The 65,480-nt window shown below is 32.9% G+C and overlaps 11 protein-coding genes and 1 long non-coding RNA gene across 13 annotated transcripts; 1 reads left to right on the top strand and 11 right to left on the bottom strand.

The window, feature by feature from the left end:
* Nucleotides 1-11,062: 11,062 nt before the first annotated feature.
* LOC105629891 (LOB domain-containing protein 10) lies at nt 11,063-12,700 on the bottom strand. Of its 2 annotated transcripts, none has more exons than XM_012211536.4 (2): nt 12,450-12,700; nt 11,063-12,048 (listed from the first exon to the last, which is right to left on the bottom strand). In XM_012211536.4, the coding sequence occupies exons 1-2, from the start codon at nt 12,549-12,551 to the stop codon at nt 11,146-11,148; spliced, it is 1,005 nt and encodes a 334-aa protein (XP_012066926.3). In that variant the 5' UTR covers nt 12,552-12,700; the 3' UTR covers nt 11,063-11,145. The 2 variants fall into 2 exon arrangements, with proteins under 2 accessions (XP_012066926.3, XP_037491336.1); XM_037635408.2 differs by having other exon boundaries at nt 11,063-12,041; nt 12,450-12,689.
* Nucleotides 12,701-13,730: 1,030 nt separating this feature from the next.
* Nucleotides 13,731-14,439, top strand: LOC105629890 (17.3 kDa class I heat shock protein). Its single transcript, XM_012211535.4, has one exon. It carries the CDS (start codon nt 13,825-13,827, stop codon nt 14,296-14,298), a length of 474 nt encoding a protein of 157 aa, XP_012066925.2. The 5' UTR covers nt 13,731-13,824; the 3' UTR covers nt 14,299-14,439.
* A 1,958-nt stretch (nt 14,440-16,397) lies between these two features.
* On the bottom strand, nt 16,398-17,325 carry LOC105629889 (18.1 kDa class I heat shock protein). The gene has a single exon (NM_001308792.2). The coding sequence runs from the start codon at nt 17,160-17,162 to the stop codon at nt 16,686-16,688; it is 477 nt and encodes a 158-aa protein (NP_001295721.1). The 5' UTR covers nt 17,163-17,325; the 3' UTR covers nt 16,398-16,685.
* A 3,915-nt stretch (nt 17,326-21,240) lies between these two features.
* LOC149495973 (uncharacterized) lies at nt 21,241-22,031 on the bottom strand. Its single transcript, XM_089721176.1, has 2 exons — nt 21,524-22,031; nt 21,241-21,287 (listed from the first exon to the last, which is right to left on the bottom strand). The coding sequence occupies exons 1-2, from the start codon at nt 22,029-22,031 to the stop codon at nt 21,241-21,243; spliced, it is 555 nt and encodes a 184-aa protein (XP_089577302.1).
* Nucleotides 22,032-29,507: 7,476 nt separating this feature from the next.
* On the bottom strand, nt 29,508-31,635 carry LOC149495972 (uncharacterized). The gene is made up of 3 exons (XR_016320987.1): nt 31,513-31,635; nt 30,452-30,523; nt 29,508-29,718 (listed from the first exon to the last, which is right to left on the bottom strand). It is a non-coding gene; the product is annotated as an uncharacterized LOC149495972 (long non-coding RNA).
* A 5,893-nt stretch (nt 31,636-37,528) lies between these two features.
* Nucleotides 37,529-38,199, bottom strand: LOC149495971 (17.3 kDa class I heat shock protein-like). The gene has a single exon (XM_089722091.1). It carries the CDS (start codon nt 38,094-38,096, stop codon nt 37,623-37,625), a length of 474 nt encoding a protein of 157 aa, XP_089578217.1. The 5' UTR covers nt 38,097-38,199; the 3' UTR covers nt 37,529-37,622.
* Nucleotides 38,200-42,859: 4,660 nt separating this feature from the next.
* Nucleotides 42,860-43,615, bottom strand: LOC119369269 (17.3 kDa class I heat shock protein-like). The gene has a single exon (XM_089722037.1). It carries the CDS (start codon nt 43,516-43,518, stop codon nt 43,045-43,047), a length of 474 nt encoding a protein of 157 aa, XP_089578163.1. The 5' UTR covers nt 43,519-43,615; the 3' UTR covers nt 42,860-43,044.
* Nucleotides 43,616-45,737: 2,122 nt separating this feature from the next.
* Nucleotides 45,738-46,382, bottom strand: LOC105629887 (17.3 kDa class I heat shock protein). Its single transcript, XM_012211532.4, has one exon. The coding sequence runs from the start codon at nt 46,310-46,312 to the stop codon at nt 45,839-45,841; it is 474 nt and encodes a 157-aa protein (XP_012066922.3). The 5' UTR covers nt 46,313-46,382; the 3' UTR covers nt 45,738-45,838.
* A 5,841-nt stretch (nt 46,383-52,223) lies between these two features.
* Nucleotides 52,224-53,111, bottom strand: LOC105629885 (17.3 kDa class I heat shock protein). The gene has a single exon (XM_089721991.1). It carries the CDS (start codon nt 52,892-52,894, stop codon nt 52,421-52,423), a length of 474 nt encoding a protein of 157 aa, XP_089578117.1. The 5' UTR covers nt 52,895-53,111; the 3' UTR covers nt 52,224-52,420.
* A 4,727-nt stretch (nt 53,112-57,838) lies between these two features.
* On the bottom strand, nt 57,839-58,596 carry LOC149495970 (17.3 kDa class I heat shock protein-like). Its single transcript, XM_089722050.1, has one exon. The coding sequence runs from the start codon at nt 58,495-58,497 to the stop codon at nt 58,024-58,026; it is 474 nt and encodes a 157-aa protein (XP_089578176.1). The 5' UTR covers nt 58,498-58,596; the 3' UTR covers nt 57,839-58,023.
* A 1,656-nt stretch (nt 58,597-60,252) lies between these two features.
* LOC119369249 (17.3 kDa class I heat shock protein-like) lies at nt 60,253-60,940 on the bottom strand. The gene has a single exon (XM_089722140.1). The coding sequence runs from the start codon at nt 60,870-60,872 to the stop codon at nt 60,399-60,401; it is 474 nt and encodes a 157-aa protein (XP_089578266.1). The 5' UTR covers nt 60,873-60,940; the 3' UTR covers nt 60,253-60,398.
* A 1,911-nt stretch (nt 60,941-62,851) lies between these two features.
* On the bottom strand, nt 62,852-63,513 carry LOC149495969 (17.3 kDa class I heat shock protein-like). Its single transcript, XM_089722047.1, has one exon. It carries the CDS (start codon nt 63,425-63,427, stop codon nt 62,954-62,956), a length of 474 nt encoding a protein of 157 aa, XP_089578173.1. The 5' UTR covers nt 63,428-63,513; the 3' UTR covers nt 62,852-62,953.
* Between the last annotated feature and the right edge of the window lie 1,967 nt (nt 63,514-65,480).

Here is a 65,480-nt window from a genome sequence, read left to right as displayed (position 1 = left end):
ATTACAAAGTTGAGTTTTTTTTTTTTTTTTGTGATAGATTTGCAACTCCAGAAGCTTAATAGTCATTTTAATGAAGTAAATATAGAGTTATTTATCTGTATTTCATGCTTCAATCCAGTTAATTTATTCACTGCTTCTGATAAAGAAAAATTGTTTCTTCTTGCTCGGTTTTATTCTGTTGAGTTCTCATTAGTCTAACTCACTATTCTTGATAATCAATTAGAGACATATATCATTGAAGTGAAGTCCAATTGTGAGTTCTCTAATGTAACTGGAATTAGTGATCTTGCTTAGAAAATGGTGAAGACAAAGAAGCATATTTTATATCTTAGTTTACAAGCTTATACTCTAGCTTTGATCGATCTTGTTGCAACTCCATCTATTGAAAAGGCATTTATTACAAAATAGAATTGGAGATCAATGGATGGCAGATAGTTTGATCTAAGCATGGCCATATTACGGTTCCGGGAACCGGAACCGTCGGTTCGAACCGGCCCGGAACCGTAACCGGAACCGGGACGAACCGGAACCGGAACCGAAAAAATTTGGTTCGGTTCCGGTTCCAGCAAATAAGGAACTAGAACCGGCAGTTCCAGAGAACCGGTCGGAACCGGATTGGAACCGCCGGTTCTAGCCGTTGTAACTCTCAGACCTGCTGTTTTTTTTTTTTTTAATTTGTTGTGAAATGTCTTAATTACCCCTCTCACAAGCCATAAACGGCTACATAACGGCTAGTTTCAAGGGTATTTTTGGAACAATGAATTTTTGGATTTATTATAAATACCTCATTTTATTTACAAATTCATTATAAAAAAATCTCAACTCTCTCTACTTACTCTCTCTACAATATACTACACTCTCTACTTACTCTCTCTACAATATACTACACTCTACTCTATATTATTCATTTATTCTTCTCTACTCTACAATCTCTCTTATTAAGTAATTATTCTCTCTAATTTTTTTTATTCAATTTTCCAAATTATATTTTATTATCATATAATGGCAAGTGGAGGAAACTCAAATTCGGATAAGGTCAAGGGAAAAATTGGAGAATCATCTATCCCTACAAACGACATCTATGATATGATTCCCGACCAATTTAATTTTGAGGGTTTTCCAAATGAAAATTTGGATATTCCAACTCAAGAATCTGAATTTAATAAGCAATTTCAAGAAGATGAAGAGCAAGAGCAAGAGCAACGAGCAAAAATTGTTACAAGAGCAAGACAAAGTTCCGACATATTCTCCATTCATTTCACAAAAAAATTCAAAGGTGAGAAAATGTACGATGTAATTTGCAATTATTGTGGAAAATCTTATAAATTTAAACAAGCGGGCGGCTATGGATCATTTTGGAAGCATTTGGAGACAAAACATCCAATAAAAATAGGAGTTGATCGGTCTCAACAACAAATTTCCGGGTACGCTTCTACCCTTTCTTTATTTAAATATTCTAAGAAAATACAAAAATAAGAATTAGCAAAAATGATTTCTATGGAACATTTATCTTTTAGTTTTAGTGAAAAAGTAGGTTTTAATAATTATTGTCAAAAAGCTTTAAATCATTCTGCTAAAAGAGTACCAAGAAATACTGTAAAACGAACTATTATTTCTTTACATAATAAAGGAAAAAAAGAGTTAGAGCTTTTATTTTCTCAATTGAAAATTCGTGTTTCAATTTGTTGTGATGTTTGGAGTGATCATTGGCAAATGCATTCTTATATGGGTATTACATATCATTGGATTGATGATGATTGGAAAATTCAAAAAAGAATTATTGGTTTTCGTGTTTTTGATGATAAACATACTGCAAATAATATTTATAGAGTAATTGTTTCAATTTTAGATGAATATAAGTTGACAAAAAAAAATTTTTCAATTTCATTTGATAATGTTTCTGCAAATACTAGATCAATTATTGAACTTAAAAAAATTTGTGAACCAAATATTGGTGGTAAATTTTTTCATATAAGATGTGCATGCCATGTTTTAAATTTATGTGTACAAGATGGTTTAAAAATTCTTGAATCTTTTATTTCTCCAATTAAAAAAGCTATTTCATATTTATGGACACATCCCCAAGTGATGAAAAGTTGGGCTAAATTTTGTAAAGAAAATAATAAAAGACCAAAACGTTTTCCAAGGGATCACTACAAAAAAAACTTCAAATTGCGACCGATTTTTGCGACCGACAAAATCGGTCGCAATATGGATACCAATTTGCGACTGATTGGTAAACAGTCGCAGATTTTAGCGCGAAAAACTCGCGCGGGATTGCCTTTCAGTTTGCGACTGAATTACTGCGCTTTTGCGACCGCTTTGCGACCAACTTTGTTTCTGTCGCAAAAATGGGCGCGTCAAAAAAAGGGACACAATCTGAGACCGAAATGAGATAAAATTGCGACCGATTTTTTGCGACCGCATATTTCAGTTGCAGATCGGTCGCAATTTTGGCGCATATTAAAACGACGTCGGACAATTAAAATTTGCGACCGATTTAAATGACATTTGCGACCGATTCGTCGGTCGCAAATATTAGGGCTTTAAACGCGCCCTCTTCTTTTCCTTTTTTCTTCTTTCTCTCTTCTCCTTCTCCTCTCCTCTCTTCTCCTCCGTCCGCAGCGCGCCTCCAGCCCTCCTGAGAATGCTCCAGCCACTGTGACGCCGCCACCGACGCTCCAGTCACTCCTCTACGGCGTTCGCCACCGTTTGGACAGCATTTGAGGTAAGCCGGTGACCATTTTATTTTTTTCCAATTTTTTTTTTTTTTTTTTTTTTTGCGATTTTTGTGTTTTTTTCAATTTATTATTATTGTTACTGTTATTACTGTTAATATTATTAATATTGTTAATATTGTTAATGTTGTTACTGTTATTATTTTTTTCGAAAATTTTTTTTTTCGATTTTTGTGTTTTTTTTCAATTTATTATTATTGTTACTGTTATTATTGTTAATATTATTAATATTGTTAATATTGTTAATGTTGTTACTGTTATTATTTTTCAATTTATTATTATTGTTAATATTATTATTTCGATTTATTATTATTGTTACTGTGACTGTTTATTATAATTAATAACATTAATCAAATAATGGATTTATAATAATAAGATTAACTAATAAAATAAAATATAATTTCATTTCATTAAGATTAATTGCATTATCATTAAATCTTTATATATGTCCTGTAATTATAAAAAAAATTAATAAGGATTTGAATTGAATATATGAGAATTTCAAAATGAAAAAAAATAAATAATTATGTCAGTTGAATTAAAATAATTTAATTACAATAATAAATATTTCAATTTATTTGGCAGAAAAATGATCATATTTAAGTAATGATCATATAATATCATCTTTTGTTATTTAATGAAAACATATAAGTAAATTATTTAAATTAAAAAATACAAATTTAAATCGGCATTCATTTAAATTTATTAAAAATATATATATAATTATATCAATAATTATACATGAATAATTTATCTATGAAATTAGAATAAACCATCAATAATAGAGGGATGGAGTTGGTAAAAAATCATACGTACAAAGATTCCAAATAACATTAAAAAAGAATTCTTTAAAATATTTAAATAAAATTAATTAATTATAGAAATATAAAATTATAGTAATAAACAAACAACAAAAGATTCCCAAACGTAATTGGTTACCTGGATGAGGAAAGTATTGATTTTTGGGGGATTCTATTAGCATATTTACATCAATATGATAAATATTTTTTATTATTAATTTTTAATAATTCTTAAATTATGAAATAATGTGGCACCAACTCTTATTTAATAATTATGTCACTTTCAGAAATTATTTCGCAAGTCTAACCATCTTACATCAAATATAAGATAAAAATACGTTGAACACAACAAATATATATATATAATTTATTTGTCATTCTCAATAATAAACTTACTTGTCATTGTTGTTACAGTTGCATTGACAAAAGTGGTGTTTTGTTAATTTATTTTTTAATAATTTCCACCGTTTCTAATGGATAACGACAACTTGTTTGAAAATGCTTTCATTATATTTCAATTAAAATATTTTATAAAATAATTTTAACATTATAAGTTAAATAAAAAAAGAAAAAGTTAAACGGCTAGTTAACAAGAAAAGATAGAGGTGGGCTCATTGGGGCCCAATTTAATAAGGCGATGGTTTAAAGGGCCCAAAGAATTATGGGCTTTTATAAATACGCGTTGTTTAGTTATAGTAATTATCAACATGTACTTGCTCCACTACTGCCTAAGTTAAAATTAAAAAGAAACCCTCACTAGAATTGAATTTTGCGTTTTAGGTTAATTGAAATTGAATTTGAATCAGGGTTGTGATAATTGTAATGAGTGCTGCAGTTTTTTATCCTAACGTGCAACTTTGTTGTGATAATTGTTGTTTGAGCAAGTCCTGTTAATGATGAGTTTGGATTGGAGGCCTAGTAGTGGCCATTTTGCCTTTGGAGAATGTTGATATGTTATAGAAGTGTTTATTGAAGTGTCTTTCTATTTGAGATTTGATAGTGTTGTGCCGAAATGCTGCCGAATTTTTTTCAATAAATTCAATATGTAGAATAGTACACTTACCTTTATATATATATATATATATATATATATATATATATATATATATATATATATATATATATATATATATATAACCTTTGTATTGAATAAATGAACTTAGTTATTTTACATTTATCTATAGTTCCCCCTTATTATAGAAATAACCTTAGTTAGTTATAAGTGTAACTTGAACATTACATTAGTGGCATGTTTTAAGGCTAGATCAGACTAATGCAATTACATATAATTTACCCTTGATAAACACATTGTTAATTAGGTAACAAAAATGCAAAATAATCGAGATTGGATGTACTGGAGGTTCGAGGTCAATGGGATATTAAGACAAGAGTTCCTGCACGGATTGGAGGCGTTTATACAGTTTGCAGTTGGTAATCCCAGTTTTATGGATGGGAATAAGTTGAGGTGTCCATGTAATCACAAGAAGTGTCGAAATCGAGCCTTCTTAGACATCGATACAGTAAAACTTCATTTGTGCAAAAATGGGTTCGTGGAAAATTATTACGAATGGATACATCATGGTGAAGCTCGAGTTGCCAGTGGGTCAGGCCACTCCATTCCGGTAAGTTTAGAAGTTCAGCCTTATCAATTTCTGTATGGTAATCAATGCAATGATATGGTAATCGATGCGAGTAGAGTACAATTTGATTGGGATAATATGGAGGAATCGCCAAATGTAGCAGCACAACAATTGTTTGACATGCTAAGTGCAGCTAACATTGAACTGTGGCCTGGATGCAAGAATCATTCAGTTCTGTCTGTTGTTGCACGATTACTACACATGAAAGCAGAGCACCATTTTTCAGAAAGGTGTTACGATGATTTTGTTCAGTTAGCAAAAGAAATGTTACCTGAAGGCCATTCAATGGTTGATAATTTTTATCAGACAAAAAAATTAGTTCGGGGATTGGGACTACCGGTAGAAAAGATTGATTGCTGCCGTAATAATTGTATGATATTCTGGGGTGTTGACTCGGAATTCAGAGAATGCAAGTTTTGTAATCTTCCAAGATATCAACGGCGCGGTCAAGGGACTGGTAGAGTACAAAGGGAGAAGGCTTTCAAGAAGATGTATTATTTCCCTCTTGTTCCTCGTCTTCAAAGGTTATATGCATCAAAGGCGACAGCTGAACACATGACATGGCATGCTTTGCATGAATATGAGGATGGTATAATGACTCATCCGTCAGACTCTGAAGCGTGGAAACATTTTGATAACATTCATCCTCTGTTTGCTGCTGAAATAAGAAACGTGAGATTGGGGCTTTGTACTGATGGGTTTCAGCCGTTTGGCCAATCAGGACAACAATATTCATCATGGCCTATCATTGTCACACCATATAATCTACCACCGACAATGTGTATGAAAGATGAATATATGTTTTTGTGTGTTATTGTTCCTGGGCCTACTAATCCAAAACATAAAATTGATGTGTTTCTGCAGCCTTTGATGGCCGAACTTAATTATTTATGGGAATATGGGGTTCAAACATTCGATATTTCGACCAATCAGAATTTCATAATGCGAGCTGCTTTGCTTTGGACCATCAGTGATTTTCCAGCATTTGGAATGTTATCTGGGTGGAGTACCGCTAGCAAATTGGCTTGTCCTCATTGCATGGAAAACACTAATGCATTTACACTAAAGAATGGAGGTAAACAATGTTGGTTTGATTGTCATCGCAAATTCTTACCAGAATCTCACCCTTGGAGGAGAAATCGACAATGCTTTAGAAAGAACACGACTATTGTTGAACCCCCTCCACCTGTGAAGTCTGGAGCAGAAATATTACAAGAAATTGAAGATTTGGGGCTTATGAAAGTTACTGAGTTGGGTGCAGATGAGGTAAATAAAATAATTGGCAGGAATAGCGGGTGGAAAAAGCGAAGCATCTTCTGGGATTTGCCATACTGGAGTTCACTTCTTATTCGTCATAACCTTGATGTCATGCACATAGAAAAAAATGTGTTTGAAAATCTGTTCAACACTGTCATGAACATTGAAGGGAAAACCAAGGATAATGCAAAAGCAAGAGCGGACATGAAGGAAATTTGTCGTCGACCAGAACTCGAGCAAACTGTACTTACTGGTAAGTTTCCGAAGGCATGTTATTGTTTAGATAAACCCCAAAGGCAATTATTGTGCGAATGGTTACGATCATTAAGGTTTCCAGATGGCTACTGTTCAAATATGGGTAGATGTGTGGACATGAGGAAGTACAGATTGTTTGGCATGAAAAGCCATGACTGCCATGTTTTCATGCAAAGATTGATTCCTGTGGCATTCCGAGAATTATTACCAGGAAAAATTTGGGAAGCAATGACAGAATTGAGTCTGTTTTTCAAGGAATTGACGATGACTGTTATCCGATGCGATGATATGGACCAATTAGCGCGAGAAATCCCAATTGTGATGTGCAAGTTGGAGCGAATTTTTCCACCCGGCTTCTTTGATTCTATGGAACATCTGCCGGTTCATTTGCCCTATGAATGTCGTTTAGCAGGACCGGTACAATATCGATGGATGTATCCATTTGAGAGGTGATTCACTAACATCTCATTCTAATGATTACATCATTTATTTGAACTTATACTTACATATTGGCATTGTACAATCACAGACACCTGCAGAAAATTAAAAAGAATGTGCGCAATAAGGCAAAGGTCGAGGGATCCATTTGCAATGCATATTTGGTTGAAGAAGCTTCCACATTCTGTTCGCACTACTTTGACCAACATGTTTCGACGTCTCAGCAGCAGCCACTATCGGCTCCTGATCCCGATGCTGCAGGCGATACCTTGCTCACCCCTCCTGGCGCTACATCACATCCAGCAGGTACTCCTCCCGGCGGTCCGACATCGGATCCTGCAGATAAGCAGCAGCATATATAGATTTGATTTCCGACCTTTTATTTTTTCATTTGTATTTTCATTTTTTAATTTGTTCAGAACAATAAAAATTACATTTTTATACTGTTCTTGAATTGCGTGTGTGTATATATGCATTTATGTCAACTTTCACAGGTGTAGAAAAATTTTGGTTTCAAAATAATATTTAATTTTTTTTATTCCCTTTTTCATTCTTGCGACCGATTTGCGACCGATTTGATACCAAAAAAAAATTTTTTGAATTTATAATTTGCGACCGATTTTAAAAAATTGCGACCGATATTCTGCGACCAAAGTTGCGACTGAATTTCCAATTAAACCACGACCAAAATTTGCGACCGCTTTTTCAATTTTGCGACCGACTTATCGGTCTCTAATTTGCGACCGATTTTCTCATCGGTCGCAATTAACATTTGCGACCAGTGATTTTGCGACCGACGTTTGTCGGTCGCAAATCGGTCGCAAAGTATAAATAGCGACCGATTTTTGCCATTTTGCGACCGATTTGTCGGTCGCAAAATGGCGTTTTTTTTGTAGTGGATGTCCCAACTCGTTGGAATTCAACATATGAATTACTAAACGAGTCTTTTTCTTATAAAGAATTATTATGCTTTTTTGTTACTAATAATATTGAGGATATTAATTTATATCCACAAAATTGGGAGATTTGTGCAAAAATTTTAGATATTTTAAAAATTTTTAATGATGCTACCTATAAATTTAGTGGGGTTTATTATCCCACATCTAATTTATTTTTACCTATGTGTATTAATATTGTTACTGCACTTCAAGAATTTCAAAATGATGATTTATTAAAAGATTGTATTTTTTCAATGAAAAAAAAACGGTTATCTTATTTTAAAAATATACCACCTCTTTATCTTGTTGCTATTGTATTTGATCCTAGATGTAGAATGGATGTTTTATGTGATTATTTGACTATTTATTATGACATATTAAATCTTGATGTAGAAGATAATGTTAATATAAATGTAGTAATGCATAAAATTAAACAAAATATTATGCAATTATATAATGAATTTGTTCAAGTTTCTAGTTCATCTACTTCTATTTCTACTTCTTCTCAATCTAATATTCAACAATTTCCAACACAAAGGGTAAGTGGTGTTGGTGTATTCAACAATTTCCAACACAAAGGGTAAGTGGTGTTGGTGTTGCTCAACAAGTTTTATTACAAAGACAAAAAAGAACAAGGGAATCCAGTTCTATTTCTGAATTTGATAATTATCTAACAACTTCTTTTGAGTTTGATGATGATTATGCAAATACAGATTTTCCAATTTTAGATTGGTGGAGTCGTCACGCAAATACTTTTCCAATTCTTTCTTTACTTGCAAAACAAATTTTACCAGCTCCAGTCTCCACTGTTGCGGTTGAACAAGCTTTTAGTCGAGGAGGAAACATACTTGATGAAACACGATCTCGTATGACACCCGATTCATTAGAAGCACAAGCATGCGTGGATGATTGGACCAAGGCCGAACTAAGAGCCCAAGAAAATCCAAAAGAAAATGAAGATTTATTTGATTTATACGATGGGTCCTCAACGGGAACATCAACCGGTGGTGCAAATAGCGATTAAGGTAAAAGGGGTGAAATTGGTATAAGGTAAGTAAGAACTACGTGGGCTTTGATTCCTCTAAACCCCAAGAGGATACGTAGGCAACTTAATTTTTTTTTAAAACAAAAAAAGAAAATTAAGTTCAAGCCCTTTTTTTTTTAAATTATGTTCAAACTTTAAAAAAAAAAATTCAGTTGAAATTTTTTTTAAAAAAAAATAATTATGTTCAACACTCAACAATTCGAGTCCTTAAAAAAATAAATTTAATTGAAGTATTTTTTAATTTTTTAAGTGTATTTTTTAATTTTTTATGTTCAAATAATTTTTTTTAAACCGGTCTTCAAAATTTAAAATTTTTTAGGTGTATTTTTTAATTTTTTATGTTCAAATAATTTTTTTTTAAACCGGTCTTCAAATTTTAAAATTTTTTAGGTGTATTTTTTAATTTTTTATGTTCAAATAATTTTTTTTTTTTAAACCGGCCTTCAAAATTTAAAATTTAAAATTATGCGATTCGCCGGAAAACCGATTGGAACCGTCGGTTTTGTAATAGGAACTGGACGGTTCCAAACCGGAATCAGAACCGGACCTTTTCGGTTCGGTTCCGGAACCGTGGCCAAGGCTAGTTTGATCACATATATTGTGAAATATATTTTTGATAAGATTGACAATGACACTATTATTCAACATTATCAAGGCATGAAGACTCATAGAATGCAAGTGTAATTCTTTTTCCTAATGTAACGACTCATAGAATGCAAGTGTAATTCTTTTTCCTAATGTAACAAACATTATAGATATTTTATATCAACTAGCTACTCATTTCCTTTTTTCCGTACTTTATATGTATTTTTATTTTTATGAAAAAGTATTAAAAGTTTGCCCTCTCATGTTAAATCCTAGCTTCGCAACTATGCATAAGATTCTGTGAACAGATTTATCTTTTTCCTCTTTTAAAATCTTTCATTTTAGCATTTAGTATATAGATATGAATGTTCTGCTATTGTAATATAAAACTTGCCAGGAGGATAAATACACAACCCATAATTCCCCCATTTCACCCTCCATCATAAATCACTCTTGTTTGGAATTTCTTCATTCTAGATTTTCTGAAAGGGATTGTTTCTTGCCACTTGAACCATTATTTTTAGGTAAATATGTATAAAATCGTCGGCAAAAGAAATGTCGTTGCATCTCATTCATATCATATATTTTCTTACTTTTCTGTTTTTATTCACTGGAAAACACAATTGATAAAAAAAAAAAAGAAATTTTAAATTCAATTGTTTTTGGTAAATTATTATTACATTATTTGTTTGTTCATCTCATAAATCAATTAAGGTTAAAATTATAAATTAAAGTAGATTATACTTATATAGACACACTTTTATTTTAAGAATATAAATTGATGATCTTTTAATTGCATATCAAATATATGTTAAAAAAGGAATTTGATAATAAATTTGAAGCAGACATATATTTTATTAGATTTAGCAATGATTTAAATAAAACTTTGTTTTGTATAAATAAATTCAAACTATAGAATTCAATTAAAAATAATCGAATTTGATTTCAGTATATTAAATTAAATAACATTCTCATTCATATTCTAATTTATCAAAATTAATTTCATTTTGTATAGAGCCAATTCACGAATTCTATCTAATGAGTCACACAAAAAACTATTAGAAAAGCACTTTTGTTAATCCATAAGCACAAAGCAAATGAAATTTAATAATACACATTTTGTGTTTTCTCAACAATAAAACATTTGTGTATAGCAAATACAATTAGCAAAACACGTTCTCCTTCTTGAATCATTGAGTAATAAATTTTAGGGCAACTTAAATTTTCATATAACCCATTTAAGTGCATTTTATAGACAGAAGATTAAACATAGAAAGCATTCATAAATGCAAAGCTCTTTCTGTGAGATCCCTCATATGCACAAGCACCCACCAAAACCATAGAAAATTAATAAATAATGAAATAATGAAAAAAATATGTCCCTAGTTAAAATGGAAAATTTTCTTGAATCATTCAGAAGAGTTTCTGTTAAAAAAAAAAAAAACAACATTAACAAGATGGAATTGCACTCCCTCCTTCATCACTTCCAGATGTTTGTTGTTGCAATTGTTGGGTTTGTTGAGATTGCTGTTCTTCTTGTTGCGATTGCAGGAAAAGCTGTGCTTGAAGATGGTGATGTTGGTCCATTTGTTCTGGTTGAATGTGATAAGGGGTATTATCGAAAGTACCTAAAGCTAAAGAAGGTGACATAGCAGCGACAGTAATCTGATTAAACCCAGTTGCATTATTAGTATTAACTGAATTAGAAGAATTAAAACCTCTATTAAACCTAGCAATCTCTTGCTGCTCCTGTTGATGCTCATAAACCTTAAACATATGTTGCTGCTCTCTTGCAGCCAAAGCTGCAGCCAATTGCTGCGCCTCATAAACTTCTTGTTGGTGCTGTTGTTGATTCTCATGAACCAACAATTGTCCTGTAGGAATACCCATTATTGGAAAACTGCCTTGTTGTATTAAGGAAGAAGGATTGCCCAAATGGGAAGGTTGAGCAGGCATATACAGTGGCGATTGAAGAGTTGGAAGCATTGCTTGATGACCAATATACTGTGCAAGCTCTTTCTTGGCAATATAAAGATCACTTTGTAGTTCTTTGAGTCTGTGTTGAAGGATTGAGATCAGACCTACACATCCATAAACTGGATCACGGAGACGAGCTTCTGCTTCATAAGCGAGGGAATTAACTGCGTCTTCTCGTTGAGTTGTGCTAAGCTCGTTTAGAAGCTTAGCGACATTACTTGCCCCAAATACTCCATGAACATTTGCGAATTTCTGAGGCTGATCTGGTGGAAAGTACGCTGCAAAAACACATTCTTGAGTGCATTTTTGTCTTCGAAATTTGCAGGCTGCACATGGCGAGTTTGGTGATGACATTATTTTCCTTTCCTCTGTAAACTAAAACAAAAATCAAAACTTTAGAAGAGAAAAAGCTCAGCCAGTGGACCTAATATATAGGTAGGTAGACATTTTATGTAGGACATCATAATTACAAACGTACATGAAGAAGCCATAAAAAGGTGTGATTGATCACTGAGAAATATGCATGCACAGGAGATTCTGGGAAACTCCATTTACATATTCTAAGAAAAAGTAGGCGATTTTATGAATTTTTTTTCTATTATAAGTAACAATAATAAAGATTTCACAAATGATAATCAAATCAAAAGGAAGATGAAGAGAAACTATATATAATAGAAAAATTAATAAGAAAAGAAAAAACAAATCACATCAGAAAAAAAATAAAAATGGAAAGAAATAATGATCCGATAACTACTGAATGGGTCTAGATTAATTACCGGAAAATGTAAAAAAATGAATAGAAGAAGTGATCTTGCTAATCGTTTCTCTGTAAAAATCCGTTTCTTTGCATAGCAGTCTCTGTCTGCGTTGTTCCTCATCAATTCATCATCATTGTGAAAATGAAGAAAACTGTAAAAGGATCCTTGAAGATCTATTTTCCATTTTTAATTTTTCCCTGAAAAATAAAATTTTATTTTATTTTTTCAAAACCAAAAATCCACACAAATCCCTTGATCAACGCACTAAAACAGAAAGAGAAAGATCAAGCTATCCATATAAATATCAGCAGAAAGTTAAGGGTATAAAATGGGAATATAGAAATAACGGAAGCAGTAGTACAGATGGAAGTAAAGAACGTTTAATATTTTATAAAAAAATATTAAAAATATTTTATATGTTTAGTTTCTTGGGCTCTTACATATTATTTGTATGTTTGGTTTCTTGGGCTATTACAATCAATTTTATAAACCATAGTCGTGTGCATATCATTTAAACAATCATATCCATGATTACTAAGTTTCTTTCTTGGATAAAGGAATCTAGTCTGGAGTTGAGACTGCATGTAGTTGTGAAATGAAATTGTAAAGTTGCTTACCTCTTTTTACAGTGTCTGGATAATGGTTTTGCTAGGGTTGCTGCTGGTAGTTGCCTAGTACAAAATCCCGCTCTTTATAGCATCACTAATTAAAAATATGATTTATCCTTTCAATTTCATTTAATTTGTCAATGAAGTTTTTGCATTTTTTATGTCAAAGTGTGATTTATATAGTTAGACGAATATAACCATCGAAATAAAATCCGAATTTTTGTGTTTGGTGCGATAAAAAATGAAGCATTCAATTTTCAAATTTTAATATAACTAAATCAAATTATATTAAAAAGTGAATTAAATTCGCTACAATTGTTTTTAAGGTTGTCCTCTCTCTTCCGTTTTTCTGTTCTTGCTCGGATGTAATTGGAGGGTTCAGTAATGTTTTCCAACATCGAACCGAAGGTGCAAGAAGAGCCAAGTGCAGATCCACTTGTTTTCGAAGCGGCTCCAAAGAAGCGGAAGGTTGTATTTGCAGCCAATTTGTGTCAGGCCCAAATTCAGCCAACAAGATGCGGGAAAGGTGGCCCAATCTTTAAATTAGGCCTTGACCAATTTGAAAACCAAGAACGAAGCTTCAAGAATTTGCTGGAGAAAGCCCAAATCCTGACTCTTCTATGTTCTTCCACTACTGAATACACAAGAAATCACCAGAATCTCCTTCTGCTTCCTATAAATATCCCTTCCATTCTCCCTATTCCAGCATCGACAGCAAAAAGAAATTCGCAAGCTACTTTCTCCGCGATCAATCAAATCTTCTCTAAGCGATTCACAAATCAGAAATGGCTCTGATTCCAAGTTTCTTCGGTAACTCACGAAGCAGCATTTTCGATCCTTTCTCTGCTTTCGACGTTTGGGATCCATTCAGCGACTTTTCTTTCCCTTCATCTTCTTCGATCGTCTCTCGTGAAAATTCTCCTTTTATTAACACTCGCATAGACTGGAAAGAGACTCCAGAAGCTCATATATTCAAGGCTGATGTTCCCGGGCTGAAGAAAGAAGAAGTGAAGGTAGAAGTTGAAGATGACAGAATTCTCCAAATCAGCGGAGAGAGGAATGTGGAGAAAGAAGACAAAAATGGTACTTGGCATCGGGTGGAACGTAGCAGTGGGAAGTTCATGAGAAGATTCAGGCTGCCGGAGAATGCAAAGATGGATCAAGTAAAGGCTTCAATGGAGAATGGAGTTCTTACTGTGACTGTTCCTAAGGAGGAAATCAAGAAACCAGATGTCAAGGCTATTGACATCTCTGGTTAAGCGATTTGCTCTCTTGTAAATTCAGCTGGGGCTTGTTAGAGATGAAAAGAAAGTGTTGTGTGTGTGTTCGTTCTGAAAGTTACATGTATGTGTGATTATCTACAGCATTGTAGATTATATAAATAAATTATAATTTTGCAAGAGACGATCCTGTTCATTTGTTCTTATCCTTACTTTTTCTGTTAAGTTCAAAAGCAACAACCAACAAGAAATGGAATTTGTATCAGTGACAAGTATAGAATCATAATGCTTGGCTTTTTATAAGCCTGCGGAACAAATTTTTACACGTTTCTGCTTTGGCTAGTAAAAATTATCAGACTAGCAATAGCTCAAAAGCAATAAAATTGTCAAGAGTAATGGCTCATTTTCGATGTAAGAATTGTGACCTTGTCACCGACAAGTTTTGCAAAATGCATCCATTGCAGGAAATGGTGCCTGGAATTTATCTCCTCGGGTTTAAGAATCTACACATCTTGATTTCGCAAGATTCAAAGCTGTGACAGAATTGACAGCAAACATTCAATGTCAGAACTCCTTGAGCCCTCATTTTGGAATCAATCAGCCCAGTACAAGCAACAATAAGAATTTCCATCATTGAAAATAGGCCCACTGTATATATTTATACTAGCTCCCTCCAGTAGCATATTCGATGAGGACACCAGCTGCAGCGCATGGCTTGACAAGAAAACTCCCAATTCTGACATCTATGTGACCTTGGGCAGCTTGGTTGCCATGAATGAAGAGCCGCTAAATCAAGTTCTCGTTTAGGTGAAGGAAGTATGCAAAGAGTTAGCTAAAGAGCCAATTTGTGGATCTGAACGGATTGAATTGTTTCGTAAAAACTCCCTGAGAAATTCAGAGAAGCTGTGGGAGAGAGATTGCATTGTAGTATTGGCAACAAAGAGAAAAGTGCAGCACAAACTTCCTAGTATAATCGTCATAACTAGCACCAAATCACTCCCCCACCCTAGCACTAATGCTTCACAACAATCATAAGCAGCATATCCTATCATTTAAATAATCCAAGAATGCCATGAAATCCGCAGTCAAGGAATTAATATCCTATTTTCAGTAAGACCAATAAATATTTATATAAATTAAATCTAACACACATGGTAAAAGCCCATGATTTTAGCTTAATCAGTTAAACATACTTGCTTGAAACAGTATAACATTGTTTTTGTCGATTACTGATTACAGGATATGGCTGCGCAGGTTCAAGGGACTACCCATCATTGATTTGTAACTTACAAAGCCCTTATGCAATTGACAGAAAAAGTACTCAATTTAACTGCCTTGAGGAATCATTTCCAGGACAGCTCACGCAGAAATATTAAGCTCCAGTCTTTATTTATGATTCCACCGGTAAACTTATGAAGGAGGCTTATTACTCCATAATATCTTCATCGACTGTTAGCTTGTGAACAAACAATATATCAAATATATATATAGCTTGGGAAGCATGGCTTCCATAGATGAGAAGCAACTAATAGAAATGCTCCATTGCCTAGCTGAAACCAATGAGCCTTTCTTGTTCATAATAAAATCTAACTCATTTCATTGCTCGGAATGGATTGAATTTATATAAGGCTGCAAGAAACAGAGGTTTGATGGTGAAATGGGCACAACGAAGATCAAGTGTTGGCAAATCTGGGGAGTCGTTGCAGTTTTAATTCTAACAAAAGCTAACCTCAGCTTATGCAAGCATGTGAGACGTCGGTACCTGGCTAAAAAATTAGCAAATGAATTAGGAAGATTAGAAAGAGCAGTGATTAGTCTAGTGAGAAGTGCAGAAGAAAAGAAATGAAGCAAAGTGCGCTGAAATTCAAGAAGGAGATTAATGTTTCGCTGAAATTCCAAGATTCTTCCAATAGTTTTTTTTGAATGGTTTCATAGCATTTATTCCAGACAACGAACTTCTTCTAGCTTCTAGCTAATATTACATATAGAGTCGTAAGAGTGTAATAATGTCTTGAATGAAGTATTTTTGTTGCTCTAAGCAGGTGGCGTTTATTCGTTTTCGAGATTAATACCTCTAATTCTCATGTAAGTAAATATTCAAACTTTGGTTTCTTGATGCAGGTTGAAACGAGAACCATTTGTCAATCCATTCATTAGATTAACAAAATCTATAAATAACATAGCTTTTGATTTCATTAACTTGGATATCTACCCAAAAAAATACAAAAAAAAACCACTGCAGTACATTATGTTAAACATATCCACAGCATGACAACCATAATTTCATCAAACACTTTCAACATACCACAAAAACCCACTCCTCAAAACACACAAACACAGACAAAACATAAAGAACACTTTGACATTCGTTACATATTAGTAGGTACACTCTCGCACTAGAGGGATGACACTTGACTTGAAAATCCTTAACCAGAGATCTGAATAGCCTTCACATCAGGTTTCTTGACCTCTGCTTTAGGCACAGTCACAGTAAGAACCCCATTTTCCATTGAAGCCTTAACCTGATCTATCTTTGCATTCTCCGGCAACCTGAATCTCCTAGAGAACTTGCCGCTGCTACGCTCCACACGATGCCAAGTGTCATTCTTGTCTTCCTTCTCCATATGCTTCTCTCCACTAATTTGCAGCACTCTATCGTCTTCAATCTCTACTTTCACTTCTTCCTTTTTGATCCCAGGAAGATCAGCCTTGAAAACATGAGCTTCTGGTGTTTCCTTCCAATCTACGCGAGTACTAACAAAAGCAGAGGTTTCACGAGGGAAAAGCGAAGAAGAGGAAGAAGAAGAAGGAAAAGGGAAATCCTTGAACGGATCCCAAATGTCAAGAGAGAAAGGATCAAAGATGTTGGTCCTCCTGTTACCGAAGAAAGGAGTTAGCGACATTTTTAGCTTGAAATCGGAACAAGATCGCTTGAGTGCTCTGATTGCAGAGAACTTTTTCTGCAGTGGATAATGAATTATACCTTGACGAAGAGAAGATGATTTTCGTTATTTATAGTGAGTAGTCGGGGCATTCTAGTACATTCCAGCTATACTAGATTTTTCTAGTGGACTTGAAGAATGTTCTGGATTGTTTTTAAGCGCGTTTATTAAAGGTTATTGCCTGTGAAATGGTATGCTTTCTAGATGGATTATGGATCACTACAACTTGGAAGTGAAGGATGCTTAATGGGCCAGTAAATTAGCACAGTCGGCCCAAAACGGTATTCAAATCAATTTCAAAAAAAGAAAAGAAAATTTTTCGTTGGTTTCCAAAATTAAAAAATATTATTTTAAAAAGATATATGTTTTTTAATATTTTTTATTTCTTATTTCGATATAATAAAAAAATTATTTTAAAATATTAAAATTTTATAAAAAATTTAAAAAATTTGCTATTATAATTTAAAAATGTAAAATTGATAAGCTACTAGTAACATGATTGGTGAATTGATAAATATTTTTTATAAATGTTTGTTTAGCAATTAACTTCAATTTTATTTTAGAACAAGCACACACCTCTAGATAGAAAAAGTTGTTTTAAAGAACAGATGAAATGAAAATGCTTTTAATAAAGAGCAGTTATCTTTTTTATATGATTAATGATCAATACACGCAGTGCTCTTTATATAGAGAGCCCTTTACAAATACAATCCACTAAATCCCTATAATAATGCAATTATTCAAAATAGCAACAGAAGCCAGATTATTTGGTTAAAGTATGAACTATTACCAAGTCAAGAACCTGCTGCACAAAGATATCAGATAACCAAATATATTCTTGTTGTGAAAAACAGGAAAATATTAGTCAACCTTATAACCCATTTGACAACCTTATACCACCATATTTTCCATTAACAGGTTTTATTTAATTTGCATAATCACACTTAACACCTTATATCAGCTGTGATTGCTAACATCCCCCCTCAAACTTGGCCGGGGTTTGAGGCGAAGTTTGCTTCGAAAATTTGCAAGGGCAGATTTATGAATTGGTTTAGTGAAGATGTCAGCTACCTGTTGAGTTGTAGGAATGTACTTAGTTACAAGAAGTCCTTGTGCAACACGTTCTCGAACAAAGTGATAGTCCAACTCGATGTGTTTGCTTCGTGCATGGAAAACGGGATTGATAGTGAGATAGAGAGCACTAAGATTATCACAAAACAAAATTGGAGGAACTGTAATGGGAATCGAGAATTCTTTGAGCAAATATGTAAGCCAGGTAAGCTCAGCAGTCGTGTGCGCCATGGCTCTATACTCTGCCTCCGTACTCGATCGGGAGACCGTGTGCTGTTTTTTTGCACACCAAGAAATCAAATTGGAGCCGAGGAAAGTGCAGTAGCCTGTGGTGGATCGTCTAGTGACCGGACAGTCGGCCCAATCAGCATCAGCAAATCCTTGAAGCGTTAAGGTGGAATTGGAAGTAAAGTGTAATCCATGATCGAGAGTGCCTTTCACATAGCGGAGAATGCGGTGCACAAACTTCATATGAATGACCGTCGGATCGTGCATAAACTGCGAAACAAAGTTAACACTGAAAGTAATGTCAGGACGTGTTAGAGTGAGATATTGTAAAGCACCGACAATGCTACGATATAAAGTGGCATCAACTGAAGCAGCAGCCTTGGTAACTGGCGGTTGAAGCTCCAAGGGTGTCGACATGGGCTTACTATCGATCATACCAAATCTGTCAAGTAACGTTAATGCATAGTGAAACTGATTCAAGAGTAAACCATCAGACGTATGAGTAACTTCAATGCCTAAAAAATGATGCAACTGTCCTAAATCTTTCATGGCAAATTCCTTACATAATAACTGAACAAACCCATCAAGTAAAACAGCGAAAGAACCTGTTAGCAACATATCATCGACATAAATTAACAATGCAATCATTCCTTTGGAGGACTGAAATATGAACAGAGACGGATCAGCTAAGCTGCACACAAACCCATACGAAACCAAAAACCTACTCAACCGATCAAACCAAGCTCGCGGAGCTTGTTTCAAACCATACAATGCTCTTTTCAGTTTACAAACATAATTTGGAAACTGAGAATCTATCATACCTGAAGGTTGAGCCATGTACAAATCCTCTGTAATATGTCCATGCAGGAATGCATTTTTCACATCTAATTGCCTAATCTGCCATTTACGAACCAAAGCAATAGACAAAACAAGACGTATTGTACCTGGTTTTATTACTGGAGAGAACGTTTCTGTAAAATCTTGACCATCAACTTGATGAAAACCTTTCGCTACCAGCCGTGCTTTCAACCGATCTAAGGTACCATCTGATTTGTGCTTAGCCTTGAAGACCCATTTGGACCCGATGACATTCATGTTTGGATGCCTTGGAACCAAAGTCCAGGTTTCATTTTTATGAAGAGCAGCTATCTCCTCCTCCATAGCATGCTTCCAACCAGGATGTGCCAGAGCTTGTCTGACTGTTCGAGGTTCTTTTGGAATGGATGAATCGACAGTTGTAAGAAGAGCATACCTGGGATTCGGTTTAACAATGCCTGATTTTGATCGCGTCATCATCGAATGTTGTGAGACAGAACAGAAGGATCATTGTGTAAGTTTTCTGCCACAACTCCAGCTTGCCGAACTTCCTCTTGATGTACGGACTGAATAGAACCACCTGATGTGGGTGACTGTGAACCGTCGAACGGACTAGGAGCTGTAGGTGAATTGGGTGGTGTTGTATCTGAAAACATCAGCATATTGTGAGAAGAAATTGAATCCGCCAGGGTTGCACTAGATTCCGATTGGGATTGAGGGGCGAATATGACGTCAGCCGGTGAATTTAGGGACTGTGGTGGTGAATTCGACGGCGACGTAGGCGATGGTTGAGATGAAATCGGTCTATTTGCTGAATTCATATGTGTTAATTGAGGTGGGATGGTGGCGAGTGATAAAATACCAGGTGTAGGCAGAGGTGTTGTTGAGATGGGTTGCTCTGTGTGTGGCTCAGTAGTTTTTGGGGTAGTTGTCCAGTAGTCTATAATTTTACCAGCTTGATTAATGACATCTGTACCTATACTGGACTTGTAAGGAAAACATTCTTCATCAAAAGCAACATTCCTGGATATTATATATTTTCGATTATGAATGTCAAAGCACCTGTACCCCTTATATTTTTCACTGTAACCTGCAAAAATACAGACAATAGATTTAGGATCAAACTTTTTTTTTTTTTGAGTCCCACATATACGGAAAGCATTTACACCCAAAGACACGTAGAATGGAGTAATCAGGATGTTTTTTATGTAAGGCAAAATACGGTGACTTAAAGGAAAGAGACGACGACGGTAACCGATTGATAAGAAAAACAACTGTTGCAAAAGCATCCATCCATAACGACAAAGGAACACGACTATGAAATAACATAGACATTCCTAATTCACGAATTATGCGATGACGACGTTCTACCGCACCAGTTTGTTCAGGCGTATATGGGCAGGAGATTTGATGCATTATTCCAGTTTCAAGAAAGTGTGTAGTTAAGGCATTATTAACAAATTCACCTCCTCCATCTGAGTGAAAAATTTTAATTACAGCATTATATTGACGCTGAATAAATTTTTCGAAAGCAATAAAAGCAGAATAAAAATCTGATTTCATACGCAATGGAATTAGCCAAACATATTTAGTGCAGTCATCTACCAAGCAAGCATAGAATTTAAATTTTTCAAGAGATAAAACCGGAGCCGGTCCCCATAAATCACAATGAATTTTTTCAAACGGAGCAGATGTAGAGTGAGAACTATTTGAAAACGGAAATCGACTAAGCTTTCCTAGTTGACAACTATCACACAAATTTTTTATTTTTAAAGGACCATTAACAGAAATGAGGCCCTTATTATGTAAATTATTTAAAGCTGAAACTTGCGGATGTCCAAGCCGTTGGTGCCAGACATCTGCACTGCATGACTTAAAGCGAAAAGAAAAATGTGCTTCTGGATTGCTTGAAATAGTGTATAAATCACCCTTCTTTGGTCCCTGCATTATCATTGCACCTGTTTTCCGTTCCTTCACAATAAAAGATTTGTCAGTAAATTCACAATTGACAGGAAAGTGAGAGGTTAACTGACTTACCGATAACAAATTTTTCTTTAAACTAGGAACATATAACACATTAGACAAAGGCAACACATGATTATTTTTCTTAATTTGAGAAGTACCAATACCAACAATAGGAATTGAAGATCCATCACCTATAATAACCTCATCACTACCTTTGTAATTTTGTAAATTTGACACCATACCTCCATTTCCAGCCATATGATTTGTGGCAGCGGTATCCGAGGTCCAATCATGGTCAGCTACACTATTATCCAATGTCAATGTCGCCAAGGCTTGTGGAAGATCATTTGACGGGGAAGAAGGTGAATACCACCAGCATATTTTGGCAATATGCCCTTTCTTGTAACAGATTTGACATATCTCATTTTGGTACAGTTCCCGCTCTGTTGCAGTCATCCGTCGTTTGCCAGGAGGGGCGGGACGACGTTGTTGGCCGCCATAATTGTTTTGACTCTGTGCTTGGAAGCCACGTCCTGCAGAAGAGAAAGATGACCGAGAGGATTTGTTCTCGAACACCATTTGAGACCCGCTAGATTGAGGGGTTTTTTTCTGCTGCGTGTAAAAAGCCAAGTGTGGTGAGTGCACTGTAAATGAGGAATTTCCAAAATTGGCAAACCAATTCCGTCTTTGATCATGATTTTGAAGGTGCGAAATCAACTCTGAGTATGTGGGTCTTGGAGGTTTCAGCATTGTGGTTGTGAAGGTCTCATATTGGGGACCTAAACTTGTCAATAAACTGTAAACTTTCTCTTTTTCTAAAACTGGGCATCCAATGGCAGCCAAGCTGTCACATATATTTTTGAATTTGCGGATATGAGTATTGATATCCACGTTGTCTTCTTTGCGCAGATACGTCAATTGTTGGCGGAGGGTAAATTCACGTTCCTGCGAGTCTTGGGCATAAGACTCTTTTAGCACTTCCCAAACAGCATATGCTGTGTCTTGGCCAATAACGAGTCCAAGGGACTCTTCAGATAATGTGCCAATAATCCATCCGCGAAGCAAGCGATCTGCTTTCTGCCAGATAGTATAATTTTGTATAGCCTGATCCGTAGCTTTGTCGGAGTTGGCTGGATTGGTTTGTGGTGGATTTGTAAGGTGGTCTAAGAGATCTTGGCTTTCGGCTAGCCCAAGGACTTGCTCACGCCATAGGAGGTAGTTATTTGGAGTTAATTTAAGGGTAACAAAGTTACCTACATTCAGTGATAGGGATGAAGAGGCTGTTAAGGCCATAAAATTCCTGGACGTAATGCTCTGATACCAAGATAGAAAAAGTTGTTTTAAAGAACAGATGAAATGAAAATGCTTTTAATAAAGAGCAGTTATCTTTTTTATATGATTAATGATCAATACACGCAGTGCTCTTTATATAGAGAGCCCTTTACAAATACAATCCACTAAATCCCTATAATAATGCAATTATTCAAAATAGCAACAGAAGCCAGATTATTTGGTTAAAGTATGAACTATTACCAAGTCAAGAACCTGCTGCACAAAGATATCAGATAACCAAATATATTCTTGTTGTGAAAAACAGGAAAATATTAGTCAACCTTATAACCCCTTTGACAACCTTATACCACCATATTTTCCGTTAACAGGTTTTATTTAATTTGCATAATCACACTTAACACCTTATATCAGCTGTGATTGCTAACATCCCCCCTGGGGCACTCGTAATCGTAGTATAGACAACAATAGAATAGCTTAAACTAACAAAATACTTCAAACTATGCGATTTATTGCAAAATCACTCTAAAATTATTTTTATGCCTCCAGCATCCCATTTGAAAACTTAGATATTAACACCCTAGTTTAAAAATTAAACCATAAAAAGACTGAAGTTATATTTAATAATGGATCTACTGATTTACCTTGGGTTAGTTTAACCTAATGAACCAAAAACTCATTATTTTGGAAATTATTATTATTTAATTAAATAAATAAATAATAAGATAATATTATAATTCTTTTTAAAATTTTTTTTAAACCCGCAGAAGGGATTCTCTTACAAGGAAAGGGTCGTGCAGAGATTCAATGTATATTCACTCACATCTTGTACGGTAATCTTAAGAATAAAAACCCATCAAAACCATATTTTGTTTCAATCTAACCATGTCGGTCTCTCCAAATCCTTCAAAATCTAACTCATTTGCCAATACTTTTCAATTTTAACAATATCCATTTCACTATTTAATCCAAATATCACCATTATATAGTAATAGGAACAAATTTTAATCTGTACCAAGCGAACCAAGTAACCGAACAACATAAACAGCCGAGTAATTAATTAAGATCGAACATTGTCCAGATTCATTTAAATACAACTAAAATTCAGTCAACAAAGTCATTAAAGATCATTAATTGCTAAGATTCTTGCTCGGCATTGATAGTCAATATTCATACCATAAATATATGTAATCAGTTACAATTTGAGATGTATTATAAATAAATGTATGAGAATCTAGAAAAATCATCTGATTCTCAAGAAAATAGTCATATTCCTACTTCTTAAGAATCTCTTAAGTTGGCTTCTATCAGATATAGTGAACATCGATCCCTCCAAAAATAAAGAAAATGGAAGGATGAACCACATTTGGTGTCTTGAAGCTAAATCTTAATTGGACTTCGTTGAGGGTGCTTTTGCAGAACCAGCGTTTGGAGATGGTGCCTGTGCGGGCCCTCCTGCTGATGATGGTTTTTGTTGCGAGTTTCCTGAAATTAATTCTTCAATGCCCCTGATAACAAACAAACACATTAATGAAATCATTTTTTTAAATTTATTTTTCTTCAATAATTTTAAACAAGGTCCTTACCCTAATTTATTCTTGAACCAAGTACCCCATGTTGCGCTGGAGCCATCGCCTTGATTTTTCTTTGCGGTTTCCGGTGAAGCGGTAGTTTCCTCCTTCTTTTCATTAGAATCAGTGGCTTTGGCTTCATGGACGACCCCCTTCACTTCCTCAGCTGCCTTGTCGATTTGTTCATAAATGCTTGGATTTGAGCTTTCTTCGCTAACAACTGAATGAGTTGACACGAAAAGTACCAATGCGAGAGCCAAAACGAAAATCGCAACCTTTGCCATCTTTATTTTTTATTTATTTTTTGTTTTTTTTCTTTGGATTTTATTTGATAAATATGTTTTGATGATTTAAAATGTGATTTGGTTGCAGTATTTATAGTGCTTGGATTTACTATATTGGTGGAGCTGGAGGAAAATTCGTGCGATAATTTTTGAGTCTTGACCATTTCTCTCGCATAAAATTGTTATTTTTTTTTTAAATAGCTTCTCTATTTATTTTCTTTGGATGAGCATCAGTTTAATATTTCAATTGATTCATAATATAGTGCTTAAATTGCGGGTTTTAGCCCAAAAAGACGAAAAAAAAAGGGTGAAAGGAAGAAAAATCCTCAATTTAAGAGAGCCAGTGACCGAGCCAAGGGGATTGAAGTGGGCCTCGGTTTCTTTAATTTTGATAATATTGTAATGCGGCAAGTTACGCTATGGATTCTCTAGTGCAGTGGCAAGACTCTTGAATTTTCCATTTTAGGTCCAAGGATCGGCGACAACAGATGCAGTTGTTTTTTGTGTTTTTCTAGGTTTTTTTTCTGTTTAGTTATTTTAATTACTACTTGTAATATAGATTTAGTTTAAATATACATACATAAACAACCACACAAGATTCCACAATTTTGATAAATTATTTTTTGTTGCCTTTGAATGACTTATATCATTAATTTTAATTTTAGATTATTTAATTTTACATTCTTTTTTAAATTTTAAATTTTAATTTTCAATTTAATTTTTATTCTATGAATATAAAATTCAAATTAATATTAAAGTATATAATTGTATTATAAATTTATATTTTAATTCTTTATTATTGGTTATTTAATTAAAACTTAACTACTCAACAAAATTGTAGAATTCTAAATTTATTGAATAATCACATGATATTTAATTTATTCAAAGAAATGAATTTAATATTTAATTCATGATTCTATTTTCATATTTTTTAGAAAATAATATGAAATTGAATTGATTGAATTTTAAAATTACAACAACATATTTAAAATATTAAATATTAATAGTTATTTTCATTGTAATTTTTAATATGTAAATTTTAGGAAATTGTTTCTTTCCTATTGAAAGTTATGTATACTAAAAAAATCTCTATTATTTTGTTGTCATTTATACTATTTTCACTAAAAAATTTTGACCGCATATAATATATTTATTTATGTAATTATACTAATTTTAAATGATTTTTTAATCAGATTTATTTTTTATTCGTCGTGAAATGACAAATGTATTCCCTCCCATGAAAAAATTATGGCTCCGTCACTGAAGGGAGCAATAGAATTAGATGGATCATCCACTTGATCCAGATTAACTTGATCACTATCTACTTGGTCTTGATCAACTTGTTCACCACCTACTTGATTTTGATTAACTTGCTCACCAATTTTTTTCAGAAGGTAGATCTTGCGGATCTTCAGGAGGAATAACGAAAGGTGATAAGTGTTATTTTTATAGTATTTTTATTGTGATTTTGATTAAAATTTCTATTGCTTTCAATTTATTTAAAGTAGTTTTTATGAAATATTAATATGTTTTTATTTAAAAGCTTCATTGAACCACAACTCACTTGATTGAAAAGAATATTGTAGGATTTTGCAAGAAAAGGACAAAAATGAGCTGAAAATTCATTAAGCACGCCCGTGCTACAGTAGCACGCCCGTGCTACAGTAACACGCCCGTGCTACAGTACCCGTGCTGTCATTACATAAGACTTCCAGAGGAGTGCACGCCCCAGACCGTGCTAATCAGCACGCCCGTGCTACAGCTACAGTGTCGTGCTACAGTGACACGCCCGTGCTACAGTGACCGTGCTAATCAGCACGCCCGTGCTGTTGTTGCATAAGACTTCCAGAGGAGTGCACGGCCCAGCCCGTGCTACAGTGCACGCCCGTGCCAAGCAAAGAATCCTAAACTTAGTCAAAAGTTGCCAACCAACTTTCACTAATTTATGGAGCTAATCTTGGACAACTTTCCTCACATGCAAACCAAGATCTTCTCTATGCACATGGATGAGTCATAATTGAAGAAAATGGAGACCAAAAAGAGAGCTTTACAACCTAACAAAAGAAGACTTTGATGATTAGACCATGTGGAATCCTCTCTCAAAGAAGTCTATAGAAAAGAAGAGTAGGGAGATCAAAAAAAATGATCCCACTCACATATCTCACACTCCAATCTACATCTATTCTTTCTCTCATTTTTATAGCTTGTATATAGTTTATTTTTAGAAATTAAGTATTCAAGAGTTGTGAAAAGTTTCAAGGAAGCCATCCAAGCAACTTATTACTAGTTCTTATTTCTAAACTCTTAATTTTGTTTATTTCTTTCATTATTCTTATTGATTATGGAATATTTATCAAGTATTATTGAGTTTTGTTTAAGTACTATGTGTAACTAAATTCTTATACTAGGGGTTTGATGTAGCTTAATCTCTTTTCCAATTTATGTAATTAGATTTATTTTTCTTTATTCAAGTTATGATTTATTAATGAACTTAATGCTTCTAGGCAGAATTTTCCCCTAGATTGATTTATTTCAATTATCACTATCGGAAGAAGGATCTTTGATATGAAAAGGTTAATAAAACACATGAGAATAATAACTTGATGCGGAAGCTATATGGTTTAACTCATGGGGGGTTTTCATAAGTTAATGACCTTAGGTTATGAATTCACAAAACAAACCATAAAACTTAATGATTTAATTCATGTTTGATTGCGCTATTGGAAGATAGGTAATTAGACCGGGTTAAAATAGCTAACAATACATCGGGAGAGCTTGTTAGTGATTTTTGGGTTGTTTCCCCTACTTGAATAATTAAATTGATCAATGAACTAATGAAATAAATTGGATAGAGTTAAGTGAAATCAAAACCCCTAGTAGTTTTACTTCCTTGATTTCTTTAATCAATAATTGCTTGCTTAACTTCTTATTTTTACTTGTTGAATTTAATTTCTATAAACAATTTCCTCATTTATCGTTTAAATAATAACAAGATAACATAATTTTGGTACTTGGTATACAATCCCTGTGGATACGATACTCTACTCACTCTATATTACTTGTAGCGATTCGTACACTTGCGAAATAAGCTGTTAAAAGGAATCTCAGAAATAAAGTCAAAATCTTCATTAGGATACCGAGCTTGGAGAGCATAAATGAATCAGTCTTGAAAGCTCTCAAGTGTGTCCACAATATTATTCAAAGCATCGTCTGCCTCCTTTTGAGCGACTGTTAAGTTATTTTTTAGCCGATCGCACTGAACCTTTTAGTTTAAACTTTTCTCGCTTGGTAGACAATTTGACTTACTCTAGCTCTATCTTTTCCTTCTCCCATTGCATACTTCTCGAGCTAGTGATTAATGCCTCGTCTGTAACTTTCTTGTACTCATCATTAAGAAGGTTCAGTTGCTCCTTCAAAGCTCACATCTTTTTGCTGTGAGTTGTGGCACTTTTATCCAACATTTTTTCTTTAGCAGTCTCCACTAGTTGAATAGCCTCATTCTTAGATACTTCAAGTTTAGCGCAGTAACCGCAGAGGTCATGAACTCTCTTTCTCATACAGCAACTTGATGAACAAGCTATTACACAAAAAAGAAAGGGAATAATAAAAAAAATGTTGAGATAGCATGAAAAACAACAGCAATAAAATACTTATAGAAAAAAGGTTACAGTTCATACTATTGAAGATAGTATTTTCTTCCATGGAATCAATATAATTCCAATCCTGAGAAAAGAGTGATAACCATGCTAACTCCCTAATCACTGAACTTTGAGAGCATGACATTGTAGATCCATAAACATCCTTGATATATCCTGCTACATCTGGCCGAGCAGGCTTTGGCCAAGCAACCTCTTCAGAAGTCTCTGTTCAAGATCTCTTTTTCTCTCTAACAAGAGGAATATCATCCTCAACTGAAATATGAAGAACTTCAACTTCTGAAGGAGTGGCAAATAAAGTAGAAAGGTCAGTGGCATCATTTAGGCTCGTCCCTAATTCAAGAAGCCTGGTGTCCTCAAAAGTAACTGGATCAGTTGGTGTCATAGCCCTGACCTGGTTAGTATTGTCCGCTTTGGGGCGTTACGTATCGCCGTCCCCCTCACGGATTTGTCCCTCAGGCAGGCTTTGCAACCCACCCAAAAGCGCGCTAAGCAATTCAGAGTGTGGGCCCTGCCTTGGTTAGAATTGTCCGCTTTGGAGAGTTACTAGCTACATTCCTCCTCACGGCTTTGTCCCTTGGGGCGTTACGTATCGCCGTCCCCCAAGAGCGCGCTAACCAAGTTAGAGACTACCCCTCTTATGTACAGGACCACCCCCTCGTACTTAACCGATGTGGGATTTGCCTAAGGTGTCACATACACCCCCCTTAGGGACTCAGCGTCCTCGCTGAGGTTTGCCCCACCACCGGCCAGAGGAACGAGGGTCGACTCTGATACCAACTGTCATAGCCCTGACCTGGTTAGTATTGTCCGCTTTGGGGCGTTACGTATCGCCGTCCCCCTCACGGATTTGTCCCTCAGGCAGGCTTTGCAACCCACCCAAAAGCGCGCTAAGCAATTCAGAGTGTGGGCCCTGCCTTGGTTAGAATTGTCCGCTTTGGAGAGTTACTAGCTACATTCCTCCTCACGGCTTTGTCCCTTGGGGCGTTACATATCGCCGTCCCCCAAGAGCGCGCTAACCAAGTTAGAGACTACCCCTCTTATGTACAGGACCACCCCCTCGTACTTAACCGATGTGGGATTTGCCTAAGGTGTCACATAAGCAAAATAAACATGTCACACCTTACCCTACTGTAAGACATGGCATGTCGCCCGTAATATAATTAATAAGCACTTAATTCTTATAAATGCTTACTAAGTATACTACAAGGGACTTAATCCTTTTAATTCCTTCATTTTTATATCTTGTAGCAAAATAATTTAGTTATTAAATATATATAACTTCTTTTGGTAGATATTAATCTCAATATAATTTCTTAAACATATTATAAAAAAAAAAACATAAAATAAAATGGTTCCATAACCCATAAGTCCATGGATGATTTAATTACATATTGGAGTCCTGTTCAAATCTTAGATACATAATAGAAATTAATTACTTTAATAGACTATAAATTTTCAAATTCATACAATCATAATTTACATGAATCTGCTCAAATATACATAAATGATCTGTTAATGTTTAATACATCATACATATTCCAAAAGAAGTCAAATATACAATAGCTACATCAGTAGCATACTATCTACATCAAATAAAAATGATCCTCTCTTGGTTCTTTTTCCTTTCCTTTACCTGCGATAGTACAAAAGCAACTATCGCTAAGCATATGGCTTAGTGGTGTACTAATAAAAATAATAAGGAATGACAATTCATAAATCCACCATGGTAAAGAAAATAAGAAACAAAATAAATCAATACCATTTAAATCATCAATTCATAATATAGTCTTTACAGCTTTTATAGAGTCAATTCTGAGGGCCATCAGTGTCTAATGTGCACATCTAGACCTGCTATCTACAACCTCAATCTGTGATATGATTTCAACAGAAGAGGGAGCAATCTACAACCTCAACATGGAGGGAGAATTTCATATCAATCATATATCATCTAGTGATGATATCCATGTTCAATCGATCGTAATATCAACTTCAACAAATGAAATGATATTCGGGGTAATAACCATATCTATATCAGCTGTAAGACTTTTAAACCATTCCATTTATGTACTAATATCAAAATCACAATGGACAACATTTCATTTCACAACCACTGCTAAAAACATTCAATCACGGCCACCCCTCATACTACTGATATCAATTGGCCAACGTCCTCCTCTTTCACAGTATAAGAATCATAAAATTCATTTACAAATATCATTCGGTCGTATGCTTTCAAAATAATCTTTTTCCTCTTTAAAAACTTATGAATATAATTATAATTCATAAAGCAAATCCATTGAAAATATTTTGCAAAATCAATTTCATTTTGTTTAAATAAAAGTAGGAAAGGAATAATATACACTAACCTGAACTAGATGGCTCCCCTAGCCCTTTTCCTCTAGTAATCACCCTCTCCTCAACTCCCTTTCTCTCAACAGCTGTAGCATGATATTAATACTCACATTAAGATCATACTACACAATGTACACACATGCACTTCTATAAGAATGTAAATTAAGCATTAGAATGTAGTCTCATGCTTTTTCTTTCATTTTCACTATACTTGTCCAAGTGTTATATGATCTGAGTTTAAGCATGAAACACTTCATATCCAACACTTAACCACATCCTAGACACAAAATACTAACAATGAAAACAATAGAAGTGAATAGCATGCTAAATTCGTTCAAGGTTTATGAAATGCAGAATTTCAGCATTTGAGTAGCTGGCATTGCGTTGACTATATCTTGAATTCCCCATATTCAATTGCCCTGAAATTTTGACAGCATGTTCCAAACATCTTAGGGTACTGTTCTGGAAAATTTCATAATTTTTAAAGCTCATTTGCATTTTTAAATGACATAATTATAGAATCTGAAGTTCAGTTTTTCTCATGCTGAGCAGCCTGCATTGATTTACTTATAACTCCATTTCCTTTTATCCAACGGCCTTTAAATTTTAACACGACCTACCCAACATCTCAGCCTATCTCCATATCAAATTTCATAAATTTTGGAGTTCATTTGCTTAGTCAAATAGGTCAATTACAGAAGCTGAATGTCAGGCAGCATAACTGTAACATGTCCAACAATGATAAGTTTATTTAAGCATTCTCAACTCACTTCCAGAACAAATTCATGCAATCCAACTCTTCTATTACTTACATAACATCATAATATAAGAATATCAGAATTCCTAGTTCATGGCATATCAAGAACAAACTCAAAATCATCCATCTTGGTGACTTATGCAACTTAGACTTTGAATTCATGCATAACTACTTTCAATCATCTTAAATCACCTTAAAATCACTTCTCATCACTTCATCTTCACCAAATCAGATTACACAAACAAGCACCTCACTTCAAAGTTCATGGAATTCAAAAAGTAATCCATAGAAATGAAGGAGGAAGTGAAAATAACTAACCTTTTCTTAAGAATTACTTGGAAATTCTTTGATTTTCACCTTCTTTTTGCTTGGTTTTGACTCAAAACCCTCCTCCTCTCTTCTTGAACGACCTGAACTGCAAAATGGGTGGTAAGTGTCGTGCTTCTCTTCACTTCTTCATAAAAATTATATAATAAACTTTATTAAAAATTCCTTCCATGTCCTTTAATTGCAAATTGCACTATAATCCTCCATTTTGTTTTCCCTTCATCCTTTGGCACTCTAATCTTTTTAATCACTTTACTTTAGTCCTATTAGGTATAAACCAAGTGTATGTAATATTCTAAACTCCACTTGGTAAAAATCGTATGGAAATTATCGTTTTTCAGGCTTTTCGGGTAAAATCGTGCTTTACCGAGAAGTCATTCATCTTTCAACTCATTTTTGATTTCCTTTAAGCTTTCACATGGATTTGTAAAGATCAATTAATGTTTCATTTAATTAATATTAATATCCTCAATCTATAGTGTTTCCCATTATTCTAAGTTTTCCTTTTATTCGGATAACCGAATTCATCGAAAAAGCTAAAATAGAAAGAACTACAAAATTGAGGATATTACAACTCTTCCCTCCTTAAAGAAATTTTGTCTCGAAATTTTACCTGTTATAGATCTCTGAATAATTGTGGATGTTGTCTTCTCATATCTTCTTCACGTTCCCAAGTAGCCTCTTCTCTGGAGTGGCTTCGCCATAACACCTTAACTAGGGGAATCTGTTTATTCCGAAGTTGCTTAATTTCCTTAGCTAGGATAGCCACTAGTTCTTCATCATATGTGATGTCTCGATTAACTTCAATTGATTCTAAAGGCAATATATGTGAAGGGTCCGATCTATATCGCCGAAGCATAGAAACATGGAAAACATTATGAATCTTATCGAGGTCTGGTGGTAAGGCTAACCTATATGCCAATGGACCAATCCTCTCAAGTATCTCATAAGGTCCTATGAAACGAGGACTTAATTTTCCCTTTCTACCAAATCTCATAACACGCTTCCAAGGGGAAACCTTAAGGAATACTTTATCACCCACCTTATACTCTATATCTCTTCTCTTTAGATCCACATATGACTTTTGTCGATCTGTCGCCGCCTTCAATCTTTCTTTAATTACTTTGATCTTTTCTTCTGTTTGTTGAATAATTTCAGGACCTAGTAATTGCCTTTCACCAACTTCATCCCAATATAGAGGTGTCCTACATTTTCTACCATATAAAGCTTCATATGGAGGCATTCCGATACTGGTCTGGTAACTGTTATTATAAGCAAATTCTATCAAAGGCAAATAGTTATCCCAACTACCTTCAAACTCAAGAACACAAGCTCGAAGCATATCCTCCAATATTTGAATAATCCTCTCAGATTGACCATCTGTCTGAGGATGGAATGCAGTACTAAAATTCAATCTAGTGCCCAGGGCTTTCTGTAAACTAGCCCAAAATCTAGATGTGAATCTTGGATCTCTATCAGAAACAATGGATACTGGCACTCCATGTAGTCTAACTATTTCACCAATATACATTTCTGCCAACTTCTCTAAACTATAGTCTGATCTTACAGGTAGGAAATGAGCACTCTTCGTCAATCTATCCACAATAACCCAAACTGCATCATGTTTCTTCTGGGTAAGTGGAAGTCCCATGACAGTTGGAGTCACAATAAAGGGTATGACTTTGCTTAGTACACGAGGTGTTTTTGCATTTTCCTCATCCTCTTCTCTTAACACGAGTCCACCTCCATTCTTTTTTGCCTGAGCAAAAGCTTTTACTCTCTCTCTCTCTTCTTCCTCCTCTTCTCCTCCAGCATTTTACCTCCGCCGGCCAAATCTGTCGAACAAAGCAAAATGCTAAAAGACAATTCAGGACTGCATAGGGGGAAAAGCCAATTATATACCTATTTGATTTATTCTTCTTTGGCGTTTTCTTGAGTAAGTTGAAGGATATTCTAGGGCAAGGAGATCTAAAATATGAAGAGGTTTATTGGCATATTTAGCAAGGGCATCTATACTTGCTTTCTCTCCTTGGGTCAATAACCTATCTTCCCGAAAAGACGGGACAGTTCAGGACCAATAGGTGTTCACCCTAAAATCTTTCGAACTTCTCACTATAAAGATTTTTTCTTTCCACCTCCCTTTTATGGATCCGGTCAAGCCCTCAAAAACACTAAGGCCGCCTCGAAAGACAAATGAGGGTGATCTTCTTTTCTGTGATTTGTTAAAGAGTAAAGCCCATTGATCAAATACGGAGAAAATTCCAAATTAGCTTTATGATTAACCCGAGCATAATCCTAATGCTATTTGGGGCAACTTGTGATACAGTGATGCCGAGCTGATTAAGGTAGTCACATAAATCTGTTTGGAGAGGAAGGCGAACACCAACGCTTAGACTTTTTCATACAGGATAAGGAAGTTGGGACATTGCTCAGAGTTTGCCCGAACATTTTTACCTATAGGAAGTAACTCAAACTCATCAGAAATAGAATATTTTACTTTAAGTCTTTCCATACCCTCTTCCCCGAATAATGAAATAGTTTTACTCTTTTTTGCAGTCTTTTTAATTTTTGTTTGAGCAGGCTGAGAGTTCTATTGAGACGAGGAGGGGTATTCCTATCTCTAATGACAATACTAGTGGCTCGGACCCTACCAGGTGATATCCTAGAAGCTTGATCCACCGCTTCCATGGTGATTGGAAGACCGCTGGAAGGAAAACCACCTGATTTGGTGGCTTCAGAGCTTGAAGAAGAAGAAGAGTCTTCAATGGCAATAGCTTTGCCATTTCCAGACAGGATGTGGGGTACTAGAGTTCATAGTATTGTGAAAAGCAAAGGAACAAGTAAGGAAAAGGCGAGATGAGAAAGGAAAAATTTACCTCTTGTGAAATCTTACAGAAAGTTGCAAAGGGAAATGAAAATGACAGTAAAAGAACTTTAAAAATCAACAGGAAATGCTTCAGCCTTCAATTTAGAAGCAGGTGAGAGAATTGGAAGAGACGTCAAGAGAAAGCGAAACGTCAACAAGCATGAAATAGCAAGAGTCGCCCCTTAATGATGAAGTAAAGAAGCATGCCGTTCTAAGAGCATTGATAATGCCAAAAGTCACGTCTATTAAAGACAAGACGTGAGCTAATAATGAACTGACATCTAGGGCTTACGTGGAAGAGCAAGATAAAAAGGTGTTCGAAAGTGACTTAAAGTGCTAGAAAGAGCATGGAGATGACTGAACATAAATGGTTCGATATATTTCGGAGAAACTTTTGATAGGAACAAATTATTAATCTATACCGAGCAAACCAAGTAACCAAGCAACATAAAGAGCTGAGCAATTAATTAAGACCAAACAGTCTTCGGATTCGTTTGAATAAAAGTAACGTTCAGTCAATGTAGTCATTAAAGATCACTAATTGTCGAGATTCTTGCCCGGCATTCATAGCCAAGATTCTTATCATAAATGTACATATTCAGTTACAATTTCAGATTTATTATAAATAACTATATGAGGACCTAGAAAAACCATCAAAGAAATTAGCTATATTCCTACTTCTTAAGAATATCTTAAGTTCGCTTCTATCACATAGTACTTTCACTCGATCTTCATCATATACTCCAATTCGTTGTGGTCTACGAGAGTTAAGAGGCGGATTGATACTATAAAAAGTGCCCAAAAGTGTAATATTATCTTATTAATTAATTAAACAATAATAATCTTCCAAAATTACAAATCTTTGGTTATTGAGCTAAACTAACTCGGCTAAATCAATAGGTCACGCATTAAATATTACTTTAGTCCTTTTATGGTTTAAGTTTTAAACTACGGTGCCAATATATTTATATTTTTAAATGAGAATGCTCAAGGTATAAAGGTCGTTTTAAAGTGATATTGCAACAAGTCACATAGTTGGGATTTTTTTGTAATTTAAGCCGAATAAACTATATAGAAAATTTATGAGATTGACTATAAAATCTCTTGTTCAAGGATAAGATGAGAGAAAAATTCCATCACAGTGGAAAGAAACAACTTCACATACTCTCCAAACAAACTCTAATCCCAATAGATTTTCCCAAACTTATTTTGTCCATGTTGCACAACGAATTTTTCTGAATAAGTCATAATTCATGACCATGAAAATTAAAACTATTAAATTCGGATTGATCCGGTAAATTGACCCAAAAAATTAGTAAGCCAAACTTAAAATTAACCGGTTTTACTTCTGAACTATTTAAGAAAAAGAATAAAAATAAACCAATTAAATCATTATTAAAGGGGTATTATAGATGTTCTTGAATGCTAGTATTTCCATTCAAGAACTCCGGACTAATGCCTCGAGCCGTTGTTCTTAAGCTGCATAGATATCCCAATTCTAATGAGATTTTTATGAAAATGAACAAAATCAAGTGAATAAATGATAGGAGAACGATAAGTTAATGCAAAGAGTTGAAAAGAAAACTATTTAGCATTGGAATTGGAGTTTCTCTTAGTTAAAATCTACAAGTCCAAGGAAAGGAGTTAGGTTAGGTTTTCTTTGATTTGTTGCTTTCGTTTTATTGCATTCATGGTAATAATATAACGGTCCATAACTTAGTTCAGAGCCACTAGGCAAACAGAGCAGCTGTAATGATAAGGAGATAAACATGAAGCGTCTAGAAAAGGAGGGATGGGCATCACCCATTTATGCAAATACCCTAATCCTTAAGTTAATTAGGTGGGTATTATTCTTTATTTTCTCATTTTCTGCTTGAAGAATCAGAAATATCGGATTCGAGTCTCTAATTACTGAAATTTTTATCAATTTGATACAAATTATTAGAATGAAAATTATTATTAATTTGTAAATAATACATTTACAATATTATTTCAATTCATTTAAATAGTTGACCAAATATTTTTCTAGTTTTCTTATAAAAATTCAAGAATTTAAATTTGACATTTCTTTAATTAGAATATATGTCAAATAAATTTTGGCTCAATAACATTTAAATTATGTTTCGATTTAATTATCAGTAGTCTCACATCTTTTTGAAGGTTAATCTTATTTTGAGATTCATGCGAGATTCGTGTTTACTCTTGTTCATTAATATTTTTTTAAACAAAGATTATCTATTTGATTTAAATATGTATCACATAAATAACTTTTACCCCTATTTTACGGTTTGGTAAAAAATTAATCCCTTTCGAGCCGAGAACCGATCATGTTAAAGCTGTTAAAACTCTCACCAAGAAGCCGATTCTATGACTCCATTTTATAGTGATCAAAGTAGAGTCTAACTCACTTCAACTACTCAACCAAACTATTTTTAATAATATTGAAATTATTTTAATAATGTGGGATTGCAAATTTAAACCTGGTCTAATGAATAAAATAAATAAACATAGAATGTACACAAAAGAAAAATAAATAGATGGAATGGGCAAAAAGCAAGTGGAAAAGCTAGAAGCTTGTATTGTTCATAAAACATTGCACAGCAAGAAATGATAGAACAATTTTCCTCAGGGTCTTCTACTGGGGAAAATAACAAAGTAGTACAGATCACCATTAGGCCATTAATACTTGGCATCTTCTAAAGGGAGCAGTGTTGAGACCAGATTTTGCTGGATCCAAGGACTCTGGAAGCATCAGCTAGAAATCCAAGAATGCAGTAAAAATTTGCTCAAAATGACCCAACATCCTGAACACCATCTGGGAGATAACACAGGACTTGGTTGGATTAAAGAGAATGGCTATTGATTAATTCCTCCAATCTTCATATGCAGCATCTAGGAAAAAGATTCATTCATTCCTCCTTGATTATCAAGAAAATCTCCAAATGGAAGGAAAGGTTTCTTCTGTTCTTGTTCTTGAACGAGCTCTCTTATTGGTTTCAAGTCAATTAAGTAAAGAAAATTTCTTGTATTTTCCTTTTAATTATTTGTCCACTTAAATCTCAATTTCTGATAATGAAATAGAAATGTGTTCTGGGTAAAGATTTGATTCTACAGTTGTCTCCTCAGAAACCAAATAATCAATTAATCTTAAAAGGAACTAATATTATTATCGTTATATAACAGAAAATACCTTACATATTTTTGCTATATGTGTAAGTTTAGAGGAAATAATAGCTCAACCGGAAATCTCAATAGCCTTGACATCAGGTTTCTTGATTTCCTCCTTAGGGACAGTCACAGTAAGAATTCCATTTTCCATTGAAGCCTTTACTTGATTCATCTTTGCATTCTCCGGCAGCCTGAATCTCCTCATGAACTTCCCACTGCTACGCTCCACACGATGCCAAGTGTCATTCTTGTCTTCTTTCTCCACATTCCTCTCTCCGCTGATTTGAAGAACCCTGTCGTCTTCAATCTCAACCTTCACTTCCTCTTTCTTAAGCCCAGGAAGTTCAGCCTTGAATACATGAGCTTCTGGTGTCTCTTTCCAGTCTATGCGAGTGTTGATAAAAGCAGAATTTTCACGAGAGAAGATCGAAGAAGATGAAGGGAAAGGAAAGTCTTTGAATGGATCCCAAACGTCTAAAGAAGAGAAAGGATCGAAAATGCTGCTTCTTGAGTTACCGAAGAAACTTGGAATCAGAGCCATTTCCAATTTGTTTATCGCTCAGGAAAGATTTGATAGATCGCTGAGAAAGTAATCGAGAGCTGAACTGCTTCTAATTGTCCGTGGTGGGAGTAAGGATGATGGGTTTGATTATTTATAGGATGCAGAAGAACGATTCTGGTAGTTTCTCGGGAAATCTAATTGGGCTTTCGCTAACAAACTGTATCTGGAAAAATCTCGAACCTGTGTTCTTTCTAAATCAATTATCAATTTCTTCTAGTATGTTCTTTAGATTGATTAAAAATTTTTCAATTAACCCTTTTAAAGACAATTAAAATAAAAATTTTTGCTTTAAAATAAATTATTTAAAATTCAACAACAATAAATTTTGCTTTTATATCATAAATAGTTGCAAAATTTTAAAATTTCAATTATCAACTTTGTAATGGAGTGAGCATTCAATTTGGTTAGTTTTAAGCAATTTATTAGACCAAACCAAATAAAATTAACCGAAAACCGAATTTTGAATAATCAAAACCGAATAAAAAATAGAGAAAATCGGATTAATTATATTATATTATACTATATTATCTTGTATATATTAGTTTTTTTATAATAGATAGAAAATATATCTAATTAAACAAAAATGATAAGAATCTAAATTCTATAAAAATAAATTCGAAAATGAAGACTCTACTTTCTCGTACACAACAATAATTATTCCTATCAAATAGATTTAACTATTTATTATAAATTAGCAATGTTATTGCAAATTGTTTTAGGATCTTAATTTTCAAAATACAGCACTTTCCCTTTTGGGTTTATTACGATTGCTTAACTAAAATCGATTAGACTAAATTGATTTTGATTACTAACTGAACCTCATCAATCACATTGAAAAATTGAATAAAAATAACAAAGTGATTTTGATTACTAACTGAACCTCATCAATCACATTGAAAAATTGAATAAAAATAACAAAGCAACCGCAAAAATCGATTGAACCGAAAAATTGAATCAAATACTTACTCTTTACTCATTTCAGTCTCACATTGATATACATTTTTTATTTCACAAGAATTTAAAAAAAAAAAGCTATTTTTGTTAGAAATGACAATTTATATATATATATATATATATATACCCTACTTTAACATGAGATATACAAGTTAATCTGTTATTTTACTTTGTAATCAACCAAGATTAATTACTTTTTTATCTAAGTTACTTATCTAATGGAGTATTACATACCTCAGTTCCATAATAATTGCCACATTTATTAAATTTGCCTAAATTAGAAAAATTATTGAGTAAAATGTTTATATTACCCTTCATTTAATATTAATTCTCTAAGAAAATCATTAAATTGAAGTACTCCCTCCATCCCAAAAAGATAATCCATCTTTCCTTTTTGGTTTGTCCCAAAATATAGTTCACTTTCTTTTTTTTGCATTATAGTTAATCCTTAAATTGTCTATTGTATCATTATTAAATTATTTTATTTTCAATAACGCTCATTAATTCTTAGTTATTATTTCAATACTCATGTGCTATTTAAGATGGACATAATAGGAAAGTTATATGAATAAAATTGTCCTTTAACTATATTTCTTAATATGTGCGAAAATAGAAAATAGACTATCTTTTTGGGACGAAGGTAGTAATAATTATTAGTCATATACAATGGGTAAACACCGAAAAAAAATATTTATTACTCTTGAAACCACAAATGTGATATGTATTTTAAAAAAAAATTATTTTCTCAAATGTAACAAATATTATAGAACGGGGGTAGTAGTTACTATGAGTAACTATTAACATTTTCAATTTTCAAAGTTTCGATTTTCAATAAATAATGGCATTGAAAAATAAAGAGTAATTGATAAAAATAAGAAACTTATATTTAACAAGTAAAATTAAATATGGATATAATAGAGATTTAACATGTTAACTAACTTATTGAAATTGTAATAATTTGGGACAAATGAAAAAAAAATGTGTCTATCAATTTGGGACGGAGGGAGTAATTGTTTTTCCTAAACTGATTTCCCCTCTTATGAATAACCATGAACTAACGTTGTTTTATTATTTTACGTAAATTTTAATAAAGGTTTGAAGCTTATTCTAGAGTGTTTTCCCTTCATTTGAAACTCACTTGTTGCTAAAGAGAAGAACCATGAAGCATAAACCAGCTCATAAGGTGTTCTCAAGTAGCTACCTAAGGTCCCTGTAATTTTCTCTTTGAGAAAAGATGCAAAACGATCAAATCGACAATTGTTTCAGGTAGCAGCGGGATGAGTCATCCTTTTCACACCTCGAGCATTATTTTGTTCTTTGTTTGGGGCTACTAATCAAATTGAGCATTGTTTCAGGACTTGGTTGGATTAAAGAGAATGGCTACTGATTAATCCCTCCAATCTTCATATGCAACATCTAGGAAAAATATTCATTCATTCCTCCTTGATTATCAAGACAATCTCAGAATGGAAGGAAAGTTTTCTTCTGTTCTTGTTGTTTGAACAAGCTCTCTTATTGGTTTCAAGTCAATTAAGTAAAGAAAGACTATATGGTCACCCTATAAGGCTTTTAAAAAAATAATGCTCTTCAGAAAACTATTTCACAATCTAATGTCATTTCAAAATTATTTATCAATCTAGTGTTTGTTTTGGCATGGAAAGAGAGTGTTGCACTAAAATCACCAATTGAGTTGGTGGTTTCAGTGTAATATAAAAAATAACTCGTACTGAGAAGAAGTCAACAAAAACCACCAATCCAATTGGTGGTTTTAATATAAAATGAAAATTTTAAGTTGTCAATTCACCTTTTCACTAAAATACACAATTCGTTTAGTGGTTTTAGTGCAACTATGAGATGTGACCACTAGTCAGTAAAAAGTACACGAAAAAATAGTATTTTGTTAAGAGTCCACAGATTAATTAGTGGTTTCAATAAAAAAATATTTATTCACTCAAAATATTTTTTCACCAAAACACATATATAATCTGGTGGTTTTAGTTAATAATTATTTCAAGTTAACTAATAACAACATGAGCTTCCTTACACAGTTAAAAATTACCGAGAGTAATAAAGTGCTTCGAGTTGAACTTATATGATGTTAAAAATGTCTTAATAACTAATACATGAAAAATTAATTATATTAATGTCTACCCACATATTCTCCTATACTACACCTTGAAGGCCTCCTATTACGATGTGGATTTCGACGTACTGTATCTTCTCTAACACCTTGATATTCTTCTTCATGCTCAATATTTATATCAACACTCATACGAGGAGCTTGAACCACATTTACAAATGGTTGTTGTGGAGAAAATGTCATATGAGTCTGTTGCTCGGGTACTATCATCTCAAAGAAATCATTAAATGAATGTCTAGTATGAGATGTAGATCCATCACGTGTGCCGAAAGACACCGTAGAAGTATTGAAAGCAGGTATTATATATTGAAATGGCATTCTCTCGCCTATTTCGGAGAAAGCAGTATGGATTTGCTGGTTTACCATCATCGAAGTGTAATGAATGTTTAATGACATTTCTAATGTTGAAGATGGTACAATCCACTCAGGTTATGGTGCAGAAGATGATGTGTTGTGCATATTAGCGCGATAACCTTCATACTAGTTATATGTCATACAGGGAGAGACTTGAGGTATATCGTCTACTGGCGAGGCTTCAACTGGCATACGTCTATATGTCATTTCACGTCTCATTCACCTCTGTAGTTCTTTTGGTGTTTGAACACGAGGAAACTCTATAGATAGAAAGGCATGTTGAAGCATACAATGAGTTTCGTTACGAATTTCTTCATTCATTATACCGATAGGCTAAATAATCTTCGATGGAATGATGGATTTACATGTTAGAAATATTGAATTGTGATATATATATTGAAGCTCATCTGTCTGTATTAAAAATATTATGAAAATGAGAGCAAGATTTATCATTCAGTTAGATTAAGAAATTATGAGATAAGATAAAAGGATATTGAATAATTACCACAACTCCAACTTATGCATGTTGAAATGAAATCCAACGTTTTAATTCGTTGCAAATATCAAATATATTGCACCAAAATCACCAGATTATATGTGTGTTTTAGTGACAAAATATTTTGAGTGAATAAATATTTTTTTATTAAAACCAATAATTAATCTAGTGGACTCTTAACAAAACACTATTTTTTTCATGTACTTTTTGCTGACCAGTAATCACATTTCATAGTTGCACTAAAACCATCAAACGAATTGTGTGTTTTAATAAAAATGCAAATTGAGAGCTTAAAATTTTCATTTTGTATTCAAACCACCAATTGAATTTTTGTGGTCTCAATAAAAAATAAAAATTATTACTTGTTCCTATAACTACTTTTAACTGACGGTTTATCAATACGAATTACCTTTTTGTCGTACTGAAATCATCAATTCAATTACTGATTTTAGTGCAACACTCTATTTTTATATTAAGAATAAATATTAAATTAATAAATAATTTTAAAATAGCATTAAAATGAAAAATGATTTTATGTAAAGCATTATTTTTATCAGAAGCACCAACCTATAATCGTATTTTTAAACAAATGATTTGCATGGACGTTGGGATCCAACCTAAGACCTATAATTTTCTTGTATTTTCCTTTTAATTATTTATCCCCCTAATCTAAATTTCTGATTTTTACTTTGACTTGTGCGGAGGCAACAAAAATGAAATAATGAAATAAGAAATTTTCCGGGAAAAGAATTGATTTCAAAAAGAGAAAATTGTCTCCTCGACAAACCAAATAATCAATTAATTATAAAAGCAATATTACTGTCGTTATATAACAGAAAATACCGTACATCAAAGATTCAGACACTACCTCATAGCATTAATACAAACAGTCACACCCAGCAAAATAACAGAAGAAACACCATTAATTCTTTCTTCATCATCTCTAGCTTTGCTATATATGTAAGTTTACAGGAAATAATAGCTCAACCAGAAATCTGGATAGCCTTGACATCAGGTTTCTTGATTTCCTCCTTTGGAACTGTCACAGTAAGAACTCCATTTTCCATTGAAGCCTTTACTTGATCCATCTTTGCATTCTCCGGCAGCCTGAATCTCCTCATGAACTTCCCACTGCTACGCTCCACCCGATGCCAAGTATCATTCTTTTCTTCTTTCTCCACATTCCTCTCTCCGCTGATTTGGAGAATTCTGTCATCTTCAATCTCCACCTTCACTTCCTCTTTCTTGAGCCCAGGAAGATCAGCCTTGAATACATGAGCTTCTGGTGTCTCTTTCCAGTCTATGCGAGTGTTGATAAAAGCAGAATTCTCACGAGAGACGATTGAAGAAGATGAAGGGAAAGGAAAATCTTTGAATGGATCCCAAACGTCAAAAGCAGAGAAAGGATCGAAAATGCTGCTTCGTGAGTTACCGAAGAAACTTGGAATCAAAGCCATTTCTGTTTTGTTTATTTCTTGGACAAGATCTGATAGACAGCTGAGAAAGTAAATTGAGAACTGAACTTCTTCTTATCGTCCATGATCGGACTAGGGGTAATGGGTTTGATTATTTATAGGCAGTAGAAGAGCGATTCTGGTAGTTTCTCGGGAAATCTAATTGGGCTTTCGTTAACAAACCATATCTGAAAAGTTCTGGAACCTTCAATGCTTGGAAAGTTCGATAAATCTGGATTTGGGCCTTTCTCGCACATTCTCGAACTTTTGTTCTCAGTTTCCATACGGGCTCAGTCGATGTCGTTTTTCAAGATCCAGCCACGTCAGCCAATTGAGGTCGAGCAGGAGTACTATGTATTGGAAGAAATTTGCCAAACAAAGTTCATAGCCTTATTTATGAAAATCAATAAAGCTAAAGATTTTTTAAATAATGTTTTGACTTAATTTTTTTTTCTTTTCAGGTTTGTAGTTAGAAATATTCCCTTTTAATAAGAATTCTTAACTTTATTCATTTGGTCTATAAGTGAGACTATAAATTCAGTTTAAATAATTTTTTTTTTTTCGTTTATTTATGAAATAAATTGCCACGGAATAGGATAGACTATTTTCAGAAATTAAAAAAAAAAAAAAAAAAAAAAAAAAAAAAAAGACACAGCACACCTAGCACGCATAGCCTTAAAAAAATATGTAACTTATTAAAAAGATTTAAATAAATAAATAATCATATATAATAACTTATAAATATCTTTAAAAAAAAACCAACTATAATATGAGATATTAAATCTTTTAAAATGTTCGTGCAACAAATTCAAAATCAAGAAAATACAACTTTAGCATTTTAAAGCATTTTGTTATTTGAAAGTATAGTAGATGGAAGAAATTTGAAAGTTATTAAATCAAACTTATCAAATGACTATAGAGTCGGATAATGCTATAAGTAGCCATTAAGTAGAGCGTGTTTACAGCTAATAGCATAGATCAATTACTCTATCAACTTGATTGAATCTCTTAAAACAAGCTAAAGTTTTTTAATGAAATTTGTGCGGAGAAAGCTCACGAATGGACTAAAAAGAAATTTCATATTTAGAGTTTAAATTCGAAACATTTGATTAAATGAGTATAAAACATTAAAGTCAATATCAATAGATCAACTATTACAGAAAAAAGTTTATTTTCTACTTTCCCACCATTTACTGGGACTTTCATTCAAAGCTTATAAAACTTTTCTTTTCGACCTTCGAATGAATCTCTACCACCCCATCTTATCCCTCGAGATATAATTTATAAATATTCTTATTGTCTTATAAAACCTTTTTTTAGCTAATTCTCTATATTTATAATGAAATATAGAAAATGAGCTCAATTTTTTAAGATAAGAATTTTTTTTTTTTTTTTGAAATACATTTTTGAAGTATAATATAATTTTCAAAATCAAATGGCAGCAGACAGAAAATTGATAAAAGAATGTATGATTAGTGATATTTGATATTGAGAGTTGGATTCAAGATTTGTTGACATGAAAATCTGAAAATATCTACACGACAAATGTTTTATTAGCATTTTATATATCAAATGGCGTCTGACCTTCAGAACACTTAAATTTTTTTTTTTAATAATTTTTTATTATTCATATTTAATTTGTTATACTTGCAATCCCCCTTAACTAACTTTTATTATCATTTTTACATTTTTATTCACTTGTATATGAATATTATTATTATATATAAAAAAATTTATGATGCTCACTTTAGAAATGATTTTATACAAAATTCAAGTTTCTAAATGCATTGGCACATAATTTATCCCTTTAAATTTGATAAAAAAAAAATCGTGTGACACTTTAAACATATTGTAACATTTTTATATTCATTTTTATAATAAATTCAAACCTCTTTATATTAATAATGATAATTTTTAATCATTTTTTATACATAAAATATTGGATATGCGATTAATAAAAATTTAAAATACTAATGTTCTTTTATTTATTTAATTATCAAATAAATGTTTGATGAAACCGATTTTATTAATCAAATTTTGTAAATAAGTTAATATATAATATAAAATTATTTGCTTAGCTACTTAAAATATATAGCAATATAAAATTATTTTTTAAATGATTTAATTAGCCAGTGAATTTTTACGTATGACATAATGACATAAACCTTAGTGTTAAATTTGTGAAATTCAGCTGTTAGAAATTTAAAAAAATTGAAAGTAGATTTTACAACTCAAGACTCCATCTCTGTTCATTAATTTATTACATCAAACAACTTCTGAATCTCTCCAAGCACATTCATTTTAATGCTCAAATTTGTAAAACTCAGCCAGAAATCTCAATAGCCTTCACATCAGGTTTCTTGATTTCCTCCTTAGGAACAGTTACAGTAAGAACTCCATTTTCCATTGAAGCCTTCACTTGATCCATCTTTGCATTCTCCGGCAGCCTGAAACTCCTCAAGAACTTGCCACTGCTACGCTCTACCCGACGCCAAGTATCGTTCTTGTCTTCTTTCTCCACATTCCTCTCTCCGCTGATTTGGAGAACTCTGTCATCTTCAACCTCTACCTTCACTTCCTCTTTCTTGAGCCCAGGAAGATCAGCCTTGAAGATATGAGCTTCTGGTGTCTCTTTCCAGTCTATGCGAGTGTTAACAAAAGCAGAATTTTCACGAGAGACGATTGAAGAAGATGAAGGGAAAGGAAAGTCTTTAAATGGATCCCAAACGTCGAAAGCAGAGAAAGGATCGAAAATGCTGCTTCGTGAGTTACCGAAGAAACTTGGAATCAGAGCCATTTCTAATTTGTATATCGCTTAAGAAGATTTGATTGATGCGTTTTTGCTGTCTATGGAGGAATGGTGAGAATGGAAGGGATATTTATAGGAAGCAGAAGCAGGATTCTAGTAGTTGCTCGGGCAATCTAATTGGGCTTTCGTCAAGAAACTGTATCTAGACAAGTCTCGAACCTTCAGTGAAGGGATATGGGCTTTTTCACGCATGTTCTGGAACCTGTTTTATCCATATGGGTCCAGTCTTACACTATGAAAGAAAATAAAGGAGGAACGAAAATGAGAATTGATTTTACTATTCATTTTTCTTCTTTATTTTCCGCCCTATATTTAGAAAAGGGAGGAAAATAAATGGGCAGAAAGAAAATAAATCTATTTTCCTTTGTTTGGAAAGAAAATAATATTATTATAACTTTACATTTTTATCCTTTATACATCTATAATTAAGTTATAATTGGTTAATTATTTAATTAATATAATGAATTAACCATTTATAAGTGAAACCATTGCAAGGTGTGCCTGCATCATATTTTACATCTAAAAAAATGGAAGAAAATAACATAAAAACATAAAGTTAGACAAAATTAGTTAATGTTTAATTCCTTTAATTACTAGTATTCAAGCTTGAATATTGATAATTATAGATCGGTCAATCACACCATTTATGAAATAACTCAAAAATTGGTTTTCATATATTTTACATTTAAAAATTTATGCCTAATTTCAGCCTCCGAGATTATGTAATGAAATTTAAAAATATATATATTTTATTATTGCTAAACCGGACCTGTAAATTAGTTTAAAATCTTCAAACCGAATGAACAATCTATAAATCAAATAAAAAACAAGACGAAATCATTAAATTGGACCAAACCGATTTGAATCGAACAAAAATAACCTAGAAGCTCTTTCTTTTCTTTTCTTTTTCTTCCTCTCTCACTCTCAGCAAAATGTTAAAAGTCAATTCAGGACTGCACAGAGGGAAAAGCCAATTATATGCCTATTTGATTTATTCTTCTTCGGCATTTTCTTGAGTGAGTTGAAGGTTATTCTAGGGCAAGGAGATCTAAAATATGAAGAGGTTTATTGGCGTATTTAGCAAGGGCATCTATACTTGCTTTCTCTCCTTGGGTCAATAACCTATCTTCCCGAAAAGATGGGACAATTCAGGACCAATAGGTGTTCACCCTAAAATCTTTCGAACTTCTCACTATAAAGAATTTTTCTTTTCACCTCCCTTTTATGGATTCGGTCAAGCCCTCAAAAACACTAAGACCGTCTCGAAAGACAGATGAGGGTGATCTTCTTTTCTGTGATTTGTTAAAGAGTATAGCCCATTGATCAAATACGGAGAAAATTCCAAATTAGCTTTATGAGCTAAGATGCTTAACCCGAGCATAATCCTAATGCTATTTGGGGCAAGTTGTGATACAGTGATGCCGAGCTGATTAAGGTAGTCATATAAATCTGTTTGGAGAGGAAGGCGAACACCAACGCTTAGACTTTTTTCGTACATGATAAGGAAGTTGGGACTTTGCTCAGAGTTTGCCCAAACATTTTTACCTATAGGAAGTAACTCAAACTCATCAGAAATAGAATATTTTACTTTAAGTCTTTCCATACCCTCTTCCCCGAATAATGAACTAGTTTTACTCTTTTTTGTCGTCTTTTTTATTTTTGTTTGAGTAGGCTGAGAGTTCTATTGAGACGAGGAGGGGTATTCCTATCTCTAATGACAATACTAGTGGCTCGGACCCTACTAGGTCATATCCTAGAAGCTTGATCCACCGCTTCCATGGTGATTGGAAGACCGCTGGAAGGAAAACCACCTGATTTGGTAGCTTTAGAGCTTGAAGAAGAAGAAGAGTCTTCAATGGCAATAGCTTTGCCTTTTCCAGACAGGGGGTGGGGGTACTAGAGTTCATAGTATTGTGAAAAGCAAAGGAACACGTAAGGAAAAGGCGAGATGAGAAAGGAAAATTTTACCTCTTCTGAAATCTTACAGAAAGTTGCAAAGGGAAATGAAAATGATAGTAAATGAACTTTAAAAATCAACAGGAAATGCTTCAACCTTCAATTTATAAGCAAGTGAGAGAATTGGAAGAGACGTCAAGAGAAAGCGAAACGTCAATAAGCATGAAATAGCAAGAGTCGCCCCTTAATGATAAAGTAAAGAAGCATGACGTTCTAATAGCATTGATAATGCCAAAAGTCACGTCTATTAAAGACAAGACGTGAGCTAATAATGAACTGACATCTAGGGCTTACGTGGAAGAGCAAGATAAAAAGGTGTTCGGAAGTGACTTAAAGTGCTAGAAAGAGCATGGAGATGACTGAACATAAATGGTTGGATATATTTCAGAGAAACTTTTGACAGGAACAAATTATTAATCTATACTGAGCAAACCAAGTAACCAAGCAACATAAAGAGCTGAGCAATTAATTAAGACCAAACAGTCTTCAGATTCGTTTGAATAAAAGTAACTTTCAGTTAATGTAGTCATTAAAGATCACTAATTGTTGAGATTCTTGCTCGGCATTCATAGCCAATATTCTTATCATAAATATACATATTCAGTTACAATTCCGAATGTATTATAAATAATTGTATGATAACCTAGAAAAACCATCAAAGAAATTAGCTATATTCCTACTTCTTAAGAATCTCTTAAGTTCGCTTCTATCACATATACTTTCACTCGATCTTCATCATATACTCCAATTCGTTGTGGTCTACGAGAGTTAAGAGGCGGATTGATACTATAAAAAGTGCCCAAAAGTGTAATATTATCTTACTAATTAATTAAACAATAATAATCTTCCAAAATTAGAAATCTTTGGTTATTGAGTTAAACTAGCTAAGGTAAATCAATAGGTCACGCATTAAATATTACTTTAGTCCTTTTATGGTTTAAGTTTTAAACTACAGTGCCAATATATCTATGTTTTTAAATGGCAATGCTTAGGGTATAAAGGTCATTTTAGAGTGATATTGCAACAAGTCACATAGTTGGGGTATTTTTGTAATTTAAGCCGAATAAACTATATAGAAAATTTATGAGATTGACTATAAAATCTCATGTTCAAGGATAAGATGAGAGAAAAATTCCATCACCGTGGAAAGAAACAACTTCACATACTCTCCAAACAAACTCTAATCCCAATAGATTTTCCCAAACTTATTTGGTCCATGTTGCACAATGAATTTTTCTGAATAAGTCATAATTCATGACCATGAAAATTATAACTATTAAATTCGGATTGATCCGGTAAATTGACCCAAAAAATTAGTAAGCCAAACTTAAAATTAACTGGTTTTACTTCTGAACTATTTAAGTAAAAGAATCAGAATAAACCAATTAAATCATTATTAAATTGGTATTATAGATGTTCTTGAATGCTAGTATTTCCATTCAAGAACTCCGGACTAATGCCTCGAGCCGTTGTTCTTAAGCTGCATAGATATCCGAATTCTAATGAGAATTTTATGAAAATGAACAAAATCAAGTGAATAACTGATAGGAGAACGATAAGTTAATGCAAAGAGTTGAAAAGAAAACTATTTAGCATTGGAATTGAAGTTTCTCTTAGTTAAAATCTACTAGTCCAAGGAAAGGATTATTTCGTTCCTGATAGTTATTTCTTTAATAAGTGGGTAGGAGCATACTCTGGATCGGAATCATGGAGAGTACTACCTGATCATTTCTACCAACTTAAAGCCCCAATTAATATACTTTTCTATTATCTATTAGGCCGAATTAGGCCGAAATACCCTTTTAGATAATTTAGACAATTTTCAATCTATTACTAATCCTTTGTGTATCTTGGTATTCCTAACCATCCACTCATTTTTACTTAATCACCTGTTAGAATTATGGTAATACATATAAATGATAGTGAAAACTCAAGAAAACTCAACAAGGTTGATCTTTTGAGCCCGCTTCAAGTCAGGATGACTAATCCACCAATCTTGGGGCAATCGGTCTTCTTTTTTTTTCTGTTTTACTCTTGTACATAGGAAATGAGTCTCCATTTTTTACTTCAAATTTCGAAGTTGTTTTCTTTTACTCGTATAACTATCCAATTGAGTTCATCAACCCAAATGATGAATAAAAAATGAAGATACCTATTCATTTCGCCCTTTTCCTAAAAAGTCCTAAAAAGAATAGGGAAAAATTTATGTTTCAACGAATCACACGTAGAGATATGGATAACACACAAAGACTTAATGGTATTTCATAACTAATCGATTGAGCAGTAGCTCGTAGACCACCTAAAAAAGAATAGTTATTATTGGATCCATATCCTGACATAAGAAGTCCAATGGGAGCAATACTTGAAATGGCAATCCATAAAAAAACACCAATATTTAGATCAGTTAAAACAAAGTAATAGCCAAAAGGAATTATTGAATAGCTTAATAAAGTTGATATGACTGCTATTAGGTTACGTTTTCTTTGATTTGTTGCTTTCGTTTTATTGCATTCATGGGAATAATATAACGGTCCATAACTTAGTTCAGAGCCACTAGGCAAACAGAGCAGCTATAATGATAAGGAGATAAACATGAAGCGTCTAGAAAAGGAGGGATGGGCATCACCCATTTATGCAAATACCCTTAAGTTAATTAGGTGGGTATTATTCTTTATTTTCTCATTTTCTGCTTCAAGAATCAGAAATATCGGATTCGAGTCTCTAATTACTGAAATTTTTATCAATTTGATGAAAATTATTAGAACGAAAATTATTATCAATTTGTAAAAAATACGTTTACAATATTATTTCAATTCATTTAAATAGTTGACCACATATTTTTCTAGTTTTCTTACAAAAATTCAAGAATTTAAATTTGACATTTCTTCTATTAGAATATGTGTCAAATAAATTTCGGTTCAATAACATTTAAATTATGTTTCGATTTAATTATCAGTACTCTCACATCTTTTTGAAGATTAATCTTATTTTGAGATTCATATGAGATTCGTGTTTACTCCTGTTCATTAATATTTTTTTTAAACAAAGATTATCTATTTGATTTAAATATGTTTCACATAAATAACTTTTACCCCTATTTAACAATTTGGTAAAAAATTAATCCCTTTCGAGTCGAAAACCGATCATGTTAAAGCAGTTAAAGCTCTCACCAAGAATTTGATTCTATGACTTCATTTTATAATGACCAAAGTAGAGTCTAATACACTTCAACTACTCGACCAAGCTATCTTTAATAGCATTGAAATTATTTTAATAATGTGGGATTGCAAATTTAAACCTGGTCTAATTAATAAAATAAATAAACATAGGATGTACACAAAAGAAAAATAAATAGATGGAATGGGCAAAACGCAAGTGGAAAAGCTAGAAGCTTGTATTGTTCATAAAACATTGCACAGCAAGAAATGATGGAACAATTTTCCTTAGTATCTTCTACTGTGGAAAATAACAAAGTAGTACAGATCACCATTCGGCCATTAATACATGGCATCTTGTAAAAGGAGCAGTGTTGAGACCAGGTTTTGCTGGATCCAAGGACTTTTGAAGCATCAGCTAGAAATCCAAGAATACAGTAAAAATTTGCTCAAAATGACCCAACATCCTGAACACCATCTGGGAGATAACACAGGACTTGGTTGGATTATAGAGAATGCCTATTGATTAATTCCTCCAATCTTCATATGCAGCATCTAGGAAAAAGATTCATTCATTCCTCCTTGATTATCAAGGAAATCTCCAAATGGAAGGAAAGGTTTCTTCTGTTCCTGTTCTTGAACGAGCTCTCTTATTGGTTTCAAGTCAATTAAGTAAAGAAAATTTCTTGTATTTTCCTTTTAATTATTTGTCCACTTAAATCTCAATTTCTGATAATGAAATAGAAATGTGTTTTCTACAGTTGTCTCCTCAGAAACCAAATAATCAATTAATCTTAAAAGGAACTAATATTATTATCGTTATATAACAGAAAATACCTTACATAAAAGATTCAAACTCAACCTCATAGATTTAATACAAACAGTCATACCCAGCAAAATTACAGAACAAACACCATTAATTCTTTCTTCATCATCTCTGTTAACATATTTTTGCTATATGTGTAAGTTTAGAGGAAATAATAGCTCAACCGGAAATCTCAATAGCCTTGACATCAGGTTTCTTGATTTCCTCCTTAGGAACAGTCACAGTAAGAATTCCATTTTCCATTGAAGCCTTTACTTGATCCATCTTTACATTCTCCGGCAGCCTGAATCTCCTCATGAACTTCCCACTGCTACGCTCCACACGATGCCAGGTGTCATTCTTGTCTTCTTTCTCCACATTCCTCTCTCCGCTGATTTGAAGAACCCTGTCGTCTTCAATCTCAACCTTCACTTCCTCTTTCTTAAGCCCAGGAAGTTCAGCCTTGAATACATGAGCTTCTGGTGTCTCTTTCCAGTCTATGCGAGTGTTGATAAAAGCAGAATTTTCACGAGAGACGATCGAAGAAGATGAAGGGAAAGGAAAGTCTTTGAATGGATCCCAAACATCGAAAGAAGAGAAAGGATCGAAAATGCTGCTTCTTGAGTTACCGAAGAAACTTGGAATCAGAGCCATTTCCAATTTGTTTATCGCTTAGAAAAGATTGATAGATCGCTGAGAAAGTAATTCAGAACTGAACTGCTTCTTATTGTCGATTGTGGGATTAGGGCTGATGGGTTTGATTATTTATAGGATGCAGAAGAACGATTCTGGTAGTTTCTCGGGAAATCTAATTGGGCTTTCGCTAACAAACTGTATCTGGAAAAATCTCGAACCTTCAATGCTTCAGAAGGATTTGGGGCTTTTTCTCGCATGTTCTCGAACCTGTGTTCTTTCTACATCAATTATCAATTTCTTCTAGTATGTTCCTTAGATTGATTAAAAAATTTTCAATTAACCCTTTTAAAGACAATTAAAATAAAAATTTTTGCTTTAAAATAAATTATTTAAAATTCAACAATAATAAATTTTGCTTTTATATCATAAATAGTTGCAAAATTTTAAAATTTCAATTATCAACTTTATAATGGAGTGCGCATTCAATTGGTTTGATTAGTTTTAAGCAATTTATTAAATCAAACTAGATAAAATTAACCGAAAATCGAATTTTGAATAATCAAAACCAAACAAAAATAGAGAAAATCGGAATAATTATATTATATTATACTATTATGTTGTATATATTGGTTTTTTATAGTAGATAGAAAATATATCTAATCAAACAAAAATATAAGAATCTAAATTCATAAAAATAAATTCGAAAATGAAGACTCTACTTTCTCATACACAACAATAATTATTTAACAAAAGAGTGAGGTGAACCAAATTCCTATCAAATAGATTTAACTATTTATTATAAGTTAGCACTGTTATTGCAAATTATTTTAGGATCTTAATTTTAAAAGGACAGCACTTTCCCTTTTGGGTTTATTAGGATTGCTTGAACTAAAATCGATTACACTGAGTAGGTTTTGATTACTAACCAAACCTCATCAATCACATTGAAAAATTGAATAAAAATAACAAAGTAACCGCAAAAATCGATTGAATCGAAAAATTGAATCAAATACTTACTCTTTACTCCTTTCAGTCTCTTATTTATATAAACTTTTTATTTCACAAGAATTAAAAAAAGAAGTTATTTTTGTTAGAAATGACAATATATATATATATATATTTCTATTATACCCTACTTTAATATGAGATATACACGTTAATCGGTTATTTTACTTTGTAATCAACCAAGATTAATTACTTTATTATCTAAGTTACTTATCTAATGGAGTATTACATACCTCAGTTCCATAATAATTGTTACATTTATTAAATTTGTCTAAATTAGAAAAATTATTGAGCAAAATGTTTATATTACCCTTCATTTAATATTAATTCTCTAAGAAAATCATTAAATTAAAGTACTTCCTCCGTCCCAAAAAGATAGTCTATCTTTCTTTTTTTGTTTGTCCTAAATATAGTTTCACTTTCTTTTTTTGGCATTATAATTAATCCTTAAATTGTCTACTATACCCTTATTAAATTACCTTATTTTCAATAACGCTCATTAATTTTTAGTTATTATTTCAATACTCATGTGTTATTTAAGATGGACATAATAGGAAAGTTATACGAATAAAATTATCATTTAACTATATTTCTTAATATGTGTGAAAATAGAAAGTGGACTATTTTTTTGGGACAGAGGTAGTAATAATTATTGATCATATACAAGGGGTAAACACCGAAAAAAAAAATATTTGTTACTCTTAAAACCACAAATGTGATATGTACTTAAGAAAAAATTATTTTCTCAAATATAATAAATATTATAGAACAGAGGTAGTAGTTACTATGAGTAACTATTGACATTTTCAATTTTCAAAGTTTCGATTTTCAATAAATAATGGCATTGAAAAATAAAGAGTAATTGATAAAAATAAGAAAGTTATTTTTAACAAGTAAAATTAAATATGGATATAATAGAGATTTAACATGTTAACTAGCTTATTAAAATTGTAATAATTTGGGACAAATGAAAAAGAAAAATGTGTCTATCAATTTGGGACGGAGGGAGTAATTGTTTTTCCTAAACTGATTTCCCCTCTTATGAATAACCATGAACTAACGTTGTTTTATTATTTTACGTAAATTTTAATAAAGGTTTGAAGCTTATTCTAGAGTGTTTTCCCTTCATTTGAAACTCACTTGTTGCTAAAGGGAAGAACCATGAAGCATAAACCAGCTCACAAGGTGTTCTCAAGTAGCTACCTAAGGTCCCTGTAATTTTCTCTTTGAGAAAAGATGCAAAACGATCAAATCGACAATTGTTTCAGGTAGCAGCGAGATGAGTCATCCTTTTCACACCTCGAGGATTATTTTGTTCTTTGTTTGGGGCTACTAATCAAATTGAGCATTGTTTCAGGACTTGGATTAAATAGAATGGCTACTGATTAATCCCTCCAATCTTCATATGCAACATCTAGGAAAAATATTCATTTATTCCTCCTTGATTATCAAGACAATCTCAGAATGGAAAGAAAGTTTTCTTCTGTTCTTGTTGTTTGAACAAGCTCTCTTTTTGGTTTCAAGTCAATTAAGTAAAGAAAGACTATATGGTCACCCTATAAGGTTTTGAAAAAAATAATGCTCTTCAAAAAACTATTTCACAATCTAATGTCATTTCAAAATTATTTATCAATCTAATATTTGCCTTGGCATGGAAAGAGAGTATAGCACTAAAATTATCAATTGAGTTGGTGGTTTCAGTGCAATATAAAAAACAACTCGTACTGAGAAGCAGTCAACAAAAAGTAGTTATATAAATAAACAATAATTTTTATTTTGTATTGAGACCATCAATCCAATTGGTGGTTTCAATACAAAATGAAAATTTTAAATTGTCAATTCACCTTTTCACTAAAACACACAGTTCGTTTGGTGGTTTTAGTGCAACTATGAGATGTGAACACTATAGAATGTGACCACTCGTCAGTAAAAAGTACACGAGAAAATAGCATTTTGTTAAGAGTCCACAGATTAATTAGTGGTTTCAATAAAAAAGTATTTATTCACTCAAAATATTTTTTTCACCAAAACATATATATAATCTGGTGGTTTTAGTTAATAATTATTTCAAGTTAACTAATAACAACACGAGTTTCCTTACACAGTTAAAAATTACCAAGAGTAACAAAGAGCTTCGAGTTGAACTTATATGATGTTAAAAATATCTTAATAACTTAATCATATTAATATCTACTCACATGTCCTCCTGTACCACACCTTGAAAGCCTCCTATTACGATGTGGATTTCGACGTACCGCATCTTCTCAAATGGTTGTGTAACATCCCAGGCTCTACCGAGATATTGTCCGCTTTGGGCCCCAGGCCCGCACGGTTTTGTTCCTGGGCCAGGGAACCACCTCCTAGCCCAAAACGCGTCTCGGGAACTCAAGGCCTGCTACTCCTTATGTACAGTACTTCCACCTTGTGCTTAGCCGATGTGGGATTTCGCCTAAGGTGCAGTCCCTGACAGGTTGTTATGGAGAAAATGTCATATGAGTCTGTTGCTCGGGTATCATCATCTCAAAAAAATCATTAAATGAGTGCCTAATATGAAATGTAGATCCATCAAGTGTGCTGAATGACACCGTAGAAATATTGAAAGCAGGTATTGTATATTGAAGTGGCACTCTCGCCTATTCTGGAGAAAGAAGTATGGATTTGTTGGGTTGCCATCATCGAAGTGTAATGAATGTTTAATGACATTTCTAATATTGAAGATAGTACACTCCATTCAGGTTATGGTGTAGAAGATGATGTGCTGGGCATATTAGCGCGATAACCTTCATACTAGTTATATGTCATACAGGGAGAGACTTGAGGTATATCGTCTACTGGCAGGGCTTCAAATGGAATACGTTTATATATCTTTTCATGTCTCCTTCACCTCTGCAGTTTTTTTGGTGTTTGAACACGAAGAAACTCTATAGATAGAAGGGCATGTTGAAGCATACAATGAGTTCCGTTACGAATTTCTTCATTCATTATACCGAATAGGCTAAATAATCTTCAATGGAATGATAGATTTCTATATGTTTGTGATGTTAAACTGTGATATATATATTGAAGCTCATCTGCCTGTATTAAAAAAATATTATGGAAATGAGAACAAAATTTATCATTCAGTTAGATTAAGAAATTATAAAATAAGATAAAAGGATATTGAATAATTACCATAGCTCCAATTTCTGCACCTCAAAATGAAATTCAACGTTCTAATTCGTTGCAAATATCAAATATATTGCACCAAAATCACCAAATTTTATGTGTGTTTTGGTGACAAAATATTTTGAGTGAATAAATATTTTTTTATTAAAACCAATAATGAATCTAGTGGACTCTAAACAAAATACTATTTTTCTCATGTACTTTTTGCTGACTAATAGTCATATTTCATAGCTGCACTAAAATCACCAAACGAATTGCGTGTTTTAATAAAAATGCAAATTGAGAGTTTAAAATTTTCATTTTGTGTTGAAACCACCAATTGAATTTGTGGTCTCAATAGAAATTAAAAATTATTATTTGTTCCTATAACTACTTTTGGCTGACTGTTTATCAATACGAATTACTTTTTTATTTTACTGAAATCATCAATTCAATTACTGATTTTAGTGCAACACTTTATTTTTATATTAAAATAAATATTAAATTAATAAATAATTTTAAAATGACATTAAAATGAAAAATGATTTTATGTAAAGCATTATTTTTATCAGAAGCACCAACCTATAATCGTATTTTTAAACAAATGATTTGCATGGACGTTGGGATCCAACCTAAGAACTATAATTTTCTTGTATTTTCCTTTTAATTATTTATTCCCTTAATCTAAATTTCTGATTTTTACTTTGACTTGTGCAGAGGCAACAAAAATGAAATAATGAAATAAGAAATTTTCCGGGAAAAGAATTGATTTCAAAAAGAGAAAATTGTCTCCTCGACAAACCAAATAATCAATTAATTATAAAAGCAATATTACTGTCGTTATATAACAGAAAATACCGTACATCAAAGATTCAGACACTACCGCATAGCATTAATACAAACAGTCACACCCAGCAAAATAACAGAACAAACATCATTAATTCTTTTTTCATCATCTCTAGTTTTGCTATATATGTAAGTTTACAGGAAATAATAGCTCAACCAGAAATCTGGATAGCCTTGACATCAGGTTTCTTGATTTCCTCCTTTGGAACTGTCACAGTAAGAACTCCATTTTCCATTGAAGCCTTTACTTGATCCATCTTTGCATTCTCCGGCAGCCTGAATCTCCTCATGAACTTCCCACTGCTACGCTCCACCCGATGCCAAGTATCATTCTTTTCTTCTTTCTCCACATTCCTCTCTCCGCTGATTTGGAGAATTCTGTCATCTTCAATCTCCACCTTCACTTCCTCTTTCTTGAGCCCAGGAAGATCAGCCTTGAATACATGAGCTTCTGGTGTCTCTTTCCAGTCTATGCGAGTGTTGATAAAAGCAGAATTCTCACGAGAGACGATTGAAGAAGATGAAGGCAAAGGAAAATCTTTGAATGGATCCCAAAAGTCAAAAGCAGAGAAAGGATCGAAAATGCTGCTTCGTGAGTTACCGAAGAAACTTGGAATCAGAGCCATTTCTGTTTTGTTTATTTCCTGGACAAGATCTGATAGATAGCTGAGAAAGTAAATTGAGAACTGAACTTCTTCTTATCGTCGATGGTCGGCCTAGGGGTAATGGGTTTGATTATTATAGGCAGTAGAAGAGCGATTCTGGTAGTTTCTCGGGAAATCTAATTGGGCTTTCGTTAACAAACCATATATGAAAAGTTCTGGAACCTTCAATGCTTGGAAAGTTCGATAAATCTGGATTTGGGCCTTTCTCGCACATTCTCGAACTTTTGTTCTTAGTTTCCAAACGGGCTCGGTCGATGTCGTTTTTTAAGATCCAGCCGCGTCAGCCAATCGGGGTCGAGCAGGAGTACTGTGTATTGGAAGAAATTTGCAGACGGAGTTCATAGCCTTATTTATGAAAATCAATGAAGCTAAATATTTTTTAAATAATATGTGGGTTTAATTTTTTTTTAAGTATATGATTAGAAATATTTCGTTTTAATAAAAATCATTAGCTTTATTGATTTAGTTCATAAATAGGACTATAAATTCAGTCTAGATAATTTTTTTCCGTTTATCTATGAAATAAATTGCCACGGAATATGATACAACTATTTTTAGATAAAAAAAAATAAGACACAACACACTTAGCACACATAGCCTTAAAAAAGTATGTAACTTATTAAAAAAATTTAAATAAATAAATAAATAATTATCTATAATAAGTTATAAATATCTTTAAAAAAACCAACTATATTATGAGAGTATTAAACCTTTTAAATGTTCGTGCAACTAATTCAAAATCGGGAAAATTCAAGTAGATTAATATGTCATTATTATTATTAAAAACAATCTTAAAAATGCATAAATAAAATTTTGAAATCAAACAACTTTAGCATTTTAAAGCATTTTGTTATTTGAAAGTAAAACAAATAGAGATGCGGATCTCTTTTTAGTAAATGAAAGAAATTTGGAACTACTAAAAGAAATTTCAAAGTTATTAAATCAAACTTGTTGAATAACTATAGAGTCGGGCGGTACTGTAAATAGTCATTAAGTAGAGCATGTTTATAGCTAATAGCATAAATCAATTGCTTTGTCACTTGATTGAATCCCTCGAAACAAGCTAAAGTTTTTTAATGAAATTTGCGCCCCAAAAAGCCTACAAAGAAACTAAAAATACTCTCTTTCAAGTGTTTAAAGATATTTTATATCCAAAGTTCAAACTCGAAATCTTTAATTAAAGAAAAATTAATTCATGTCATTTCATTTTATCCTTCGAGATATAATTTACAAATATTCTTGTCTTATATATATATTTTTTTGAAATACATTTTTGAAGTATAATATAATTTTCAAAATCAAATGATCTAACACAAAATTCAACCATATATAATAATACAAAGTAAAAAACACGTCGATACATAATTTTAGCCCTCGGGATTAAAATAATATTGTGACATTCTCAAATTTATTTTTATAAATAAATTCACATTTTTCCATATTAATAACCATAATTTTTATTATTTTTGATTTCTATAAAACATTAAATATGTGATTAAGCAATTTAAAATACTAACTTTTTTTTTTTTTGACTATCAAATAAATATTTAATTAAACTAATTTTATTAATCAAATTTTGTAAATAAGTTAATATATAATGTAAAATTATTTGCTTAGCTACTTAAAATATATAGCAGTGTAAAATTATTTTTAAAATGATTTAATTAGCCAGTGAAATTTTACGTATGACATAATGACATAAACCTTAGTCTTAAATTTGTGAAATTCAGCTGTTAGAAATTTAGAAAATTTGAAAATAGATTTTACAACTCAAGACTCCATATTTGTTCATTAGTTTATTACATCAAACAACTTCTGAATCTCTCCTAGTACATTCATTTTAATGATCAAATTTGTAAAACTCAGCCAGAAATCTCAATAGCCTTCACATCACGTTTCTTGATTTCCTCCTTAGGAACAGTCACAGTAAGAACTCCATTTTCCATTGAAGCCTTCACTTCATCCATATTTGCATTCTCCGGCAGCCTGAACCTCCTCAAGAACTTGCCACTGCTACGCTCTATCCGATGCCAAGTATCGTTCTTGTCTTCTTTCTCCACATTCCTCTCTCCGCTGATTTGGAGAACTCTGTCATCTTCAACCTCTACCTTCACTTCGTCTTTCTTGAGCCCAGGAAGATCAGCCTTGAAGACATGAGCTTCCGGTGTCTCTTTCCAGTCTATGCGAGTGTTCACAAAAGCAGAATTTTCACGAGAGACGATTGAAGAAGATGAAGGAAAAGGAAAGTCTTTGAATGGATCCCAAACGTCAAAAGCAGAGAAAGGATCGAAAATGCTGCTTCGCGAGTTACCGAAGAAACTTGGAATCAGAGCCATTTCTAATTTGTATATCACTTAAGAAGATTTGATTGATGTGTTTGCTGTCGATTGTGGAATGGTGAGAATGGAAGGGATATTTATCGGAAGCAGAAGAAGGATTCTAGTAGTTTCTCTGGAAATCTAATTGGGCTTTCGTCGAGAAACTGTATCTAGACAAGTCTCGAACCTTCAATGAAGGGATTTGGGCTTTTCTCGCATGTTCTGGTACCTGTTTTCTTGGTATTCATATGGGTCCAGTCTTACACTATGTTTGGGAAAGTGAGGAAAGAAAATAAAGGAGGAACGAAAATAAGAATTGATTTTACTAATCATTTTTCTTTTTTATTTTCCACCTTATGTTTAGAAAAGGGAGGGAAATAGATGGGAAGAAAGAAAATAAAAATATTTTCCTTTGTTTGGAAAAAAAATAATATTATTGTAACTTTACATTTTTTATCCTTTATACATCTATAATTAAGTTATAATTGGTTAATTATTTAATTAATATAATGAATTAACCATTAATAAGTGAAACCATTGCAACTGTGCATGCATCATATTTTACATCTAAAAAAATGAAAGAAAGTAACATAAAAACATAAAGATAGACAAAATTAGTTAATGTTTAAAAAGAGCCTCGAGTCAATAAAAACTGAGCAGATTAACTCAATGACAAGCTTCATTAGAGGCTCCATTGTAAAATTAAGACCTAAGCATTAATGAAGAAGCGATGGGAACGATGGAATCTATAATATTTTATTGATTTATTGAAAAAAAAAATCATAATAATTTTTTGCTTTTGACGGGATAGCAAAAGGTACCAAAGACTAATTTAGTCTGAGAGATCATATCCGGACTATTTTTACAAATGAAATAAATATTAAAAGAATCAATATTCGCATGCGAAGTTTTTTTTCTACTCTAAAGTATAATTTGTCTATTAGAATTATGATACCATAATTCTGATATCGGATTGCTCAAATTTAGGAATCCAATAATAGAAAAATAGAAAAAAATAAAATTATATAAAATAATGCGAAACAAAATAAAATAGAAAAAATTATCTATAATATAATAATATAAATAATAAAATAATAATAATAAAAAGGAAAACAATAACTATATAATAAATAATAACTATAACTACGTATATTGCCTTTAATTAGTAGTATCGAAGCTTGAATAATGATAATTATATATCAGTGAATCACACCATTTATGAAATACCCAAAAATTGATTTTCATATATTTTACATTTAAAAATTTATCCCTAATTTCAACTTATGGGATTATATAATGAAATTTAAAAGAAAATATCTTATTATTGTTAAATCGGACCTATAAACTATTTTAAAATCTTCAAACCTGATGAAAAATCTATAAATCAAATAAAAATAAAACTAAACCATTGAATTAGACCAAACCGTTTTAAAATCTTCCCTCTTAGCTGCACCGATCCCTCTCTCTACTCGATTTCTCAGCCACTACCTTAGCTGACAGGCTTTGAATCAGTTGTCGTCGTCTCCTTCTCACCATCAGGCCGCTAGTCCCTTTCTCTCTCCCTTTCTTTTCTATTTCAGTAATTGACAAGTCACATTGTTCCTTATTAAATAGGATTTTATAATAATTACTTAATTTCATGTTTTGTTATGTAAAATTACTTATTTTAATAGGTATTAAATATATTAATAATCATCAATTGTTTTACTGATATTTTATCAAATATTAAAAGAAATAATGTTTCATAATCTACTTTTTTAAATTCTAAATACAAGTATAAATAGAGTATAATAATTTTAACTCTAATCAAAACACCTAAATGCTGCATAAATAGCTATCGTCAAATATGGCATAAATTTTCACTCTCACACTCAGCGATTATTTTTTAAAATGATTTAATTAGCCAGTGAAGTTTTACGAGTGACATAATGACATAAAACCTTAGTTTTAAATTTGTGAAATTCAGCTGTTAGAAATTTAAAAAAATTGAAAATAGATTTTACAACTCAAGACTCCATCTTTGTTCATTAATTTATTACATCAAACAACTTCTGAATCTCTCCTGGTACATTCATTTTTAATGCTAAAATTTGTAAAACTCAGCCAGAAATCTCAATAGCCTTCACATCAGGTTTCTTGATTTCCTCCTTAGGAACAGTTACAGTAAGAACTCCATTTTCCATTGAAGCCTTCACTTGATCCATCTTTGCATTCTCCGGCAGCCTGAACCTCCTCAAGAACTTGCCACTGCTACGCTCTACCCGATGCCATGTATCGTTCTTGTCTTCTTTCTCCACATTCCTCTCTCCGCTGATTTGGAGAACTCTGTCATCTTCAACCTCTACCTTCACTTCCTCTTTCTTGAGCCCAGGAAGATCAGCCTTGAAGACATGAGCTTCTGGTGTCTCTTTCCAGTCTATGCGAGCGTTAACAAAAGCAGAATTTTCACGAGAGACGATTGAAGAAGATGAAGGGAAAGGAAAGTCTTTGAATGGATCCCAAACGTCGAAAGCAGAGAAAGGATCGAAAATGCTGCTTCGTGAGTTACCGAAGAAACTTGGAATCAGTGCCATTTCTAATTTGTATATCGCGTAAGAAGATTTGATTGATGTGTTTTTGCTGTCGATGCTGGAACGGTGAGAATGGAAGGGATATTTACAGGAAGCAAGAAGAAGGATTCTAGTAGTTTCTCGGGAAATTTAATTGGGCTTTTGTCAAGAAACTGTATCTAGACAAGTTTCGAACCTTCAATGAAGGGATTTGGGCTTTTTCTCGCATGTTCTGGAACCTGTTTTCTTGGTATTCATATGGGTCCAGTCTTACACTATGTTTGGGAAAGTGAGGAAAGAAAATAAAGGAGGAACGAAAATAAGAATTGATTTTACTATTCATTTTTCTTCTTTATTTTCCACCCTATATTTAGAAAAGAGAGGAAATAAATGGGCAGAAGGAAAATAAAACAATTTTCCTTTGTTTGGAAAGAAAATAATATTATTATAACTTTACATTTTTATCCTTTATACATCTATAATTAAGTTATAATTGGTTAATTATTTAATTAATATAATGAATTAACCATTTATAAGTGAAACCATTGGAAGGTGTGCATGCATCATATTTTACATCTAAAAAATGGAAGAAAATAGCATAAAAAATAAAGTTAGACAAAATTAGTTAATGTTTAATGCCTTTAATTACTAGTATTCATGCTTGAATATTGATAATTATAGATCAGTCAATCACACCATTTATAAAATAACTCAAAAATTGATTTTCATATATTTTACATTTAAAAATTTATCCCTAATTTCAACTTACGAGGTTATGTAATGAAATTTAAAAGAAAATATTTTATTATTGCTAAACCGGACCTGTAAATTAGTTTAAAATCTTCAAACCCAATGAAAAATCTATAAGTCAAATAAAAAACAAGACTAAATTATTAAATTGGACCAAATATCGAACCAAAATAACCTAGAAGCTCTTTCTTTTCTTTTCTTTTTCTTCCTCTCTCACTCTCAGCAAAATGTTAAAAGTCAATTCAGGACTGCGCAGGGGGGAAAAGCCAATTATATACCTATTTGATTTATTCTTCTTCGGCGTTTTCTTAAGTGAGTTGAAGGATATTCTAGGGCAAGGAGATCTAAAATATGAAGAGGTTTATTGGCATATTTAGCAAGGGCATCTATACTTGCTTTCTCTCCTTGGGTCAATAACCTATCTTCCCGAAAAGATGGGACAGTTCAGGATTAATAGGTGTTCACCCTAAAATCTTTCGAACCTCTCACTATAAAGAATTTTTCTTTTCACCTCCCTTTTATGGATTCAGTCAAGCCCTCAAAAACACTAAGACCACTTGGAAAGACAAATGAGGGTGATCTTCTTTTTTGTGATTTGTTAAAGAGTATAGCCCATTGATCAAATACGGAGAAAATTCCAAATTAGCTTTATGAGCTAAGATGCTTAACCCGAGCATAATCCTAATGCTATTTGGGGCAAGTTGTGATACAGTGATGCCGAGCTGATTAAAGTAGTCACATAAATCTTTTTGGAGAGGAAGGCGAACACCAACGCTTGGACTTTTTTCGTACATGATAAGGAAGTTGGGACTTTGCTCAGAGTTTGCCCAAACATTTGTACCTATAGGAAGTAACTCAAACTCATCAGAAATAGAATATTTTACTTTAAGTCTTTCCATACCCTCTTCCCCAAATAATGAACTAGTTTTACTCTTTTTTGCCGTCTTTTTGATTTTTGTTTGAGCAAGCTGAGAGTTCTATTGAGACGAGGAGGGGTATTCCTATCTCTAATGACAATACTAGTGGCTCGGACCCTACCAGGTGATATCCTAGAGGCTTGATCCACCGCTTCCATGGTGATTGGAAGACCGCTGGAAGGAAAACCACCTGATTTGGTGGCTTTAGAGCTTGAAGAAGAAGAAGAGTCTTCAATGGCAATAGCTTTGCCTTTTCCAGACAGGGGGTGGGGGTACTAGAGTTCATAGTATTGTGAAAAGCAAAGGAACAAGTAAGGAAAAGGCGAGATGAGAAAGGAAAATTTTACCTCTTGTGAAATCTTACAAAAAGTTGCAAAGGGAAATGAAAATGACAGTAAAAGAACTTTAAA

The sequence above is a fragment of the Jatropha curcas genome, chromosome 5, assembly GCF_041381405.1.
Source record: "Jatropha curcas cultivar XTBG-Jc1 chromosome 5, XTBG_Jcur_1.0, whole genome shotgun sequence".
NCBI lineage: Eukaryota > Viridiplantae > Streptophyta > Magnoliopsida > Malpighiales > Euphorbiaceae > Jatropha > Jatropha curcas.
The sequence above is the reverse complement of the archived record's forward strand: the minus strand, read 5'-3'. Positions and strand labels throughout refer to the sequence as shown.

What these genes read in the sequence shown, in the direction of transcription:
- LOC105629891 (XM_012211536.4), bottom strand. Translation starts at nt 12,551, where the DNA reads ATGAGGAACAACGCAGACAGAGACTGCTATGCAAAGAAACGGATTTTT. An exon ending in TCATTTTTTTACATTTTCCG is followed by an intron (nt 12,049 to 12,449) that starts GTAATTAATCTA and finishes TTTTTGTTTTAG; the next exon opens with TTTACAGAGGAAAGGAAAAT.
- LOC105629890 (XM_012211535.4), top strand. Translation starts at nt 13,825, where the DNA reads ATGGCTCTGATTCCAAGTTTCTTCGGTAACTCACGAAGCAGCATTTTC.
- LOC105629889 (NM_001308792.2), bottom strand. Translation starts at nt 17,162, where the DNA reads ATGTCGCTAACTCCTTTCTTCGGTAACAGGAGGACCAACATCTTTGAT.
- LOC149495973 (XM_089721176.1), bottom strand. Translation starts at nt 22,031, where the DNA reads ATGCTGAAACCTCCAAGACCCACATACTCAGAGTTGATTTCGCACCTT. An exon ending in TCATATGGCTGGAAATGGAG is followed by an intron (nt 21,288 to 21,523) that starts GTATGGTGTCAA and finishes TTTATTGTGAAG; the next exon opens with GAACGGAAAACAGGTGCAAT.
- LOC149495971 (XM_089722091.1), bottom strand. Translation starts at nt 38,096, where the DNA reads ATGGCTCTGATTCCAAGTTTCTTCGGTAACTCAAGAAGCAGCATTTTC.
- LOC119369269 (XM_089722037.1), bottom strand. Translation starts at nt 43,518, where the DNA reads ATGGCTTTGATTCCAAGTTTCTTCGGTAACTCACGAAGCAGCATTTTC.
- LOC105629887 (XM_012211532.4), bottom strand. Translation starts at nt 46,312, where the DNA reads ATGGCTCTGATTCCAAGTTTCTTCGGTAACTCACGAAGCAGCATTTTC.
- LOC105629885 (XM_089721991.1), bottom strand. Translation starts at nt 52,894, where the DNA reads ATGGCTCTGATTCCAAGTTTCTTCGGTAACTCAAGAAGCAGCATTTTC.
- LOC149495970 (XM_089722050.1), bottom strand. Translation starts at nt 58,497, where the DNA reads ATGGCTCTGATTCCAAGTTTCTTCGGTAACTCACGAAGCAGCATTTTC.
- LOC119369249 (XM_089722140.1), bottom strand. Translation starts at nt 60,872, where the DNA reads ATGGCTCTGATTCCAAGTTTCTTCGGTAACTCGCGAAGCAGCATTTTC.
- LOC149495969 (XM_089722047.1), bottom strand. Translation starts at nt 63,427, where the DNA reads ATGGCACTGATTCCAAGTTTCTTCGGTAACTCACGAAGCAGCATTTTC.